Here is a 72,089-nt window from a genome sequence, read left to right on the forward strand (position 1 = left end):
TGGGACCGTGAATTAATTGTATAAAATTTGCCTGTCACACTGTTGTGTGACCTCAAGAAATTTTTCCTCTATATGACACCGGCACTGCCTTACTCTCAGTGTACTTAATTTTTGACTATTGGCGGTTACATTGTCGCCTGACATAAACCATCTGTTAGTTTGGTTTTTGAACGCAAAGAATGAGGAGAGCGTCAAATAAGGGTCCTGGTGCTGCTGGTGGATAGTGTTGAGCGCGAATATTCGAATATCGAATTTTTTTGGCGAATATCGGCACTTCGCTAATTCGCGAATATTTCGAATATAGTGCTATAAATTCTATAGTTCAAATATTCATTATTATTTTTTTTATTGTTATATTTTTTTCTTTCCCACTTCCTTAAAGTTGCTCTTACCTGTCCTTTGGAATCCTGGCTTCCTGGCTGCTCCAGTCAGTGCCCGTTGCCGCTTCTGCCGACTTCCGTGCTCATGGAGCGTCCCCATCACCATGGGAACGTCTCCATATACTAGAATGTACTGTCGGATTTGAGAATTACGTTGAAATCGCAATGCGATTATTTCAAGTTATAATAATCGAATTGCGATTTCAACTTAACACTGCTATATTCCATATTCGTTAATTCTAGCCTAACATGGAATATAGCAGGTCCAAGTTGAAATCGCAATTCGATTATTATAACTTGAATTAATCGAATTGCGATTTCAACTTGGATCTGGTTTACTATGGTTGGCTTCAATGGCTTGGTAGAATTAGCGAATATGACGAATGTATTCGTCATATTCCACAAAACGAAGATAACAAGTATTCTGCATCTTCGTTTTAGCTACCTATTCGTCAACTTCGCTACTTCTAGCAATCATATAGGAAAGTTGACTATAGAGACAGCTAAGTTCAATTCGCTATGCGATTATATGACTGCTTTTTTTTTTATAAATAGAATAATTATAATAATTATCAGTTATTATAATTATTCTATTTATAAAAAAAAAAAAAGCTAAGTAATATAATCGCATTGCGAATTAAACTTAGCTGTCTCTATAGTAAACTTTCCTATATGATTGCTAGAATTAGCGAAGTTGATGAATATGGAGCTAAAACGAAGATGCAGAATACTTTGTTATCTTCGTTTTATGGAATATAACGAATATATTCGTCATATTCGCTAATTCTACCAAGCCAACCATAGTAAACCAGGTCCAAGTTGAAATCGCAATTAGATTAATTCAAGTTATTATAATCGAATTGCGATTTCAACTTAGTAATGCTATATTCCATATTAGGCTAGAATTAACGAATATGGAATATAGCAGTGCTAAGTTGAAATCGAAAGTCGATTATTATAACTTGAATTAATCGCATTGCTATTTCAATAGGATAGTAGCCTTAAGTTAAAATCGCAATACGCGATTATTTAAATCGCACATTAATCGCGATAACTAGAATAATGACGAATATTCGATTTCGACGAATATAAAACAAATATTCTATTGAATATTCGCGAATTTCGTCTAAATCGAATATGGCACCTGCCGCTCATTACTACTGGTGGAGCTCCTGTTGCAGGGAGAGGACGTGGTCGATCTGTGCCAGCTACACGCACAAGTGAAACCCCTTCCTCAGGTGCGAGTAGGCGACAGAACCTTCAGAGTTATTTGGTAGGGCCAAATGTGGCAAATGGTGGAGGCAGAACAAGTACAGGCGATAGTAGATTGGGTGGCTGACAGTGCCTCCAGTTCCATCACATTGTCTCCCACCCAGAGTTGGGACCTGCAGAGATCAGAGTTGGCAGTGGCACCTGCAGCCCATGGCCATCAGTCTTTTACCTCACCCCCTTGCAAATCACCCAAGCAGTCTGAGCCCCAAGTCATGGAGCAGTCTCTTCTGCTTTTTGATGACTCTGCTAGCAGGGTTTCCCAGGAACATCCACATAGCCCTGCCCCAGAAGTGGAAGAGATTGAGTGCACCGATGCCCAACCACTTATGTTTCAGGATGAGGACATGGGAGGACCACCGCAGCACGTCTCGGATTATGACGAAGCACAGGTGCCAACTGCTGCAGCTTTGTGCAGTGTGCAGACCAACAAGGAGGGCAGTGGTGAAGACTGGGTGGAAGATCATGTGGTGGACAATGAGGTCCTCGACCCCACATGGATTTAAGATCATGCGAGTGATCTGTGTAGTTCGGAGGAAAAGTCGGTGGTTGCACAGAGCCACCAGCACAGCAGAAGAGGGAGCAGGGTGCAAAAGCGGAGCGGCCGTCCCCTAGACAGTACGCCTGCTACTGCCCACTGCACCAAGGGACCGAGCACACCAAAGCCAGCTCCAAGGAGATCCCTGGTGTGGCAGCTCTTCAGACAATGTGCTGACGACAAGACACGAGTGGTATGCACGCTGTGCAATCAGAGCCTGAAGCGAGGCATAAACGTTCTCAACCTGAGCACAACCTGCATGACCAGGCATCTAAGTGCAAAGCACGAGCTGCAGTGGAGTAGACACATCAAAAACCAAGAAAGGTCTCTGGCTCCTCCTGCTTCCTCTTGTGCTGCAGTCTCGGCCTCTTCATCCACCTCTGGAGTGACTGTGCCACCTGCCAACCTGCAAACAGAGGATCTGCCAGAAACGCCACCACCTGGGTCACCAAGCATCTCCACAATGTCCCATGGAAGCGTTCTCCCAAACACTGGTGCAAAAGATTAAGTACCCCCTTACCCACCTGCGATCCCTGGCCCTGAATGCCAGCATTTCAAAATTACTGGTCTTTGAAATGCTGTCATTCCGTCTGATGGAGATGAGGAGTTTTAAAAGCCTTATGGCGGTGGCTGTCCCACAGTACGTCATGCCCAGCCGCCACTACTTTTCCAGGTGAGCCATCCCTTCCCTGCACAACTAAGTGGGGGACAAAATCAGGTGTGCTCTGCGCAAAGCCATCTGTGGCAAGGTCCACCTAACTACGGATACGTGGACCAGTAAGCATGGTCAGGAATGTTATATCTCCCTAACAGCACACTGGGTAAATGCAGTGGCTGCTGGGCCTGATAGCAGTTTGGCGCATGTCCTTCCACCACCGAGGATTGCAGGGCGTTTCTTTTTGCCTCCTGTTGCTTCCTCCTCCCACTCCGCTTCCTCATCCTTTACCGCCTCCTCATCCGGTCAGCATAACACCTTCACCACCAACTTCAGCACAGCCAGGGGTAAACGACAGCAGGCAGTTTTAAAACGCATCTGTTTAGGGACAAACCCCACACCGCGCAGGAGCTGTGGACGGGCCTTGAACAACAGAAAGATGAGTGGTTGGTGCCAGTGAGCCTCAAGCCCGGCCTGGTGGTGTGCGATAATGGGCGAAATCTCGTAGCAGCTCTGGGCCTAGCCGGTTTGATGCGCATCCCTTGCCTGGCGCATGTGCTGAATTTGGTGGTGCATAAATTCCTTAAAAATTACCCCGATATGTCAGAGCGGCTGCAGAAACACTGCGGGCCGTCTGTGCGCGCTTTCGGCATTCTCACCCTGCTGCTGCTCGCCTGTCAGCGCTGGAGCGTAACTTCTGCCTTCCCGCTCACCGCCTCATATGCGACGTGCCCACAAGATGGTACTCCACCTTGCACATGCTGGCCAGACTGTGCGAACAGCGGCAGGCGATAGTGGAGTTTCAGCTGCAGCAAGCACGGGGGAGTCGCTCAGTGGAACAGCACCACTTCACCACCAATGAGTAAGCCTCCATGCGAGACCTGTGTGCCTTGTTGCGCTGTTTCGAGTACTCCACCAACATGGCCAGTGCCGATGACGCTGTTCTCAGCGTTACTATCCCATTTCTATGCCTCCTTGAAAAAAAGCTTCAGGCGATGATGGAAGAGGATGTGGCACAGGAGGAGCAGGAGAAGGAGGAAGAGGGATCATTTCCAAAGGTTTCAGGCCAGTCATTTACAAGTGGCTCCGAGGGTGGGTTCCTGCACCCACATATGCCAGGTACACAATTGTCCAGCCAGGGCACAGTTCTGGAGGATGATGAGGTGGAGGATGAGGGAGAGGAGATGGGGGAACCATGTTCACATCAGGGTGGCACCCAAACCAGCTCATGGCCATCACTAGTGCGTGGCTGGGGGGATACAGAGGACACAGACGATACACCTCCCACAGAGGACAGGTTTTCGCTGCCTCTGGGCAGCCTTGCACACATGAGCAATTACATGCTGCAGTGTCTCCACAACGACAGCCGAGTTGGCCACATTCTAACTTGTGCTGATTACTGGGTGGCCACGCTGCTGGATCCCCGTTACAAGGACAACGTACAGTCCTTAATTCCGTCACTGGAGCGTGATCATAAGCTGCGCGAGTACAAGCTTACGCTGGTAGACGCGCTGCTGGTGGCATTCCCACCTGAAAGCAGGGGCACAGTGGAAGCACAAGGCAAAGGCAGAGAAGGAGGAAGAGGCCGCCAACGCAGCTAGGGCACCACCAGCACCTCAGAAAGCAGGGTTTGCATGGCCTACATGTGGAAAAGCTTTGTCAGCACGCCACAACAACCAGCACCACCAGCTGATATGGAACAGCAGGAGGCAGCATTTCAACAACTTGGTGGCGCAGTATGTGTTCACACGCCTACACGTACAGAATGATGGGTCTGCCCCATTCAACTTCTGGTTCTCCAAATTGGGCACATGGCCTGAGCTTGCCCTTTACGCCTTGGAGGTGCTGGCCTGCCCTGCAGCCAGTGTATTGTCTGAACGTGTGTTTAACACGGCAGGGGGCGTCATCACAGACAAGCGCAGCCGCCTGTCCACAGCCAATGTGGACAAGCTCACGTTCATTAAAATGAACCAAGCATGGATCCCACAGGACTTGTCCGTACCTTGTGCAGAATAGACATGTATACCGGCCTTAACCAGCCATTGTTATACTACAGCGCAATTGCTCATTTTTGTATTTTTGATATTTCACACTCTTTTGGGGTGTATAATCACATGGAGGTAACTAGGAGCAACACACTATATGTGCGGGGTCTGCGCTCCTGAACATAAAAGCATAATGGCATAGGCAGGTTTAGCATAGGACCCGCCTGAACTAAGATCACCTTGACGCTTGGTAGGTGGGCTTAGATGTGTTTTTATCAAAACGTATTGACCAAGTGTCTCAGATTTTATCAAGAGAGTGAGGGCTTAGTCCATATGTTATGCTTGCATCTATTTTTATAGTCCATTATTTTCTGTAATTATATATATGTAGCTATGTACACCTGCGGCATTCATTATCATATCGTGCAGGATGTTCTATACATTTTTTCTGTGATTTCTTTTGGGGTGTACCCTAATTAAAAAATAAATATAATTTAAACCAAAAACCAGTGTTCGCTACCTCGTCCTCCTCCACCACCGCTTCCACCTACATCGCTACGTCCAGTGCCTCCTCAACCTCCTACTCCATAGGGACTTCCACCTCATACATCAAGATTATTTTTTTAAAATTTTTAAGTATTTTATTCTATTTTAAGTCATTTCACTAATTTGTATGTTACATTGTCGGGTGAAATTCACCAATTTTTGGCTGTGATATACGCCTGCTCTAGCTAGTAGACAGGTAAACAAATTTCACAAATTTGTCTGTTACATTCTGAGGTGAAAATCACCAATTTTTGTCTGTGATATGCCCCTGCTCTACCTAGTAGATAGGGAAATACATTTCACAAATTTGACTGTTACATTGTCGGGTGAAAATCCTACATTTTTGGCTGTGATATACCCCTGCTCTACATAGTGGATAAGGAAATACATTTCACTAATTCGTCTGTTACATTGTTGGGTGACAAATGCTCATCTTTTGTGCTAGAAAGTACATTTGCGGCCTACACTGCATTTAGGACAGTACGAATCAGGTGAGGCCAGAACAAGTACAGACTATAGTTGATTGGGGGGCTGACAGTGCCTAAAGTTCCTTCACATTGTCTCCCACCCAGTTCCCTGCTTAAAGATCATAGTTGGCACCTACAGCCCATGGCCATCTGTCTTTCAACTCACCCCCTTGCAAATCAGGCAAGCAGTCTGAGCCCCAAGTCATGCAGCAGTCTCTTATGCTTTTTGATGACTCTGCTGCAGGGTTTCAGTGGGCCATACACATAGCCCTGCACCAGAAGTGGAAGAGGTTGAGCGCACTGATGCCCAACCACTTATGTTTCAGGATGAGGACATTGGAAGACGACCGCAGCATGTCTCTGATGATGACAAAACACAGATGCCAACTGCTGCGGCTTTCTGCAGTATGCAGACCGACAAGGAGGGCAGGGGTGAAGAGTGGGTGGGAGATGATGTGGAGGATGATGAGATACTAGACCTCACATGGAATCAAGGTCATGCGAGTGATCTGTCTAGTTCGGAGGAAGAGGCGGTGTTCGCACAGAGGCACCAGCACAGCAAAAGAGGGAGCAGAGTTCAAAAGCGTCTGTTACATTCTTGGGTGACATTTTACCATTTTTGACGTGAAAAAAACCCTGCTCTGAATAGGTGACAGGGACATAAATTTAAAAAAATCGTCTGTTCAATTGGTGGGTGACATGAACACAGTTTTGCCGTGAATAAACCCCTGCTCTGTATAGTTGACAAGGACCAAATTTTTTTTAAATCGTCTGTTGCATTGGTGGGTGACATTAACCCATTTTTGCCAATGAAAAACCCCTGCTCTGCATAGGTGACAGGGACTTAAATTTCTAAAATTGGTCTTTAATTAACGGGCGCCACCTCCTTTTATTCGATCCTTCCGCTTTAACAACTTGTCCCACATTTCCGCTCGATCACATTTCAGCCATTGACCTCCTTTGGATGTGGTATCCCTTTCTCACGCTCCCTCTCCAGCGTGGAACCCTGATTAGCCGCTAACCGTTATCAACATGGTAGGCGCAGAAAAGAACATCGAAAGTTGATAGAGAAGATATCCAATTTGATCGTGGACTTCACGGGGACGTGCAACATAGTGGGGCAGGATGTGTGCACACGCCTACATGTACTGACTGATGGGTCTGCCCTCTTCAACTTCTGGGTCTCCAAATTGGGCACATGGCCTGAGCTTGCCCTTTACCCCTTGGAGGTGCTGGCCTGCCCTGCAGCCAGTGTATTGTCTGAACGTTTGTTTAGCACGGCTGGAGGGGGTTATCACAGGTTATATTTCCCAATGTTTTGGGGTGCACACTAATTTAAACAAAAAATAATAAAACATTTAAAAAAAAAAAACTGTGTAGGCTACCTCCTCCTCCTCCACCGCCGCTTCCACTGCCTCCTCAACCTTGTACTCCATATGGACCTCGTCATCCTAGATCAAGATTAGTATTTTTTATTTTTACGTATTTTATGTTATTTAAAGTCATTTCCCTATCCACATTTGTTTGCAGAGCACTTGCCATGCTCTTAACCACATTTTTCTGCCATTTGCAGCCCTATAGCCCTTTCCATGACTTTTGTAGAGGCATTTTAGTGCTCCAAAGTCCGGGTCCCCATTGACTTCAATGGGGTTCGGGTTCGGGGTCAAGTTCGGGTCCCGAACTCGAACTTTTTTGTGAAATTCGGCTGAACCCGTCGAACCCGAACATCCAGGTGTCCTGTCTACTCTAGTTATCAACCTGGTATCAAATAATTCCCACCCACAACAGCAAGTTAAGGATGAGGGAAGGGCCTGTAAGGTGCATTTAATATCACAAGTATGCCGTAATTGTCGTAAATTTCTTCTGCTACAATGCCATGATTTTTATAAAACCGGAGAGGTATAATGCACTGAAAAAAATGTACAGCAGAATGCTATTAATGCTCTGTGCTAGCTATAAGCCTATGTAGAATCTTAAAGTTTTGATAAAAATATACAGATGTCTCTCTTCAAATGAGGAAAAAACTTTTTCTTGCAGGTGGCTAGTTTTTGAGGTTCTACAGCATTGCTCCCCAGCCCCTCACCCCATCAGAGCTTTCCTTGATCAAAATCCCTATTCTAAATTATTATTTATTTTTATTCTGTTCCTAGAATGTCAGTGTAACACTAGAATATATGATTGCTTGTGACTGTATACTGTACAAGATCGTTTTCTGTCAGACACTGAGTACACCCATCCACCCTCATCAGCTGAACACAGAATAACATTCTTCTCATTCTCCACAGGTACCTCCCTGCCTGCTGCATTACTAATTGGCTCATACAGACTGTCTGTTAGCCTGTAAGCCACTTAGAGCCCCCCCCCCCCCCCACACACACACACTTCCTTTAAGGGGTCATGTGAGCATCCTTATTTTTTCTATCTTATGGTTTCTCCCACTGACATGTGCAGTAACATGGCACTGGGAGATGTTTTACTGGATTCATCCAAAGCAAACCTGAAAAACTTTAGGTTTGCATTGCAGACAAATCAATTCGCTCATCCTTCTCCATATGTTGCTCATTATGCTTCTGATTTAATATACAGACCTACAGAAGGGATTTTTGGCATAAAAAGCTGAACATAAAAATGATTGCATGTTCCACTGGATGCATTACTTTTTTAGGTTAACAGTGCTCATACAGCATTCATGTTATTTCCTGTTGCACAAGACCCAGAAATCTAGAAATCAATTTTAAAAATGTTTAATATGAAATAAAAAAATTAATGTCAAAAGATCAAATCAGATATTGTGAAATATTATGTTAAGAAGCACCCAAGAAACATTAAATATGTGATATATTCAAAAACATCATTTTTCCTCCTGGGTAATTATAAATCTCTAATCATCATCCGGGATTGTCCCAGCACATTATAAATCTCCTACACAGCTCCCCCCCCCTCACTTAGAGTAAAGAATTTTGCATTAGGACAAGCCTGCTGTTACTATAAAGATAAGTACAGATGAGCGAAGTATTGGAAAATTCCGTTCGGGTGTTTTGCCAAATTTTACAATAGAAATTTGATATGTGACGAATTACTTCACGAAGCGCATTTCTTTGTAAATAGTGGGTGCAATGACAGGGATCGACGACTGCGATGCCCCCCTGCCATTGTACCCCTCAGATGACATATTCATAGCTGATCGCGGCATCTGACATTAACATTAAAGTGTAAAATAAAAAAAAATAAAGAAATCATACTTATCTCGTCCATTTGTTCGTGAATAGCCGGCCACCGCCAACTTGATTGAAGATCCAGTGCAAAATCTTGCGCGGTCCGTAATAACGTCACCGCGTCGGCCGGCGTGGAGACATCATACTTCACCGTGCGCGGGATCACACGTGGGATCTTTAATCAAGATGGGGGTAGATGACTCTTTGCATTCAAAAGGATGAGGTAAGAATGTTTTTTTCATTTTTTTTACACCGTTCAGGGAAAATCAAAAATTTGTTACCACGAAGAACAAGGAAATTTGGCTTCACGGCGAATCAAATTTTCCATGAAATTTGCTCAACACAACTACTGATAAGTCAACCAGACACTGACATTTTTATTGTAATTTATAGGTCATTAACTATATTATTACATAGGTCAGCTAAATTCTTACTGAAAAATTTTAAATCGAAAAAGATATATAGATTTACATTAAACCAAGTGTTTTAAAAATGTTAATATAGAGCAAGGATTTTCAAATTGATTTGTAACAAACCAGGTTCATTATAAATTTCCCAAAAAAACATCCACCAAACGACCCCAGAGTTTTTTATGTTCACTTTGGAAGAATCTGGTCAATATGGCACAAAGCACCATGTTAGCAGGCAAAACCATGAGAAAGGAATAAGAAGGATGCTTAGATGACCCTGGGAGAAAATGGGGGTTAGGGTTTGCCTTGATTAGTCCAGAGGCTAAAAAACAGCCACATCAGCCAATCAGGGATAGCAGCAGATATAGAGAGATACCTCTGCAGAACGAGCAGACGCCATTCTGTGTTGAGCTGTTGATGAGGGTGGATGGGTCGGGTCTTTGCCGTGTCTGACACAAAACAATGTTCCACAGTATACAGAGGCACAAGCAAGCATCTATTCTAGTGTAACAGGGACAGTGTAGGGAAAGAATAGAAAAATAATTGAAGGACAGCTTTGAGAGAGTTAGAGGCTAGGGCTGGGCACGTTGCTTAATACAGCTGCTGCAGCACATCATTCTAACAGTTCTGCATTACAAAACCAACCATCTGCAAGAAAATAATACTTTTTTTTTTTTTTTTCATTTTAACAGAGGGACAGGTTTGTATTTTGTTTGTACATAGGCTTATTGCCAGCACAGCACTCCAATAGCAATTGATCACTTTTTTATAAAAAAAAAAAAGCATAACATTATAGCAAAAGCATTTTACAGATGCAAAATTAAATGCAATGCACCATACAGAGAAATATTAACACCATTCCTGCATCATTATATTGGCTCTGTGGAGGGGGGAATAATCACAATGCATATTTGTGATGTGTGTTTTAACAGTAAAGAAAGGTCTTTTTTGAACATAAATCTTACTGACCTTTCCTGCATCATTATTTTGATCTTTTTCTTTTCTTTTTTTCTTATTGTTTTTTTTGTTTGTTTGTTTTTTGGGGGTGGGATAATGGCATTGCAAAAAAGTTTGCAATTTGTATCTTAGTAGTGAGGTATTTTTTGAACCAGTGTTTTTAAATGCAAATAATAGTAGACAGAAATCTTACCAGCCTTTCCTGCATCATTATTTTGGTGGTTTTGTAGGGGAATAATCACACTACAAGTTTGCAATGTGTGTCTTTTTGGTAAAGAAAGGTCTCTCTCGAACCTGCGTTTTTAAACGCAAATAACACAGTAGACAGATATCTTACCGGCCTTTCCTACATTGTTATAGTGGTGGTTTTGGTTGAAAATAATCTCATTACATACAAGTTTGCAGTGTGTCTTTATAGTGAAGAAAGTTCTTTTTTGAACCTGCATTTTTAAACACAAATTAGAAAGAAATATTGCCAAAAATGCAATATTTCCAAAGTAATTTTCAAAAGAAGTTAGTGTATATGTAGAAGGGGAAAAGCATTCAATTGTGCCTCTGTCTTTAAATTACAGAAAACACATTTGTAATTTTGCTATAACCATTTAATAATTTGTGTTACTATGTACTGAATCTGTGACTTTTTATTTAGGAAAATAAAATATCTGGAATACAAGAGAGATCAAAACTAAAGACTTAGGTCTCGTCCTCCCAGAGCCAGCCAGAATGTGGGTAGCAGCAGCAGAAACCATCCAGGCAATAGTAGAAGTGGTAGGCCAGTTCTCCCTGTCTTCTGAAAGATGCAACATTATTATTCAGGACAAAGAGGATGAGATTGTGGACCGGGTGGCTTACTCCTTATCTCAGTCACAGCACTGACATGGAGGTGACTTCCTTGGAGCCATGGGGTCACAGGATTCTTCCTGAAGCCTGTTAGTGCAATCCTCTCTGTCTTCACTGTCTCCTTCTAGTGAGGCCCCTTCTTTTTCCCAATGCAGTGTCCTTAAACACACTGCTTACTATTGTGATTGTGTTTCATGAAACTGTGCTTGTGTCCGAGTTCCCACAAAGTTGCACAGGGAGGGGGAGGTTCTAACAAACCTCCCAGGCCTGACTCCACCCTTCTCTGTCTAAGATGAAGGAAGCTATTGTGGAGAGTTATCTAAACTCCAGAGATAGTTCCATGCTCCAGCCCCTAGAAGGCAAAGATTACAGAACATCCAGGCAACCCAGAGAGAGAGTGAGAATATTGGCAAAAGAAGGTAATTGTAATTTATCAGGCTTTATTCCAAGCTACCAGCTGCCCACCATAACCAAAGACAGAAAGGCCACTGTCAGGAGACAGTATTCCTAGAGAGGATACCGCAGCTATTGTGACCTGAAGTATATGACTATATAGTACAGTAGAGATAGTACATCCTTACAGCCTGGAAAAAGAGGAGAGGAAGATTGGTTGCTATAGAGGAAAACAACCCCTTATGCAACTTTTGTACATATTGATGATCTTTGGATCATCTTCAGTAAAGTACTGGGAATTGTTAAGAGAACAGGTCTCCTTATTGTATGAACTTATCACCTACTTGCACCCAAGGGTGCTGGCTTCATGAACCTCAGGGACCCTACCTCCCCCGCAACTTTAGACCATCAAGAGGACCCAAACCACCATCCGGCAGGAAATCCCTGAACACCAGAGTGTACCCCAAAGGAATCTGGTGCTACCTTCCACTTAATGCATGCCAGCCCAGGGAGCTTCAGAAACATGAGTACCAACTTCTACACCTATCAGGCCACCAGACTCACACATTGCCCTTGAGGTCCAGGTCGCTGCACTAAGAAAACGTAACAAAACCCTACAAAACTGATAAAAGTGGTAGTGTGGGAGTGGACTCCAATGATGATTTTGTGTTGGACGGGACCTAGGGGCCAGATTGGGGTGCTAAAGAGGAGGTAAAATCTGATGAGGAGGGCGATGGCAGCAATAAAGAGCAGAGGCAATGTAAAGCCAGAACCTTCCAAAGAACTGCCAGGACCAGATCTGCTTTGGGAACCAGTGATGGCTCTGATACTGTGGGTTCAGCAGGCCCAAGTATCTCCTATCTGGCAGTTTTTCTCCACACTGCCAGAAGAAAAACAGCATTGCCATGGGCAGGCAAAGACAAAAATAGTCACCATGGCTCTACTAGACCACATGAAGCGGCATTACCTAATCCAGTGGGGAAATAAAGAGTGTCTGCCTGCTAGTGTAACAAGAGTTTTCTCCTTGTCTTCTTTGCGGCAGCCAGGCCGCTTTCACAGTCGTTATGGTTTCCTTGCTATCATCATTATCACATACTTATTCTCCCTCTCACACTCCTTCTCCTATGCAATGTTGTCAGCCATCGATAATGTAATGTGTGGCCAGGAAATAATTATACATGCCTAGCAATACGATAATGTGCAAGCTTAACTCTCCCCTGGACAAATGGCTGGTGCAGTCACTGCTGTGCCATTAGTAGAGTCTCCTGCCTTTAGAAAGCTGACATGTGTTTAGCCTCTCTGGAGATTCCTAACCATCCCTGCCTTGTACTCTCACCCCTTGTGATTCTCACTGTGCATTAAGCTGCACTCCACAGTGGACACCTGGAGCAGCTGTTATGGACAGTGACAGTATATGTCTTTCACGGCCCATTGGGTTAATGTTTTCTGTGGCAGCAGTGAGGCAGCACTCCAGTAACAAGGCCAGATCCTTTTGACACCTCCACATTTGTTTCTGCCTGGCTTCAATACCAAGTGTTTAACTTCCCTCCTCCACAGACATCCTCCCATCCTCAACAGCAACAGGGCACAGCATTTCTCCCACTCTGCTTCCCTCAGCCTGACCAAGAGTAGCCACACAGCTGATTATTTGCTGAAGTGCATCAAGAATCCTGTTGGCTTTCTCCACGCCATCTCCAACTGGGTAAGGTGGCCATCAACAATGGCCTCAAGATCGTGGCTGCGCTGAACCTTGGGGAAATAACACATGCTCTCTGAATGGAGCATATGATAAACCTAGTTGTGCAACACTTTTTTAAGGTGCTAGTAATGTCCAGGAGACTGTGCTCGCAATTTCAGCCAGTCTTTCTTTGCAAGGAACATCCTACTAAACTTGCAGCAATAGAATGGTCTGCCATTACACCACTTAATCCATTACATTCCAACTTACTCAACTTACTTTAAACATGGCACCCGCTACACACCATAGCCACCTGTTACATACAGCAGAAACCTATGGCTAAAGTCCACGACTGGCAATGCCAATCGCAGATTTTTAAATATTCAGATGCCGTGGTGAAGCGTAAACACGGAATCTGATGATGTTAAAACCCTGAACGTACACTTCCGAGTGTGCTCTGGCTCCTACTGGCAGAGATTGAGGGAGCTGGAGACATTATGCTACAGCTTCAGTCCTCCAGAATGAACTGAAGCTGCCGCACGTTAGTTCCTATGTCCTATGTATATCTATAGTCTCTAAGATGTTTGTTTCTCTTTGAGTCCTTATATAGAATTAGGGCCTAATTTTGAGCCCCCATAGAGGAGTAATATCCCACTTTGTGCCCCTCATAGGAGTAATCTACAGAGTATAACCCTTTATTTCCCTAGTTCTATTTCTTGTGTACTCTTATTTATAGGACTTCCTTTAAGCCAATGGAAAGAAGGGAAAAAACAATTACTGTAACTGTCCTGAACCACACAAGCAGATAGTTTTTGCTTTGGTATTAACAGCTATGTCTTCCTCAAGTACAGATACCTGTGTCTTGGGAAGACCAAGCGAGAGATTGGCTGCTTTAAGGCCAAGTTGAGTTACTGTCAAAAATTTAGTTGAGTGGTCCTTTAAAAAGGTAATACCCTTTTCAATATTACTTGGATTACACTGTGTTGATTACTAGGGACCTTTACTCCTGTATTGCATCAAATGTACATGATCGTTACTGTTACAGGCAGTGGGTGTAGAACCAATTGTGAGAGATAGGCTTTATATCTCTATATATATAGTGTGAACATTCTGCAGTACACATTTTTGTCCACTAAATGGCTGCAAACCAGATGTGTCAGCCATATGTGTATTCTTTTGTCTTATGGTCAATAGGGAGGGGGGATTAGGTTGCAGTTTTCTTCAAATCTACCTATGAACTCAGAGTTGAAGTTGCTGAAACCACTCCTATTAGGTTAATGAGTCAATGGTCTCTTCTTAAGGAACACCCCTTTTGTGATGTCATGTCTACTATGTAAATCAATGTAACTTGAATAAAGCCCTTTTGTTCTGGCTCAGGAAGATGACGAAGTGCTTTAAAATGAAACCAACTTTGTGTGTCTGGTCTCCCTATGAAAGCAGTATGGCATGTGCATACTTATACTTCTAATTGGTTTGGCACCACACAAAAGAAGATGAGAATCGCATGAATTGCGATAACACATTGGCGTCCCTGGGTGGGCAGACAGCTTGCGTAATTTCCAATTCAAATGCCACGAGAGGACTTGCGCAAAACCATCAGAGGTAAGAAGGTTTAGTCTTACATTGCCTTCTCTAAGTCTTTTGCCCAAGCAGATTCTCAAGAGTTGAATTGGTGTTATCGCGATAGAAGGGTTCAAATTATAGCTGATCTGTCCTTTCAAACGAAAGAACCAATTTGAGTATTCCTTCTTTGTGTAGTTTTTCCTGTGGTAGGACTTGCTGAAACTAAGCGTGAATTGATAGACAGCTGAGTCGGATCTCCGTGACATATAATTGAATCCTAGCCAAGCTCTGATGAGAGAGTCTTGGGCCAAGCTCTGTTGAGAGTTTGAAGACTCATGAGTGTGTAGGATTTACAAAAATGTAATAGTAGTGTGTGTACCCTAATTATTTTAGATAGCAGCCGAATATCTTTAAAACTGTGTGTACCGTAGGATAAGTATCACGTGGATATCTTCAAGACTATATGAATCCCGAAGGGTTGATAACGACTGCATATCTTTAGGACTGTGCGTCACTATTAGGAAGAATAATAAGCAATTGGCAGTTATTAAGATTATGTATCCCTACAGAGATGAATAAGACCAGGGGTCTTCACCAAAGGAATTGTGAGTTTGGTAGTGATTAGATAATCGTTGGATCTTGCTGTAACCATTCTAACTTGGCAGGTTTGGTGGTGATTAGATATTGTTAAACCTTCGTGTAACTGTTCTAGCGTGTTCGATAAGTAATCAGATACCATTTGATCTAGAGATATCGGTATTATTCGGAAATACGTAGTATTGTGTAAGAGTTCCCCATGGAGGCTGCATATCAAAACTAAAGATTTAGTTATTAAGTTAAAATCATTCATGTGTGCAATTGGTATGCCCGAAACCAGTAGAGTAAATGAAGGATTGTGGAAAGTGTATTGAAGGAAAAGAGAAGTTGGTTGAAGAATACTAATAGGCGGGTGCAAGCTGAGTTATGGTAAAAATTGTCTATGGAAGTGATTGATAGAAAGTTGAAGATGATTTGAATCCCATAGAGAACAAAGGAAAAAGTAGTTCCACAATAACTTTTCCTGTTTTCTTCCCCCTCTGGAATGTGCTCCTTTCCAACAATAACACCTCCCACCATGCTTTCTGCTCCTTCTATGCCTGCAATTTCCATCCCCCTATTGTGCTCTAGTAAAGTCCCCCCTCATGAATTCAATGCCCCCTTATGGTGGGGGCTGGGAATTGGTAATGAAGCTGCAGACTGCGACGATACTAACGTGTGTTATCTATAGATCTCCAGTATTGGATTTGATCCAATGATATTTGCAAATAACCTTTCCCAATTGTATGTTTCACTAGTTAAGAAAGTACCTGCAGTGATTGTCCTATGATGCCAACTGGAAGTATCTCTGACCAATCCAGCCAATCTAAGGTTGCACCCATTCTGAGTCCTTATTCAGATATGAGTGAAAATTTGAGATTTCTAGCACCATTTTATGATGTATGAAACCTGCTGCACCCAGTAGTAACATCCCCAGTAGTAACATCAATTTTGCCATGATGAGTAGAATTCCTAATCCAGAGGATTGACTTATGTTGCTTTGTAGAAAATTATTTCAAATATGGAGAGTTTTCTCATGTTATTGGTGAGATTTAGTCCAATGTAGATCTGGGGATTTAATGCATAGTGAAGATCATTGAGTCTGGGAGGAAGCATTTAGGTGATTAGCCTGTCTCATTGTCTGAATATGCATCAGGACATGACAGTGAGTGTGGAGAAAGTTTTCACTAGACTCCAGGAAAGTTGGGTGGATTTGAGTTTTTGAGATTACCTTAGATATCCATTTGAAAATCTTAAGTGCTGCCTTTGTTAATGGTCTTAAGGATCATCTAGAAAAGTCTAGTATAAGCTAGGCCTGAGTGAAGTCCATTTTGTCCCTCTATGTTGTTGAAGTTGACTACCTATCATTCCTCCCCACTAGAGGGGGGAAGGAAGACTTTGCATGTACTTGCCCACTTCCTCGCCCGTGTGAGAAACGAAAAATGTTCGTCCCTTCAAGTGCAACGCCCATAAGGAATTAACAATCCAGAATCAAATGCATGGATCCCAGTCCTTAGGATCTAATTTCATTGCCTCATAGCAAGCATGTTCCATGATCTCTCATGGCTAAGGGTAGTATCACATGTGTAGGAGTAGATAGTAATGCAATTCCTACTCCTCCTACCAATTAATCACCGTCTTAAGGGTGTTCACTGCTGCATCTGGAGGGGGGAGCGAGTAGTAGTCGTTGTAGTGCTTTCCCACCAGTAGTGCTTTTTGGGAGTAGTAGTGCTTTCCTGCCTCTATAAATGAAAATAAAAATTCTAATTCACATGACTGTCTCCAATTAAATAAAATTTTTGAGTCTCTGGTAGATAATTTCAGGTTCTTGGAAGATGGATCATCTTGGACAGAAGATGCTGTGTCTACTTAATCAGATGTTGTCAAGAAAGAACCACTCCCTCCAGCAATGTTAGTGCAGGAGACAGAGCTGAAGACACTAGCTGAGGTTTGTAATATGGCTGAGGGTAAGACTGTTAACATCAATATTAATCCAGGTATGCCTTCGGTATCACTCATTATTATGGTCTAATGTGGTGAAGCAGAGATTTTGTTTAATCCATGGGTAAGCCCATCAATAATGAATGCTGAGTGTATGAAAGATGTTTGATGCCCTGATGCTGCCTGAGGAGGTAAAGGCTAAACTATTACCTGGAATCTATGCTAAGTGTGATATGGGATGGCTTAAGGCCGGTGGACTTACAAAATGTTTGTCTTTTTCAGATACAGGCTACAGGGGCTGAAAGGAAACATCAAAGGATAAAGGTAGAAGTGATGATTGAGAATAGACTCTGGAGAGTTGGTAAGAAATGTTTCCTTCAGAAGGCACTCTACCTAAAGAGGATAAATTTAGAACATGGGCAAATCTAGAGAGAGAAGGTGTGATTAAGTTCTGTGGTGGATGGCTCCTGGGTTCAGCAATGCCACTTGGTTAGTTGAAGGTGAATGCTGTAATACTGATGGGAGGACTATGGGAGTTGCAGGAAGGTATATGCCATGGTCATCTTACCCCCATGGTCATCTTACCTATTTCAGAGACTGCGGATTGACTACATTCAAAACAAAGGTGGAACAGTGTCTGTGTCTGTATTGATCTCTTTCCAGGATATTCTGAGATTTGGCCTATAGCAAAGACTACAGCTAAAAGGATACTGACTGAGGTAAGAGTACTTACCCCTTTCTCCATCCAGTACACATCTAACCGGAAGATAAGCCTAAGTTCTTATGAAGTACTCTTTGAGAATCCCCCTAGATTAGGTCTCTATTTCCCCAACAACTGCAGATGCAGCATAGTAGTTTTTCAAATTATGTTGTCTGTTGCACAAATTGATTGTCTAATGTGTATTTCCAAGGTTTAGTTGTTTTCTAGACTCCAGACTGTATAGAAGCAATTCATTCTTTACAATTAGGAGATTAGGTAGAGGTTAAATGAGAGACGTGCGGAAAGTAATAGAGCTACGGTTTGAAGATCCACATCAAGTCCTGATAACTGCCGCCACTCCTGTCAAATTGGAAGAAGAACCTGATTGGATCTACGTGTCATATTGCAATCAAGTGCCAGGACTATAAGAGCCATAATGTTTTGTTGCATATTGTATTGTTTGTTTCATATTGCACAAGGGGGAAATCACAGTCAAATCAAATTCCAATGGTGATATATTATCAAGATGAGTCAGGAACAACTAAGTTGACTTTTGCAGTATAGTGGACTGTAAGACAGATGACAGATAGTACACTTTGTTCTGGTCTGATAAGTACATCTGTGTGATTGAAACTGACCATGTCTATGGTAATTGTGTTTAGATATGACCATACCAACTGTGGATATTGGAGATTAACAGAATGGAGTACTAGTCTGAAGTGTTGGAAATATAAACCAGTAGTTTGTCCTGAAGGGAACACCACCAAACAGTTGTAAACATAATGAGTGAAATCCTCTGTTCCTGTCCAGAAATCCTATCTAACAGGATTCGAGAATATATGTTTTAGGAGCATGTGTAAGTGACAAAAATCCCCTAGGCAAATTTAGAATGCTGGTAAGGGAAAAACCTCAAAGTTCAGTTGCATCTGTGGCTACTACATCTTTACCTATAATTGGCATTAAATATTTGGCCAATTTAAAAATATAAAGACAAACTGGCCTTAGAGACAGGATTTTATACAGGAAAGCCCTTTGGTGTTTTCCCTCTAGGATATTGTCTGTGAAGGTTCTCATTTATCCAGGTCATGGTATATCTGTAAAGAATAAATCAAGGCAACTGGACTTACTGTAGATTTCTTGAAAACATTTCACTCGTTTGAAGAAAACTCGTTTCACTCGTGTTGCTCGTTGGAAGAACGAGTGAAACGTTTTCAAGAAATCTACAGAAGTGGCCAATGTACCCTGATCATGTCCTCATGCCTTTAGTTCTATTCTCACCTCCTGAGTGAGATCAATTCAGTTGGCAAAAACAACGTCCGGTCACGACTAAAGAGGTCACTCCCTACATCCTTTGACTCACATGTATACATGGATGCCATAGGAGTCTGTAGAAGAGTTTCTGCTGAATTTAAAGCTAAAAGTCAGATAGTTGCAGGATTTGTGTCATTAATTCCTACTACTAGTAGTATAAAAAAAAATGTAGATTGGATTAACATCTCTATTGTCATCAACAGAGATTTGTGAATTACACCTATGATGCTGCGAAGGGAATGGTGGAACAACTAAGCTCTTTTTCGGTGATGACTCTACAGAATCGACTGGTCCTTGAAAGAAAAAAAAGCAGGGGTCTACAGGAACTGCTGCATCTACATTCCGGACAACACTGCCACTGATGGAAGGATCACCAAGGATCTGAAGAAACTGATGGACTTTATCAAATAAACTGATGGGAAAACTTCTGAAATTAATTACATCATGGCCAGAATAATGTTTTGGGAACTGGTTCAGCGACTACAATGTTTTTCGCATTTATGTTTTTAGCATTTGGTTTTAAAAGGCTATTATATAGTTCTTAGGTTTAGGAAAATTGTTTTTAAGAATGCTTAATACATCCATACCCACACTATATATATGTGCTGTGTCCCTGTCAAAGACAAAGATTATTCCATCCTGAAGTAAATAAAACCTTGTTGATGGTTGCTAGGTAAATAGGACAAGGTGAAGGCAAAACCGAAAGGGAGTTAAGGGGACCTGGTGAAGCCAAGGAAGTCCAGCTCTTCGCTGTTTAGGGCATTGGGAGAGTACCTCACTTTGCCTGTTCACCTTTGGTCTATTTCCCGCAAAAGAAGGGATTCGTGAGAGATAGGCTTTATATCTCTATATATATATATATAGTGTGAACATTCTGTAGTACACATTTATGTCCACTAGATGGCTGCAAACCAGATGTATGAGCCATGTGTGCATTCTTGTAACGGTCACGTCCACACACACACAGGGGGAAGGATAGTGACCACTGAGCTCCACCCTCACTCCTGGCCCTGCCTACTTGCCTCACGAGTCCTGATGACAGGGGACAATTGGATGACAGTCCCTTACTTAGGATTTGTGCAGGAAAGACAGACAAGACAAAATACGGAACGTGAACGGACCCGGTCAGAACCAAGATAGCTACGCAGTACAAAGGGTTAAGCAAAGAATGGTCAGGAGAAGCCGGGGTCAAATACCAGGAGAGTAGAGAAGTACCAGAGGAGTCTGCAAAGAGTAGTCAGGTGGGAGCCGAGGTCACAATACCAGGAGGGATGCGCAGTACAGGAGGAGCAGGCAAAGGATCGTCAGGGAACAGGATCAGGTGAGTATTCAGTAGTCCAACAAATAGAATTAACAGGCAACCTGTGGCAGGCTGGCTGTATTTATAGTGGGGTCTGAGGGTCATGTGACGTGGCCAGCGTCACATGACCGACAGACAGACAAGTCGAGCACCGAGTGATCAGCTAGGAGACCTAGGAGCAGGGAGCCTCCCAGCTAGCAAAGGCCAAACACAGATCCTCTCTCCCGAAGCTAAGCAGCAGGTCTGTGGGTGATGGGAGACCAAGTGCGCCTTTGGCACCCCGTGACAGTACCCCCCCCCCTTTTACGAGAGGCCACCTGACCCAAGACTTCAGGCGATGGCCTTTCAGGGTGTTCTAAATGAAATTTTCAAACAAGTCTAGGAGCATGAACCTCCCTGGCGGTTACCCAAGATCTCTCTTCGGGTCCATATCCCTTCCAGTGAATCACGTACTGTAAGGAATTACACACTCTCCTGACATCCACTATCTTAGACACCACATACTCAACAGCATCACTAACAAGAACCGGCGGAGACGAGGCTTTCAACGATAAAACAGGTTCAAAATACTTTTTAAGTAGAGATTTATGAAATACATTATGAATGTGGAATGACTCGGGCAGCTCCAACTTAAACGATACCGGATTAATCACCTCCGTGATATTATACGGTCCAATAAAACGAGGAGCAAATTTTCTAGAAGCTACCTTGAGAGATAGATTCATGGAGGACAACCATACTTTATCCCCAACCTGAAAGTTCACCCCCTTGGAATGTCTCCTATCGGCCTTGAGTTTTTGAGAACTTTGAGCCTTTTCTAGGTTCGATTAAACCCGGGCCCAAACTGTGCACAGTTCGTAGGAGAGTTTATCTGCTTCAGGGTTGGAGGAGGAGACAGACGACCCAGAATGAAAATGGGGATGAAAACCATGTTTACAAAAGAAAGGGGAGACCCCAGCAGAACAATTGACAAGGTTATTCAAAGCAAATTCAGCCAACGGAAGGAATTTGACCCATAATTGCTGGTCATCAGCAACATACAACCTCAAGAATTGTTCCACAGACAGATTAAGGCGTTCAGACTGCCCATTACTCTCAGGATGATAGGCGGAAAAAAAGGACAATGAAAATTTACATCTTTGACAGAAAGTCCTCCAGAATTTGGACACAAACTGCACACCCCTCTCAGAAACAATATTTTCCAGGATGCCATGTAAACGAACAATCTTGCTAAACCTATCGACCACTACCCAAACCACAGCCTTACCCTCCGCCAGCGGTAGGTCAGTTATAAAGTCCATTGAGATATGGGACCAGGGTCTACTGGGAATGGGTAGGGGTCGTAGGTTACCAGCAGGGCGAGTCCTAGGTGTCTTAGACCTGGCACAAACCTCACAGGCTGACACGTAGGACTTGACATCCCTGGTCAGAGTGGGCCACCAATAAGATCTAGAAACCAGATCCTTAGTGCTTATCTGTTGGGGTGGATGCCGGTGCCAGATGTTGTTTAGCCTTAATGCAAGCCAAGATATCCTGGTTTAGAGCCGCTAAGAAGATGTTTGCTGGTAGGATGGATTCAGGCGGTGCTTCAGTGGGTTGAAAAGCATGTAAGCTCCGAGATAATGCGTCTGCCTTCACATTTTTACTTCCCGGCCTGAACGTAATGGAGAAATCAAAACGGGTAACAAACAGAGTCCATTGGGCTTTCTGGGGATTTAACCTCTTAGCAGACTCGAGAAATATTAGGTTTTTATGGTCAGTGACAACAGTTACACGCTGCCTTGCCCCCTCCAAAAAATGCCTCCACTCCTCAAATGCCCATTTAATAGCCAGCAGCTCCCTATTTCCTATGTCATAGTTTCTCTCCGTGGGAGAGAATTTCCTGGAGAAGAAGGCACATGGTCTCAGGTTAGTGAGGCTAGCAGGACCTTGTGAAAGGACTGCTCCTGCGCCGTCCTCGGACGCATCCACCTCCACAATAAAGGGTCTCTCCTGATCAGGCTGGATCAGAATGGGAGCGCTACTAAATGCCTTTTTTAATGTTTCAAATGAAGAAATGGCCTTGGTAGACCATTTCTTTTAATCCGCCCCTTTCTTAGTAAGGTCGGTCAATGGTTTAGCAATTACAGAAAAATTCATGATAAATTTACAATAGTAATTAGCGAAACCCAAAAACCGTTGTAAGGCCTTTAAGGATGAATGCCTTACCCATTCCTTAATTGCCTTACCAGGATCCATCTTAAAGGTGCAGTCATAAGGTCTATGGAGGGGTAGAACCTCTGGAGTAGGGGATGAGAATAAATCAGAAATAATAACTGAGAGTAATGTATTAGACCTTACTGAAACCACAGCCTGGACCACGGATAAGTATGAGTCACACTTAGGTCCCCATTTCACCAACTCTCCTTTGGACCGATCTATTGTGGGGTTATGTAAACGGAGCCAAGGCAACCCTAGTACCACCTCAACCGGTAGGTTCTCCAGGACTAAAAGAGAACATCTCTCAGAGTGGCACACACCCACGGTTAGAGAAATTTTAGAGGTACATGACCTCACCGTACCACCAATCAGGGGAGTAGCATCAATAGCCATGACATGGATAGGTGTAGGTAAAGCAAACATTGGAATACCCAATTGACTAGCATATTCAAAGTCAATAAAGCTGGCTGCTGAGCCGGAATCAATAAAGGCCTTACCCGGCCACTTATTAACCCCCAGAGAAATTGTTATGGGTACCAAAAGCTTACATTGAGAAAAATCAGGGTGTACCGGGTCTTTAGGTTGTCTTGCCTTAGACTTGTCAGAGAGGACCCTCTTAGGACATTTGTTGATCCAATGGCTAGGATCTCCACAGTAGAAGCACTCTCCACATCTGCGACAAAGATTACCCCAGGTCATGCCAACCTGCATGGGTTCCTCGGTGGAGACCTCAGTGTTGTCCATGGAAAAGGCCTCTGGCTGGACCACCATCTGAGAACAGAACTGTCGTTCTTGTCGTCTCTCTCTAACTAATCGGTCAAGTCGGACAACTAGGGTCATCATCTCCTCTAAGGTCTCTGGAATTTGATAACTGACTAATAGATCTTTTAAATTATCAGACAGAACAGACCTAAACTGACTCTTCAGGGCTGGTTCATTCCATCCTGAGGGGACACACCACCGTCTGAATTGGGTGCAATACTCCTCCGCAGGGAGATGGCATTGAACCAGTGCATTAAGAGCCGTCTCAGCTACCTGTGAAAGTCAGTGGCACGACCTTCATTCCATGTGGGGTCTAGGACCTCATCGTCCCCTGCATCGTCTTCCACCCAGTCTTGATCCCTGACCTCCTGTTCAGTCTGCACACTGCAGAAAGACGCAGCAGTTGGCACCTGTGTTTCGTCATCATCAGAGACATGCTGAGGTGGTATTCCCATGTCCTCATCAGGAAACATAAGTGGTTGTGCGTCAGTGCATTCTATGTCTTTCACCGCTGGGGAAGGGCTAGGTGGATGCCCTTGGGAAACCCTGCCAGCGGAGTCTTCAAACAGCATAAGAGACTGCTGCATAACTTGAGGCTGAGACAGTTTCCCTGGTATGCATGGGGGTGATGTGACAGAGTGATTGGGTTGGTTTTCAGGCGCCATCTGTGCGCTTTCTGCAGAAGACTGGGTGGGAGATAATGTGAACGTGCTGGATCCACTGTCGGCCACCCAATTGACTAATGCCTGTACCTGCTCAGGCCTTACCATCCTTAGAACGGCATTGGGCCCCACCATATATCGCTGTAAATTCTGGCGGCTACTGGGACCTGAGGTAGTTGGTACACTAGGACGTGTGGATGTGGCAGAACAGCCACGTCCTCTCCCAGCACCAGAGGGTCCACTAACACCACCACGACCATGTCCACGTCCGCGTCCCTTACTAGATGTTTTCCTCATTGTTATCGTTCACCACAACAACAAAAATATTATTTGGCCCAATGTATTGTATTCAAATTCAGCTGAATATAAATTTGAGGCCTAGTATTTAGGCGCTGGGTGACAGGTATGGGTTTACTGACAGAATTAGACTTGGAAATGCACAGTAGCGTGTGTGTGAAGTTATTCAGAATGACCCTATGTGCACCTTGAATATTATATACCCTTTTAGGGATAGATTTCAAATAGCTCTGATACAGCAGAAACCACTAAATTAGGAAATTGCTAAATTGGGAATTGTATTTCAACCCAGAACAAAAACTGTGCTTTGACGGACACTAAATAACTTGCCCAGCCACACCAGTAACGACAGATTTAGCTGGATATAAACTTGAGGCCTAGTATTTAGGCGCTGGGTGACAGGTATACGTTTACTGACAGAATTAGACTGGGATATGGCCAAAAAATAACCACACTATTGCTGGTTAAATGCACTTGGTGTGACAGCTTGACCAACCACACTACTGAGGGTTAAATGCACTTGGTGACAGGCGCAGCTTGCCCCTGATGTAGTATATGGCCAAAAAATAAACAGACTATTGCTGGTTAAATGCACTTGGTGTGACAGCTTGACCAAGCACACTACTGAGGGTTAAATGCACTTGGTGATGGGCGCAGCTTGCCCCTGATGTAGTATATGTCCAAAAAATAAACAGACTATTGCTGGTTAAATGCACTTGGTGTGACAGCTTCACCCTGATGTAGGCTTTAGCCAAAAAACAACCACACCATTGAGGGTTAAATGCACTTGGTGACAGGCGCAGCTTGCCCCTGATGTAGTATATGGCCAAAAAATGAACAGACTATTGCTGGTTAAATGCACTTGGTGTGACAGCTTCACCCTGATGTAGGCTTTAGCCAAAAAACAACCACACCATTGAGGGTTAAATGCACTTGGTCGCAGCTTGTGCTGGCGCACCACAAGACACAAAATGGCCGCCGATCACCCCAGAAAAAAGTGACTGACAAACTGTCTGGGCAGCCTAAAAACAGTGAGCAATTGAGTATCAGCAGCTCAATGATCCACAGCTGCAGATCGATCACTGGATGGAGTCTTTTGGAGGAGTTAATCAGCCTAATCTCGCCCTACTGTCGCAGCTGCAACCTCTCTCTACGCTAATCAGAGCAGAGTGACGGGCGGCGCTATGTGACTCCAGCTTAAATAGAGGCTGGGTCACATGGTGCTCTGGCCAATCACAGCCATGCCAATAGTAGGCATGGCTGTGACGGCCTCTTGGGGCAAGTAGTATGACGCTTGTTGATTGGCTGCTTTGCAGCCTTTCAAAAAGCGCCAAGAAAGCGACGAACACCGAGCCCGAACCCGGACTTTTACGAAAATGTTCGGGTTCGGGTCCGTGTCACGGACACCCCAAAATTCGGTACGAACCCGAACTATAGAGTTCGGGTTCGCTCATCCCTAGTCATAATATTACAGGTTATAGTTACTAGAGATGGGTTGTTGATCCAGAGAGTTATTCAAATTGACTGATTGGAGTTGAGAAATAATTTTTTCCCCTAAAGTAAGGGAAATTGATTTCAACCTCAATGTTTTCTTTGCCTTCCTCTGGATCAATATGCAGGAGAACAGGCCGAACAGAATAGACCTATTTATTTCTTCAGCCTTACAAACTATGTAACTATATAACCAACAGGTTTGACCTTGGGCTAAAAATAAGGGAGTTACCATGGAAGTCCCCTGATATTCACCCTTTAAACCTTATACAGGGTCTTGCCTTTGCTGCAGGGGAGTCACTAGTAAACAGGTCAGGTCGGGTTAGGCAGAGAAGAGTCAGAATTCTGGATTCGGGCAGACAGTCAGAAACCGCACACTTTAGCGATATCTAGCAGACTAGTGAACTTATTGCTCAGGCAGAGAGTCAAACAGCACAGCATATATAAGAGCTGATTAGTAATTTGGAAACAGCCTAGCAGCAGCACATAATACTAAGGAGGCGGAGGGTATTAACCCATGCAGAACTGCAGAAAAGGTGAGGTTCAAAGAAGAGACATGAGTGGAGCAGCACCTGTGCCTTCCCGAAATACCAGGGCAGTAGTGGGTATGAGCTGCTAACATAACGGTACCCTCCTTCCTTACGCCCTCTCCTTTTTTATTCTGGATTGCTGTAGGCATTCAGGAATTTAAATTAACAAAACATGAGCCTAAATGTTCTTAGGATTTCTCTTCTGGACCATAAGCCTTCGAGTCCACCGAGAAGAAGGTCTACCCTCTGGATATCCAGAATATTCCTGAGTATTGTACAGAACTGATAGAAGAAGGAGCCAGAACAGAACCTCTGGAATAGCAATTAAACACCAATGGCTTGAGGAAGGAAACTTGAAATTAATATAATATACATAAAGATTGGAAGGCGTAATTTGTAACAGACCAGATTCAACAGTCTCAGCACCTCAAATGGACCAATTAAGCGGGTTACCAACTTGTATGATAGTACCATGAGTCAGATTTTTTTCTGTGGCGAGCCTGATCTCCAGGAGCAAACTTCTTCATACGAGCAGAGGTCTTTTGCAGAGAAGTCTTAGTTCGTTGCTGAACCTGGAAGAAGTTACTGATAGTGGAATCAGCTGCTGGAACTCCAGAAGAAGAAAGATGTGGTCTGCACTCTTAAGTAGGTGTCTGCAAAGGACTTGTCAGTCAGGCCACAGGAGTGCATCTTACCAGAGAAGATTTTTGAGAAAGAACATCTTCAGGTATCACGGAGGATGCATCCACATCAAGAAAAAAATGATTGGAAACATCTGGACGATAAAGTACAGATGCAGAGGAGAAAGCTTGCTTGAGGGCCTGGAATGCAACTTCAGCCTCAGGAGTCGACTCCTCTGCATCCCCCCCCCCCCCTTCCTAGTGAGAAAATAAATATGTAGGTGACATCAGTCTGGAAAAGTCTGGAAAAGTATAGAATAAACTATCTGTGATAAATCGCAAAGCCCAAGAATTGCTGGATCACACTCATACCTGTAGAAATAACACTTATACCTTTAGGGATAATATACCAATTCAATACAACAGACAGCTTCTCTGGATCCAACTTTATGCCACTGTCAGAAAAAATGTAGCCTTGGAAGGGTAGAGAGGTCTTATCAAACATACATTTTTCAAATTTAACATAAAATCTGTTCTCTCTCAGGCAATGGTGCACACATGTTTCCGGTCTGAAATCAGGTTAGGTAAGAAAATCAGGATGTCAACACAAAAAACACAAGATACTCATATTGACTGTCTCAGCAATTAAAGGTGGTCTTCCACTCGTAGATCCAGATGAGATTGTAAGCTCCTCGGAGATCCAACATAGTGAAAATTCTATTTTTATAGAGTCTATCAAAGATCTCTGGAATCCACAGTGGAGGGTACTTATTCTTTACTGTAACTTTATTTAGTCAATAGTAATGAATATACTAATGTAGAGACTAATCTTTTTTCCTTGACAAAGAAGAATCCGGCAATGGATAGTGAAGAAGACTTTCAGATGAACCCTCTTTTGAGGTATTCTTTAATGTCGTCAGACATACAGTATCTTGTGTTTCAGACAGAGATAACAGGTACACATGACCACATGGAGGAGTAGTTTCAGGCACCAGGTCAATGGGAAAATCTTAGGGAAAAAGCAGCAAGAACTAGCAGTCTAGTGAATCCATTGATTAGGCAGAGAGATAGTCAAACAGCACAGCAACCATTTCAGTACTGCAGAAGGAGGTGAGGTTCAATGAAGATACATCGGGGAGTGGAGAAGCAGCAGGCACAGGCTACCTACAGAAAAGGTATGTTGCATTATATAGCTGAGGGTAGTTGGGACCCGTGAAAGACTGTTGTGTAACGTCCACAAAGATTTATGGAGGTGTGGAACGATTTGTTGGCTAAGTGACTGGTACATCGTGATGTGTAAAGCAAAAGTATAAAAGGCTATGGTAGACAGCAACCTCTCTGAGAATCATGGCAGCACAGTAGAATAGGTTTATAGTTGACAGTCGCTTTGGTTCAACCTGACTTAATGGTACCTCAGACATACAGACGTGGACAAAATTGTTGGTACCCTTTGGTCAATGAAAGAAAAAGTCACAATGGTCACAGAAATAACTTTAATCTGACAAAAGTAATAATAAATTAAAATTCTATAAATGTTAACCAATGAAAGTCAGACATTGTTTTTCAACCATGCTTCAACAGAATTATGTAAAAAAATAAACTCATGAAACAGGCATGGACAAAAATGATGGTACCCCTAACTTAATATTTTGTTGCGCAACCTTTTGAGGCAATCACTGCAATCAAACGCTTCCTGTAACTGTCAATGAGACATCTGCACCTCTCAGCAGGTATTTTGGCCCACTCCTCATGAGCAAACTGCTCCAGTTGTGTCCGGTTTGAAGGGTGCCTTTTCCAGACTGCATGTTTCAGCTCCTTCCAAAGATGCTCAATAGGATTGAGGTCAGGGCTCATAGAAGGCCACTTTAGAATAGTCCAATTTTTTCCTCTTAGCCATTCTTGGGTGTTTTTAGCGGTGTGTTTTGGGTCATTGTCCTGTTGCAAGACCCATGACCTGCGACTGAGACCAAGCTTTCTGACACTGGCTAGTACATTTCTCTCTAGAATTCCTTGATAGTCTTGAGATTTCATTGTACCCTGCACAGATTCAAGACACCCTGTGCCAGACGCAGCAAAGCAGCCCCAGAACATAACAGAGCCTCCTCCATGTTTCACAGTAGGGACAGTGTTCTTTTCTTGATATGCTTCATTTTTTCGTCTGTGAACATACAGCTGATGTGCCTTGGCAAAAACTTCGATTTTTGTCTCATCTGTCCACAGGACATTCTCCCAGAAGCTTTGTGGCTTGTCAACATGTAGTTTGGCATATTCCAGTCTTGCTTTTTTATGATTCGTTTTCAACAATGGTGTCCTCCTTGGTCGTCTCCCATGTAGTCCACTTTGGCTCAAACAACGACGGATGGTGCGATCTGACACTGATGTTCCTTGAGCATGAAGTTCACCTTGAATCTCTTTAGAAGTCTTTCTAGGCTCTTTTGTTACCATTCGGATTATCCGTCTCTTAGATTTGTCATCAATTTTCCTCCTGCGGCCACGTCCAGGGAGGTTGGCTACAGTCCCATGGATCTTAAACTTATGAATAATATGTGCAACTGTACTCACAGGAACATCTAGTTGCTTGGAGATGGTCTTATAGCCTTTACCTTTAACATGCTTGTCTATAATTTTCTTTCTGATCTCTTGAGACAGCTCTTTCCTTTGCTTCCTCTGGTCCATGTCGAGTGTGGTACACACCATATCACCAAACAACACAGTGATTACCTGGAGCCATATATATAGGCCCAATGGCTGATTACAAGGTTGTAGACACCTGTGATGCTAATTAGTGGACACACCTTGAATTAACATGTCCCTTTGGTCACATTATGTTCTGTGTTTTCTAGGGGTACCATCATTTTTGTCCATGCCTGTTTCATGAGTTTATTTTTTTACATAATTCTGTTGAAGCATGGTTGAAAAACAATGTCTGACTTTCATTGGTTAACATTTATAGAATTTTAATTTATTATTACTTTTGTCAGATTAAAGTTATTTCTGTGACCATTGTGACTTTTTCTTTCATTGACCAAAGGGTACCAACAATTTTGTCCACGTCTGTATATGAGATTCCAGGCCTCAATATAAGGACCACTCAGAATGAGTTGTGCTGCAATTATAAGGGGACACCACTGATATTGTTGACCTACAATGGGGGTTTTTCATGCTTTGCTTAGGTGTGTGTCATTTAGACTGGAAAAATAGCACAGCATGCTTCTTATGCTTTTATGTATATTGTTCCATATGCTTCTGATATTATACAAAGGCATACACAGCTTTTTTTCTGTTGTATTCTGAAGAGGAATCGGGGTAGGCTTTGTGGTATGGATTTCTATTCTAGGGGACGATGCTCATTAGTGTTGAGCGGATCGAAGTCCACAAAGCGGACTTTAATCTGAATCTCAGGGAAAATTTGATTTGCCGTGAAGCTGAATTTCCTTGTGCTTCATGGCAGCTAATCGATTTTCCCTGAATGGCGGTAAAAATAAAAAATAATCATACTTGCCTCAAGATTTTGCGCTAGATCTTCAATCAAGATGGCGGTGGCTGGCTCATCGTGAACAAATGGATGAGGTAAGTATGATGTTATTTATTTATTTTGTTTTATTACTGCCAGCGGTACTGTCAGCTATGAACATGGCATCTGAGTGATACAATGATGGGGAGCAGCGCAATCGCCATTCGCTGTCATTGCACCTGCTTCTTACAAAGAAATGCGCTTCTTGATGAAGTAATTCATCACAAAGAAGAAAAAAAAATGTTAAATTTGGCGAAGAGTTGAATCTAATTTTTTAACACTTCGCTCATCACTAATGCTCATAGACAATTCATAGTCTGCCTCGTGCATGAGACAAACAGCTTGAAGATTATTTTAAAAATGTTTTTATAGAATTAAAAAATATTCTCTGAAGACGGATCTTAGTAAATCATCTCATCAGGACTCAAGTGACTTGATTCCATTATATAATCATAAACATCTACTTCTCCCCCTGGGTAATTATAAATCTCTGATCATCGCCCCGGATTGTCCCAGCACATTATAAATCTCCTACACAGCTCCCCCTCGTTCCAGTGAATAATTTTACATTAGGACAAGCCAACTGTTACTACACTGGTAAGTCCACCAGGTATTGACAGTTGTATTGTAAATCATATTTTTATGACTTATTATTCTACAATGGCAAGATAACTTATTTCCTACCGGAAAAAATACTCTGGTATTCTGATTTATATTAAACTGAGCGTTTAGCAAACTGTAATGCAGAATATTACACTGCCGTATGTTGTGAACCCTCACTTTATGGGTGTATCTGCTCACCTTATATGGTTTATTGCTTTTTTATTATTTCATTCTATTCATATTATTTTTATTTGTAGTTTTGAAAAGTATAGTTTAATCCCATTACGACCTTCCACTATCTCATGGCGGCAGACGGCGCAGGGCTACATTTTACAGTGATGTCTTTGGTGTTGATGCAGTTGAGGGAGGTTAACGACTGCCGGAGTGCCCCTGGGCTAAGAACTGTCTTCAGTTTTTAGTTCAAGGTCCTGCTTTACAGCCAGGGTCAGAGGAAGTTCTAATCACGGCTATTAACCTTTTATTTGCCATGGTTCATCTCACAGAATGAATAATGAGGACTCCGTGTTTCCCAGTGACCAGTGAAGGAATTCAGGGCTGCCTGTAAGTCTGTTGTTATGGTACACTTGTGTTGTCCTAACAGCAACCTACAGTATGTCACACTGACACAGAGCATATTGTAGTATCAAACAGGACAGGAGTATGCTAATACACTATAAGTCTGAAATCATAAAATAGTAATCCCATAATGAGATTTAAAAAATATATATATATATAAAAATATCAAAACAAAAATCAAAATGTCATTATTAAGTGTAAGATATATATTCATTGTGCATATATTAAAACAATTAGAAAAACATTACTATAGGAACAAGAAATATTAAATATTAGGTACAACATTAATAACGTAATCTATCAGGTTAGTTAGAGTCAAACATGAATGGTGTAAAAAAAATAAACCAGAAAATAACAACAATCATTGCTCTTTTTTTCTAGAAATCTGCAGCTAAATATTATACAAATTACTCTGACATTTATAGTATATGTATCCCTAAAAATGCCCAAAAATTATAAAACTTCTACTGCATAAAACAAGGCAAAGACAGCCATATCAGTGACAAATTACATTTATGCCTACAATTAAAACTTAATGGCAATAATGCAGAAAAAAATATGATCTTTAATCCTCCAAAATAAACAGAGAAATAGAGGTAAAATCCATGTGCTTACTAGATATAAGTGAAGTTTTTAAAAAATTCGTTTCGGACGCTTGACCAAATATATATATTTTTTAATTTGCTTCGTTCTGAATTAATTCATCATGAAGCGCGTTAAATCAGCTATATCCCGGCCTGCATGGCGAATGTATTTCGGTGTACATCACTGTGCATTGCAGCAACATGCATAGTTAGTCCGCTGTGGTAGTGAAACAGTTACTGTGTGTGAGTATGATAGGCAGGTCTCATACAGTATATGGAGTTGCGCATCATCATGCAGGCCACTAACAGTCCTAGCTAACCACTAGCTAAACCAAAGAGAAAGCACATTAAAAACAGAACCTTAAGGCCTCATGCACACGACCGCTCCGTTTTTTACGGTCCGCAAATTGCGGATTCGCAAAACACGAAAGCCGCCCGTGTGCCTTCTGCAATTTGCGGAACGGAACGGGCGGCCCATTGTAGAAATACCTATTCTTGTCCGCAAAACGGTTATATTTTTTTTGCGGGGCTATGGAATGGAGCAACGGATGCGGACAACAAACGGAGTGCTGTCCGCATCTTTTGCAGCCCCCATTGAAGTAAATGGGTCCACACCCGAGCCGCAAAAACTGCGGCTCGGATGCGGACCAGAACAATGGTCGTGTGCATGAGGCCTTACCCTTAGGATGCAGGTTTTTTTGCATTTTCTTTTTTCTTCCCCATCTTCATTGAGCCATAACTTTTTTATATTTCCGTTCACATAGCTGCATGAGGGCTTATTTTTCACGGGACAAGTTGTACTTTCTAATGCCACCATTAATTATGGCATACAATGTAGTAGGCAGTAAAACAATTCCAAATGGAGTTGAATTGTAAAATAAACGCATTTTCTCCACCATTTTACTGGTTTTGTTCGCATGGCGTGTCATTCGTTTTGTGGCATAACTGACCCATGCCTTTCATTCTCTGGGCGAGTACGACTAAAACGATAACCAATATGTATAGGTTTTTTATGTCTAAATAGTGTAAAAATAAATGTAAACTTTGAAAAAAAATGTTTAGTTTACATGACTATATTCTGACCCCATAACTTTTTTTATAGTTATATCCACTGAGCTGTGTCTGGGCTCATTTTTTGCGGGACAATCTGTAGTTTTCATTTATACAATTTCGGAATGTGTGTGACTTTTTGATCATATTTTATTAAATTTTTGGGGGGTAAGAGAAGCAATAAAAAAAATGGCAAATTGGCAATTTTGACCCTTTTTTCAATTACATCATTCGCCATATTTGAAATCTATTTTTATTTTAATATTACGGGCATTTTCAGTCACGGTGATACCTATGATGTTTATATTTTGGCCAAAATATCTGGTGGCCAAAATAAGAATTGCACTTTGAATGTTCTTAGCCTCTTCAGCAAGGCTGAGACCATTCAAATCAATTACCGGCATCCCCATTGGCTGCAGGAAACCCCGGTAATTCTCCCGGAATCGCGAGTTTCCATTTTTTGCGCACTTAGATGCTATGATCTCAATCACAGCATCTAAAACCTGCTGGCAATGACGCCCCCTGCACGTGCAAGCGGGCGGCATGTTTGAATATAGCTCCAGCGCTGTACATGGACGGCGCTGGTAGCTAAGGGGTTAATAGAAATGGGACTAGTGCTGGGTTGGCAAATAGTAAGCCTACAAGAAATGCTATAAATTGTCTGGAGAATTGTCATATGAGAAAAGCGCTTTACAAATGTTATTGTTATTATTATGGATCACTAGGAATAGCCATTTACAGAGATAACAGTCAATCATCTAGATTAGGTTTAAACTAGTTAGTAGTTACATTTCCTCTTCCTCTACTTTTATTGACAATGAATAAAACATGTGATGACATTTATAATACAATATATTTTTGTTTCTTATAGAAAACTAAGTAAATCACTAATGGAGAATGACACATCCATCGAATATTTTTACATTTTGACATTTTCTGGAGAGACACGGAATAAACCGCTCATTGTCACTTTCTTCTTCTTGATATATCTGGTCGGAGTCCTTATCAATTCCTCCATTATCACAGTCATATGTCTGGAAGTTCAGTTACATGAACCAATGTATCTCTTTATCTGTAATTTGTCCATTGTAGACATGTTTTATACATCGCTCACGGTTCCAAAATTACTGCACATGTTATTGTCCGGAAATCACTATATCTCCTTCTCACAATGTTATACTCAGTTCTACTTTTATTTAGCTGTGGCAACTGCAGAAGGAATTCTTCTCTTCATTATGGCTTATGACCGATATGTCGCTATCTGCCTCCCCTTATATTATCACCGGATCCTGAGTCGTAGAAACTGCATCCTGATAACTATGGGGATTTGGACAGATGCCTTTTTAAACTCTTTACTGCTTGAATTATCAGCGTTATACATGTCCTCCTGTCGCTCCAACCTCATCCACCAGTTCTTCTGTGATATTAAGTCTCTGACAAAGACCACTTGCACAAGCTCACAAATGTTTTTTATAATGGCATACATAGAAATGTTTATATTAGCATTTATTCCATTGATGTGCACTTTTATTTCTTATATTAACATTTTCTCCGTCATATTCAAGATGAAGTCAAAAGAAAGCCGAAAAAAGGCCTTCTCCACCTGCTCATCCCACCTCATCGTTGTTTCTATTTACTATGGTACAAGCTTTATTGAGTATATTATACCAACTTATTTTGATGTTCTGGATGTAGTCTTCAATACAGTCTATACAACTATCATCCCCATTATAAATCCTATTATATACAGCCTACAGAATTCCAATGTACAATCTGCATTGCTCGGGTTAGTGCGAGAAAAGTGTTTTATAAAACAGAAATAAACTGAATGTAAAGTAGAATAGAAATCTTCAGAACATGTCTTTACTTACTGGGCCAGCATATCGGGAATAGTCACAATGTTTAAGCCAACATGGCCATGGATAGATGATAAATATTCTTAGTGATAAAATTCCTTGAATTATTTTTTTGCATTCTACTGAATATTGTTCATTATTAGAGATGAGCGAATCGAAGTTGACGAAGTGGAATTGGATCTGAATTTCAGTAGAAATTTGATTCACACCGAATCCGAATTTCCTCACGCTTCGTGGTAACTACAAACCGGATTCCAAAAAAGTTGGGACACTAAACAAATTGTGAATAAAAACTGAATGCAATGATGTGGAGATGGCAAATGTCAATATTTTATTTGTAATAGAACGTAGATGACAGATCAAACGTTTAATCCGAGTAAATGTATCATTTTAAAGGAAAAATACGTTGATTCAAATTTTCACGGTGTCAACAAATCCCAAAAAAGTTGGGACAAGCAGCAATAAGAGGCTGGAAAAAGTAAATTTGAGCATAGCGAAGAGCTGGAAGACCAATTAACACTAATTAGGTAAATTGGCAACATGATTGGGTATAAAAAGAGCTTCTCAGAGTGGCAGTGTCTCTCAGAAGCCAAGATGGGTAGAAGATCACCAATTCCCACAATGTTGCGCAGAAAGATAGTGGAGCAATATCAGAAAGGTGTTACCCAGTGAAAAATTGCAAAGACTTTGCATCTATCATCATCAACTGTGCAGAACATCATCCGAAGATTCAGAGAATCTGGAACAATCTCTGTGCGTAAGGGTCAAGGCCGTAAAACCATACTGGATGCCCGTGATCTCCGGGCCCTTAAACGACACTGCACCACAAACAGGAATGCTACTGTAAAGGAAATCACAGAATGGGCTCAGGAATACTTCCAGAAACCATTGTCAGTGAACACAATCCACCGTGCCATCCGCCGTTGCCAGCTGAAACTCTACAGTGCAAAAAAGAAGCCATTTCTAAGCAAGATCCACAAGCTCAGGCGTTTTCACTGGGCCAGGGATCATTTAAAATGGAGTGTGGCAAAATGGAAGACTGTTCTGTGGTCAGACGAGTCACGATTCAAAGTTCTTTTTGGAAATCTGGGACGCCATGTCATCCGGACCAAAGAGGACAAGGACAACCCAAGTTGTTATCAATGCTCAGTTCAGAAGCCTGCATCTCTGATGGTATAGGGTTGCATGAGTGCGTGTGGCATGGGTAGCTTGCATGTCTGGAAAGGCACCATCAATGCAGAAAAATATATTCAGGTTCTAGAACAACATATGCTCCCATCCAGACGTCATCTCTTTCAGGGAAGACCCTGCATTTTTCAACAAGATAATGCCAGACCACATTCTGCATCAATCACAACATCATGGCTGCGTAGGAGAAGGATCCGGGTACTGAAATGGCCAGTCTGCAGTCCAGATCTTTTACCTATAGAGAACATTTGGCGCATCATAAAGAGGAAGGTGCAACAAAGAAGGCCCAAGACGATTGAACAGTTAGAGGCCTGTATTAGACAAGAATGGGAGAGCATTCCTATTTCTAAACTTGAGAAACTGGTCTCCTCGGTCCCCAGACATCTGTTGAGTGTTGTAAGAAGAAGGGGAGATGCCACACAGTGGTGAAAATGGCCTTGTCCCAACTTTTTGGGGATTTGTTGACACCATGAAATTCTGATTCAACACATTTTTCCCTTAAAATGGTACATTTTCTCAGTTTAAACTTTTGTTCCGTGATTTATGTTCTATTCTGAATAAAATATTAGAAGTTGGCACCTCCACATCATTGCATTCAGTTTTTATTCACGATTTGTATAGTGTCCCAACTTTTTTGGAATCCGGTTTGTAATCAAATTTTTTCCAAAAATGGCTGCTGCACGTGTTAGGACTTGGAGCAAGAAACTCTGGGAACGAGGGATCACCCAAAATCAGCAGCCAGCCAGCACTGTGATGTTACAGCCCTATAAATAGCCTCAGCCATTTTGGATTCTGCCATTTTCCAGTGTACTTAGTGCAGGGAGAGACGTCAGTAGGCGCTAGGGACAGTGCTAGGAAAGACTTCATTGTGCTGAAAAATAACGATTTACAAGTTGAGGGAAAGATTTTTCAAGGTGTAGGGAAAGAATAGGGAGGCATTATCTATGCTATAAAAGGAGAACAGGGTACAATAGGAGAGTGTACAGCCTGGGTAATAGGAGTGATTCTATTACACCTTGCTGCATTTACTGGGGATCCAAATTGCCATTATACAGCTGCTTTTCGGTTTGCACTAGATGATACATCAGTAATTACAGCAAACCTTGTTTGTTATTGGGGTGCAAGTGCTGTGTTGCAGGGTGTATTTATAGGAAATTTACATATGTCATATAAACCATTCTGTGGTGCGGTTACATTGTTTTACAGCTTTGTTTGGGGTGTATAAGTATAACAAAAAGTATGTATTATTTGCCGTTCTGCGGTGCAGTTAATTTGTACTACAGACTTTTTTGTGGTGTATAAGTTTAAAAATAAGTACATCTTATTTGCCGTTCTGCATTGCAGTTACTTTTTACTACAGCCTTTATATGGGTGTATTAGTGGAAATAACAAGTACGTTTTATTTGCCGCTCTGCGGTCAAGTTACATTGTTATACAGCTTTTTTGGAGTGTATTAATTTCCTTTTAATTGAATTATTTTATCTAACAGTATGTCAGACAAACAAGTGACAGGCCCTTTATATGGAATGGTCAGTGGCCATAATGTTTCTGTTGCAAGCAGCAGAAAATGGAAGGGTGGCAAAAGGAGTCGCAGCAGAGGCCTGAGCTCCCGGTGTTATCTAGTGGTCGTGTCTTGACCAGCAACCCAGCGGTGCTTGAATGGTTGACTGGGTCTTCTACTTCATCGCAAGTGACATCAACACCCCCGGCCAAAAATCGGTGGGTTTTTCAGACACAATGCTTAGTTGGCATGGCCCGGGAGCAGGCCCTGTGCCCTCACGTGTCCTCGACCTATCTTTTTCCTTTTCTGTTCCCTCTGCTAGAAAACTATATGCAGTAGGTTCCGCTTCACTTTTCAGCGAGGACGAGCTACTAGCGGACAGTATGCAGCTACTGCCAAGATATGGAGGAGAGATCCGCTGCTTCCTCTGGTAGACAGCCAAGAAGTTATTATGAAAGTCACGCGGGAGCTGATGTTGCAAGCGGACATCAGTGATGTGCAGACAGTAGTGGGTGATGATAAAGCCGATTGCACATGGGAACCGGATGAAGAAGGGTGAGACAGCGACTGAGCCAGCAAGGTAGTAGCGTGGCCGGGAGTCAGAAGGGTAGCAGCAGTGGGAGGTCGGGAGCCAAATGTGCCTGGGGTAGATTGCCTGCTTCGCAGGAGACAACCTGCCCAGGAAGAAGCTATGCAAGGGTTACGCAGGCAGTGGTAGCAGGCAGTCAATATGGAGTGTTGGGGGGAAAATGCCATATTCAGCGGTGTGGCAATATTTTGTTAGGCTGCCAGAGGAGGTGAACATGGCCACTTGCCGAATTTGTGGGCAGTAGGTGAAGAGTGGCCAGGGTGCCAATGTTGGCACCACCGCCTTGCGTCAACACATGCAGCATCACCATAAAGTGGTCTGAGAGAACCATGGCTCTGATGTGGTGATCCAGGCTGCCGCAGCAACCGCTGCATTACCCAGTGGCACGCACCCAATTTCATATAGAACAATATATGTCCTTTACGGCCCACTGGGTAAATGTGGCTCCTGCCCAGCCACACCAGCAACTTGGCCAGTTGATGCCGATTCTGCCTCCACGTTCTCACGCCGTTGGTCCTGTGACAATGTCTGCCTCTGCTTTCTCATCCTCCACAGTGTCCTCAGCCTCCACTGCAGGGACAATTCACAGGGCCCCACCAGCATACTATATGTGCAGGGCACGGCTGTGGCACGCTGTTTTGCACCTAGTTTGCCTGGGCAAACGGAGTCACACAGGGGAGGAACTGCTCTGTTTCCTTCATCAAGAAATCAAATCCTGGCTTTCTCCTCGATATATCAAAATTGGAACCATGGTGACCAACAACAGGAAGAACATGGTATTGGCGCTGCGTCAAGGAGGGCTGAGCCATGCGCCCTGCATGGCGTATGTGTTCTATCTGGTTGTAAAGCGGTTCCTTATGCCCATCTGCAAGACATTCTGAAAATGGCCAGAAAACTTTGCATGCACTTCAGCCACTCGTACACCACAAAGCAAACCCTCCTTGAGCTGCAGCGGCAGAACAGCATCCCCCAACATAGGCTGTTATGCGACGTTTCCTCCTGCTGGAATTGCACCCTCTATATGTTGGAATGAATATATGAACAGAGAAAAGCCATAAACGATTTCTTGATGATACAGGCGGACAGAGGTACTCCCCTATGTAACTTGGATGTTAGCCAGTGGCAGCTCATGTGTGACACCTGCCGTTTGCTTTATCTCTCAATCGTCAGGACTACGGGATGAACAACTTCATTCCACTGATTTATGTCTTGGAACAGATGCTGCTAAATCTGGCTGGCCAGAAGACAGGAGACCTGGCGACTACATCCCAGGACCACATAAGCCCTGTGGGGGCTGAACTAGAGGAGGTGGAGGAGGACAGTAACACTATTTCTCTTGGCCACTCTGTAGTCTCCTCATGCTGCTGCCACATCACTACTCTGTGGTTTCTTTATGCTGCTGCCACCTAATAATATCTCACTGGGCCACTCTGTGGTCTCCTCATGCTGTTGCCACATCACTACTCTGAGGTTTCCTCATGCTACTGCCACCTCACCACTTTGTGGTTTACTCATGCTGCTGCAACATCAACACTATGTCAATTGGCCAGTCTGTGGTCTATAGTGATGAGCGGCAGGTGCCATATTCGATTTCGAAATCGTCGAAATCGGATATTCGTCATTATTCTTGTTATCGCGATTAATATGCGATTTAAATAATCGCGTATTGCAATTTTAACTTAAAGGCTACTCTCCTATTGAAATAGCAATGCGATTAATTCAAGTTATAATAATCGAATTTCAATTTTAACTTAGCACTGCTATATTCCATATTCGTTAATTCTAGCCTAATATGGAATATAGCAGTGCTAAGTTAAAATCGAAATTCGATTATTATAACTTGAATTAATCGAATTGCGATTTCAACTTGGACCTGGTTTACTATGGTTGGCTTGGTAGAATTAGCGAATATGACGAATGTATTCGTCATATTCCACAAAATGAATATAACGAATGTATTCGTCATATTCCACAAAACGAAGATAACGAAGTATTCTGCATCTTCGTTTTAAGCTACCTATTCATCAACTTCGCTAATTCTAGCAATCATATAGGAAAGTTTACTATAGAGACAGCTAAGTTTAATTCGCTATGCGATTATATGACTGCTTTTTAAAAAAAATATATAGAATAATTATAATACCTGATAATTATTATAATTATTCTATTTATAAAAAAAAGCAAAGTAATATAATCGCCTAGCGAATTAAACTTAGCTGTCTCTATAGTAAACTTTCCTATATGATTGCTAGAATTAGCGAAGGTGATGAATAGGTAGCTAAAACAAACATGCAGAATACTTCGTTATCTTCGTTTTGTGGAATATGACGAATACATTCGTTATATTCGTTTTGTGGAATATGACGAATACATTCGTCATATTCGCTAATTCTACCAAGCCAACCATAGTAAACCAGGTCCAAGTTGAAATCGCAATTCGATTAATTCAAGTTATAATAATCGAATTTTGATTTTAACTTAGCACTGCTATATTCCATATTAGGCTAGAATTAACGAATATGGAATATAGCAGTGCTAAGTTAAAATCGAAATTCGATTATTATAACTTGAATTAATCGCATTGCTATTTCAATAGGAGAGTAGCCTTTACGTTAAAATTGAAATTCGATTATTATAACTTGAAATAATCGCATTGCTATTTCAATAGGAGAGTAGCCTTTAAGTTAAAATCGAAATTCGATTATTATAACTTGAAATAATCGAATTGCGATTTCAACGTAATTCTCAAATCCGACAGTACATTCTAGTATATGGAGACGTTCCCATGGTGATGGGGACGCTCCATGAGCATGGAAGTCAGCAGAAGCGGCAACGGGCACTGACTGGAGCAGCCAGGAAGCCAGGAATCCAAAGGACAGGTAAGAACAACTTTAGGGAAGTGGGAAAGAAAAAAATATAACAAAAAAACCCAAAAAAATGAATATTCGAAATATCGAATTTATATCACTATATTCAAAATATTTGCGAATTAGCGAAGTGCCGATATTTGTGAAAAAATTTTGATATTCGAATATTCGCACTCAACACTAGTGGTCTCCTCATGCTACTGCCACATCATTACTCTGTGGTTTCCTCATGCTGCTGCTACCTCAACACTATGTCACTGGGTTACTCTGTGGTCTCCTTATGCTGCTGCCACATAACCACTCTGTGGTCTCCTCATTCTGCTGCTACCTAAACACTATGTCACTGGGCCACTCTGTGGTCTCCTCATGCTGCTGAAACATCAACTCTGTGGTCTCCTCATTCTGCTTCCACCTCCCAACTCTGTCACTGGGCCACTTTGTGGTCTCCTCATTCTACTGCCACAGCACTACTCTGTGGCCTCCTTACTCTGCTTCCACCTCAACACTATGTTGCTGGGTCACTGTGTGGTCTCCTTATGCTGCTGCCACCTCACCACTCTGTGGTCTCCTCATGCTGCTGCCACCTCACCACTATGTCACTGGGCCACTCTGTGGTTTTCTCATGCTGCTGTTACATCAACACTATGTCTCTGGGCCATTCTGTGGTTTTATCATGCTGCGGCCACATCACTACTCTGAGGTGTCTAATCATGCTGCTGCCACCTCAACACTATGTCACTGGGCCACTCTGCAGTCTCCTCATGCTGCTGCCGCATCACTACTCTCTGGTTTTCTCATGCTGCTGCCGCCTCACTACTCTGTGGTTTCCTCGTGCTGCTGCTACCTTAACATTATGTCAATTGGCCACTCTGTGGTCTCCTTAAGCTACTGCCACATCAATACTCTGTGGTCTCCTCATGCTGCTGCTGCCTCAACACTATGTCACTGGGCCACTCTGTGGTCTCCTCATGCAGCTCTCACTTCACTACTCTGTGGTCTCCTTATGCTGCTGCCATTACACTACTCTGTGGTCTCCTCATTCATCTGCTACCTCAACAAGATGTCACTGGGACATTCTGTGGTCTCCCCATGCCGCTGCTTTATTAACAAAATGTCACTGGGCCACTCTGCGGTCATCTCATGCTGCTGCCACCTCACCATTATGTCACTGGGCCAGTCTGTGGTCTCCTCATGCTGCTGTCACATCATTACTCTGTGGTCTCCTCAAGCTGCTGCCACTTTACTACTCTGTGGTCTCCTCATGCTGCTGCCACCTCAATACTCCATTGTCTCCTCATGCTGCTGCCACATCACTACTCTATGGTCTTCTCATGCTGCTGATACCTTAAAACTATGTCACTGGGTCACTCTGTGGTTTCCTTATGCTGCTGCTACCTCAACACTATATCACAGGGCCACTTGGTGGTCTCCTCATGCTGCTGCCTTATTACTACTCTGTGGTCTCCTCATGCTGCTGCTACCTCACCACTATGTCACTAGGCCACTCTATGGACTCCTCATGCTGCTGCTACCTCAACACTATGTAACTGGGCAACTCTGTGGTCTCCTTATGCTACTGACACCTCATCACTCTGTCACTGGGCCACTCTGTGCTCTTCTCATGCTGCCTCTACATCACCACTATGTCTTTGCCCCACTCTGTGGTCTCCTCATGCTGCTGCCACCTCACCACTCTGTGGTCTCCTCATGCTGCTGCTACATCAACACTATGTCTCTGGACCACTCTATCATCTCCTCATGCTGCTGCCACTTCACTACTCTGTGGCTTACTTTTTCTGCTGCCATCTCAACACTATGTCACTGGGCCACTCTGTGGTCTCCTCATGCTGCTGCCACCTCAATACTCCATTGTCTCCTCATGCTGCTGCCACATCACTACTCTATGGTCTTCTCATGCTGCTGATACCTTAAAACTATGTCACTGGGTCACTCTGTGGTTTCCTTATGCTGCTGCTACCTCAACACTATATCACAGGGCCACTTGGTGGTCTCCTCATGCTGCTGCCTTATTACTACTCTGTGGTCTCCTCCTGCTGCTACCTCACCACTATGTCACTAGGCCACTCTATCGACTCCTCATGCTGCTGCTACCTCAACACTATGTAACTGGGCCACTCTGTGGTCTCCTTATGCTACTGACACCTCATCACTCTGTCACTGGGCCACTCTGTGCTCTTCTCATGCTGCCTCTACATCACCACTATGTCTTTGCCCCACTCTGTGGTCTCCTCATGCTGCTGCCACCTCACCACTCTGTGGTCTCCTCATGCTGCTGCTACATCAACACTATGTCTCTGGACCACTCTATCATCTCCTCATGCTGCTGCCACTTCACTACTCTGTGGCTTACTTTTTCTGCTGCCATCTCAACACTATGTCACTGGGCCACTCTGTGGTCTCCTCATGCCGATGCTACATCAACACTATGTCACTGGGCCACTCTGTGGTCTTCTCATACTGCTGTCACATTATTACTCTGTGGTCTCCTCATTCTGCTGCTACCTCCACACTATGTCACTGGGCCACTCTATGGTCTCGTCTTGCTGCTGCCACATCACCACTATGTCACTGGGCTACTCTGTGGACTTCTCATGCTGTTCCTACCCTCCCAACTTAATGACTGGGCCAGTATTTTTCTTTTTTGGCCTGGTTAACATAATTATTTATTTGATCCTTCTACTGATCTGTCAGAAGGAAGGAAAAAATGAGACGCACAACACATCCTTTCTTTGTAGCAGCTGTAAGGCCTGTATGACATGGTCCCTATTTTGCATTAAAATTGGCTTATGATTTGGTAGTTAAAAGCAGGAGTGGGTACAAAACACAAATGACATGCAAATATTCCATTTACGTGTTATCTCTGTTTTGGATCCTCTCCTTTTTTTTTTTTTTCGCTTTAGCAATACTGATGGATTATCATCTTCTCATGCTAATGCCACATCACTACTCTGTGGTCTGCTGATACTGCTGCCACATCACTACTCTATGGATTCCTCATGCTGCTGCTACCTCAACACTATGTCAACTGGTGACTAAGTGGTCTCCTCATGCTACTGCCACATCATTTCTCTGTGTTCTCCTCATGCTGCTGCTGCCTCAACACTATGTCACTGGGCCACTCTGTGGTGTCCTCATGCGGCTGCCACTTCACTATTCTGTGGTCTCCTCATGCTGCTGCTACCTCAACACTATGTCACTGGGCCACTCATTGGTCTCCTCATGCTGCTGCCACAACACTACTCTGTGGTCTCATCATGCTTCTGCCACCTCACCACTATGACACTGGGCCACTCTGTGGTTTTCTCATGCTGCTTCTACCTCAACACTATGTCAACTGGCCACTAAGTAGTCTCCTCATGCTACTGCCACATCATTTCTCTGTGTTCTCCTCAAGCTGCTGTCACTTTACTATTCTGTGGTCTCCTCATGCTGCTGCTACCTCAACACTATGTCACTGGGCCACTCTGTGGTCTCTTCATGCTGCTGCCACATCACCACTCTGTGGTCTCCTCATGCTGCTGTCACCTCCTCACTCTGTCACTGGGCCACTCTGTGGTCTCCTCATACTTCTGACAACTCACCACTCAGTGGTATACTTATGCTGCTGCCACCTCAACATTATGTCACTGGGCCATTCTGCCATCTCATGCTGCTGCCGCATCACCACTATGTCATAGGGCCACTCGGTGGAATTCTTATGCTGTTCCCACCCTCCCAACTTCATAATTGTGCCAGTATTTTTCTTTTTTGGCCTGGTTAACATCATTATTTATTTTATCCTTCTACTGATCTGTCAGAAGGAAGGAAAAATGAGACGCACAACAGATCCTTTCTTTGCACTAGCTGTAAGGCCTGTATGACATGGTCCCTATTTTGCATCAAAATTAGCCTATGATTTGGTAGTCAAAAGCAGGAGTGGGTACAAAACACAAACAACATGCAAATATTCCATTCACGTGTCATCTCTGTTTTGGATCCTCTCCTGTTTTTTGTTTTTTTTTGCTTTAGCAATACTGATGGATTATCAATTTCACATGCTACTGCCACATCACTACTCTGTGGTCTGCTCATGCTGCTACCACATCACTACTCTGTGGTCTCCTCATGCTGTTGCCATCTCACCACTCTGTGGTTTCCTCATGCTGCTGCTACCTCAACACTATGTCAACTGGCCACTAAGTGGTCTCCTCATGCTACTGCCACATCATTTCTCTGTGTTCTCCTCATGCTGCTGCTGCCTCAACACTATGTCACTGGGCCACTCTGTGGTGTCCTCATGCGGCTGCCACTTCACTATTCTGTGGTCTCCTCATGCTGCTGCTACCTCAACACTATGTCACTCGGCCACTTATTGGTCTCCTCATGCTGCTGCTACAACACTACTCTGTGGTCTCATCATGATGCTGCCACCTCACCACTATGTTACTGGGCCACTCTGTTGTCTCCTCATGCTGCTGCTACATCAACACTATGTCATTGGGCCACTCTGGGGTCTTCTCATGCTGCTGACACATCACCACTTTGTGGTCTCCTCAAGCTGCTGTCACCTCCCCACTCTGTCACTGTGCCACTCATTGGTCTCCTCATGCTGCTGCCACAATACTACTCTGTGGTCTCATCATGCTTCTGCCACCTCACCACTATGACACTGGACCACTCTGTGGTTTCCTCATGCTGCTTCTACCTCAACACTATGTCAACTGGCCACTAAGTTGTCTCCTCATGCTACTGCCACATCATTTCTCGGTGTTCTCCTCAAGCTGCTGTCACTTTACTATTCTGTGGTCTCCTCATGCTGCTGCTACCTCAACACTATGTCACTGGGCCACTCTGTGGTCTCTTCATGCTGCTGCCACATCACCACTCTGTGGTCTCCTCATGCTGCTGTCACCTCCTCACTCACTGGGCCACTCTGTGGTCTCCACATACTTCTGACAACTCACCACTTAGTGGTATACTTATGCTGCTGCCACCTCAACACTATGTCACTGGGCCATTCTGTCATCTCCTCATGCTGCTGCCGCATCACCACTATGGTATAGGGCCACTCGGTGGACTTCTTATGCTGTTACCACCCTCCCAACTTCATCACTGTGCCAGTATTTTTCTTTTTTGGCCTGGTTAACATAATTATTTATTTAATCCTTCTACTGATCTGTTAGAAGGAAGGAAAAATGAAACGCACAGCAGATCCTTTCTTTGTAGCAGCTGTAAGGCCTGTATGACATGGTCCCTATTTTGCATCAAAATTAGCTTATGATTTGGTAGTCAAAAGCAGGAGTGGGTACAAAACACAAATGACATGCAAATATTCCATTCACGTGTCATCTCTATTTTGGATCCGCTCCTGTTTTTTGGGGGGCTTTAGCAATACTGATGGATTATTGACCAAATGCTGACCGAGTGAAGGCAGATATTCCACAGACAGGATCCGTTTTTTGGGGGTTGTTGTTCTGACGGATCATAGAAAGGGCAAAATAATCAGTGATGTCAACACAAACTTACTGCTGACACCCTCTCCACTCTGTCAGGGGGGATTTACTTGTATAAGGATTTAATAGAACAGGTTCTGTAGACATCTATGAGGAATCAACTGATGATGGTGTAAAAGGAGTGCGCTTCTTCTTGACGCTAACATCGACCTGTAAGGCTCATGTAAGTTCATACTTGAGTTATTTGGTCAGTTTTGGCCCCGTAATTGCCCAAATAAGCGAAGTGTGCAGTGAATCTAAGAGCGACTCTTGTCATACTGACTGACAGTATTGTTTCACTACCATAGCAGACTCCCTAAGCGTGTTACTGCAAGGCACAGTGTTCTATACCACTATAAAGGCTCTCTGCAGCCAGGGAATAACTGTTTTTAATCCATTTGGATCAAATCAAATCTTTTCATAAAATTTGGTAAACGACCAAATCAATGTTTTTTTTTTAATTCGCTCATCTTTATTTATTATCCTAATAACTTTCGTACTTCTGACATATGCAAATTAATCCAGAATTATGAAAACATAAATAAATGATATCATACATTGAAATTCTTCTTTTTTTTTAACCTTGTAACAACCATGTGCCGCAATATTAATAATAATCTTTATTTTTTATAGAGCGAACATATTCCGTGGCGTTCATGTACAAACAGAATCATACAGTACAAAGCAAAAGTCAAGTCAACAGTTAAAACAAGATGAGTGAGGGCCCTGCTCACATGTACTGTATGGAACAGGTTTAAAGCTCCTCTGTATGCAATATAGCAGAAGCAGGTTAGGTTATCATTGGACACCCCGAGAAGATGACAGAACCACTGAGGATGGGAGCAACATTAAAGGTTTTATGGACACAACTGTCGTCGTATATCTAGTGCCTTTGTGAGATTGTGAAACAGCTCTTATTGCATGAACACTGTTATTTTTCAGTTTGGTCACAAGAGGCTGCTGTTTCCCCACACAGCTATACAGACTGCTCAGATTTAAATATTCATAGGAGGTGGAGCTGTGTGTCTAGAGGAAGGAATCTGGCGTCCATCTTAGTGGCAGACTGGAAAAGTGTGTGAGAGACCAGGACTGCAGCCAATTGAAGCTGATCGTGTCCAGGACCTGGATCTCGTCCAGAAAGAGGATTACTGCTGCCCAAGAGACAGAGGACGTCTGCCAGGAGTGCTGATGAGAGCTGAGGAACAGATTATCCATTCTGTGGTATCGCATATTCGTTTGAAAGACTGCTTGTTCGGTTCGGAATCATCAGAGCAGACCCGGGTCAGTAAGACAAATCGGGCACACACCTCAATATAAGATTGGCGCCTAAATTCTAGAGACTGAGATCAAACCTGCTGGTAGTTAGTTAGAGTTGCTGAGTGGCAGGCTACCAAGTATTGCTGTTTGTTTATAACAAGGACTTATCAGTTAAAGTTTTGGTTCACTCCGGAGAACAGAGAAGACTTCACCATGATCTCCAGTTACCCCAGCGTGCTTATCGGGAGTGATATATATTAGGCACGTGTCACATAACCAGTTTTGGGGAAAAGGGAGGAGTAAATCACTGTATAGGCCGGTAAGATTGCAAGCTGTTGTGTCGCACCGCAGGCTAGCCTGTATCTCACACACACACGATTGTTCCTGTTCTTCAGGGTAATATCAGGTATGGCGAGGCAGAGTTAACTCTTCTTGCAGTAGGTGAATTGTGCAAGTGTTTTCTGACTACCATCGTAGGGCCCCGTGCTGTGCGACACAGGGTTATCAGCCTCCGGGCTGATTGTATGTAATCAGATTTTATGTTCACTGCATTTGGGAGTTTGTTTGATATCCCGTAACAGTAAAACAAAGTCTGTTCTACAAGAGCTGGTGTCAGAGTCATTTTCCTTGTTTGTGACTTCGCTGTATCCTGTGGAGCTCACCCCGGTACACGGCTTACACCTTCATCAAGTAGGTACGGAGAAAATCAATCAAGCCTGTCTTAAAATATCTGTCCTCAGGCAGAATGTCCAACATATTATGTATAGAGTCATGGAGGCTCTCAAAGCCACTCATGTCTTGTCTTCTAGAATGCCACACTGCAGTTTTACAATACTATGCACTTGGTCAGAACTACAGGTGAGCGAAGTTAGTCTGCTTTGCAAAATTTCACAAAGAAATTTGCTTCCCGACGAAGCACCTTTCTTTGTAAGTAGCAGGTGCAATGATGGGGAATGCGGATTGCGCTGTCCCTATCATCTCTCTGCTGCCGTGTTCATCACTGATTGCAAAATTTGAGATGGAAAAATGAGGGCTTTCAGGGGTTAATCAGCTAAAAAATATATAATACTCAACTTATCCATTTGAGTGTGAGGAGGCCACTGTGGCCATCTTGATTGAAGATCCCGTGCAAAATCTCTTTCAGAATTTTCAATCAAGATGGCTACAGCAGCCTCTTTGCACTCAAATTAATGAGATATGAATTTTTACTGCCATTTCGGTGAAAATTGATTTGTTATCACAAAGCACGAGGAAATTCGTCTCAGCGCTAGCCAGAACCATAAAAAATTCTACACATACAGCTTTAGCAGATTAGCAGAACTGTGGGAGGAGAAACAACCTCCTAATCCATGATGTCCCTAAATCGATCAGGCTATAGCCCCATCAATCAGGTTTGGCCCCATACTAAGAAAGTGGCTTACCTTTGGATAGTCTACACTGGACATTCCCTTTTCTTTTGTCATTTCATCTCCTCAAGCAGCAGGGTCCTGGAGAAGTTTATCAGCACCTAAAAATACCGTAACATCAATGGACATTAAAAATTGGGAGACGGTCAAAGACCTTCCATCAAAACCAATCAATCTATTGATTAGGCAGAGAGAGAGTCAAACAGGACAGCAAACATTTCGGAGATGGGGTTCAATGAAGAGACATCAGGGAGTGGAGAAGTGCCTGTGCCCTAGCAGGGCAGCAGCAGACACAAGCTGCCTACATAAAAGGTACTTTGCATTATATAGCTGAGGGTAGTTGGGACCTGTGAAAAACTGTTGTGTAGCGGCCACAAAGATTTATGGAGGTGTGGAACGACTTGTTGGCTAAGTGACTGGTACATCATGATGTGTAAAGCAAAATTATAAAAGGTTATGGTAGACAGCAACCTCTCTGAGACTCATAGCGGCACAGTAGGATATGCCAAAGCGACAGTCGCTTTGGTTAAACCTGACTTAATGGTACCTCTGGCATATATGAGATTCCAGGCCACAATATAAGGACCACTCAGAATGAGTTGTGCTGCACTTATAAGGGGACACCACTGATATTGTTGACCTACAATGAGGTCCGTCATGCTCTGCTTAGGTGTGTGTCATTTTGACTGGAAAAATAGCACTGCATGCTTCATATGTTTCCATGTATATTGTTCCATATCCTTCTGATATTATACAAAGGCATACACAGCTTTTTTTTCTGTTGTATTCTGAAGAGGAATTGGGGTAGGCTTTATGGTATAGATTTCTATTCTAGGGGCCGATGCTCATTAGTGTTGAGCTGCTCGAAGTCCACAAAGTGGACTTTGATCTGAATTTCAGGGAAAATTTGATTTGCCGTGAAGCTGAATTTCCTTGTGCTTCATTGTAGCTAATAAATTTTCCCTGAATGGCTGTAAAAATAAAAATAAATCATACTTGCCTCATCCATTTGATCACAGGAAATCTCACACAAAATCCGTGTAGACGTCACCATGGGCCGAACAAGATTTTTCGCTAGATCTTCAATCATGATGGTGGTGGCTGGCTCATCACGATCAAATGGATGAGGTAAGAATGATGTAATTTATAATTTTTTTTATTTTACACTGTTTTAGTACTGCCAGATGCCGCAATCAGCTATGAACATGGAATCTAAGGGGTACAATGACAGGGAGCAGCGCAATGGCCGTTCCCTGTTATTGCTCCCGCTTCTTACAAAGAAATGCACTTCTTGATGAAGTAATTCGTCACAAAGAAGAAAAAGAATTTAAATTTGGCGAAGCAGCCAAATAGAATTTTTTAATACTTCGCTCATCACTAATGCTCATAGACAATTCATATTCTGCCTTGTGCATGAGACAAACAGCTTGAAGATGATTTAAAAAATGTTTTTATAGAATTAAAATATATTTTCAGAAGACGGATCTTAGTAAATCATCTCATCAGGACCCAAGTGACTTGATTCAGTGATATAATCATAAACATCTATTTCTCCCCCTGGGTAATTATAAATCTCTGATGATCGCCCGGGATTGTCCCAGCACATTATAAATCTCCTACACAGCTCCCGCTCGCTTCCAGTAAAGAATTTTACATTAGGACAAGCCTGCTGTTACTGTACTGGTAAGTCCACCAGGTATTGACAGTTGTATTGTAAATCATATTTTCATGACTTATTATTCTACAATGGCCAGATAACTTATTTCTTACCCAAAAATTACTCTGGTATTCTTGTTTATATTAACTTAAGCGTTTAGCAAACTGTAAGGCCTCTTACACATGACCGTGTGTCCCCCGTGGCCGTATTGGTCGTATATATATAAACAAAAATCAAAATGTCATTTAGTGTAAGATATATATTCATTGTGCACATATTAAAACAATTAATAAAAAATAATATAGGTACAAAAAATATAAAATATTGGGTACAACATTAATAACGTGAAGAATTTATCTATCAGATTAGTTAGAGTGAAACATGAATGGTGTAGAAAAAAATAAACCAGAAAATAACAACAATCATCGCTCGTTTATTCTAGAAACCTGCAGCAAAATATTATACTGACATTTACAGCATATGTATCCCCCAAAATGCCCAAAAAATATATAAAATACTACTGCATAAAACAAAGCAAAGACAGCCATATCAGTGAAAAATTACATTTATGCCTGAAATTAACACTTAATGGCAATAATGTTATTAAAACCATTTTACTGAAAAAAAATTATATATATTTCTCACACTGATGAAGATCATTTCTGTTTTACTGTTTGTCTATTTAGTCTTTCTTTTCTTTTCTACCTGCAGCAGAAAAAAATATGATCTTCAATCCTCCAAAATACATAGAGAAATAGAGGTAAAATCCATGTGCTGACTAGATATGAGTGAAGTTTTCAAAAATTAAATTCGGATGCTTCGCCAATTTATTTATTTTAAATTTGCTTCATTCTAAATTAATTCATCATGAAGCGCGTTAAATCAGCTCTATCCCGGCCTGCAGGGATGATGTATCTCTATGTACATCACTGTGCATTGCAGCAACATGCATAGCTAGTCCGCTGTGGTAGTGAAACTGTTACTGTGCGTCAGTATGATAGGCAGGTCTCATAGAGTTGCACATCATCATGCAGGCCACTAACAGTCCTAGCTAACCCCTAGCTAAAAAAAAAAAAAAAAAGAGAAAACATGACTGCTGGATGACAGTGGCAACTCTGGCCTGTTGCTGTTGCTGTCGCTGCTGCTGCTGCTGCTGCTGCTATCTCCCCCTTATTCTGCTGCTACTTCTGCCAGCTCCAAAAACATTTTTGCCACTGCTAATTCGTTTGGAGGGCCCTGAATGTACTATACTGTAACACTAACTGTATATGTAAGATAAATTATTCAATGTCAATGTGGACACCCCACTAACAGTAAAACAAGACAGGTTATTCGCGCCAATTTGAGAATGAAGGCGTGGTAGAATTGTTTAACTATTAAAAAAGGTGGACACCCCAATAACAGTAGAAGTTTGTGGACATTTGCCTATTTCTCCTATGCAAAGTTAACATTTCTTATTTTATTTGACTTGAAAGGGTTAACTTGCACGGTTTACTGTGTAACTGCATTTTGTATGTTGTGATATATATCCTGTTCATTCGCACTGTATTTGCACAGCACTGTGGAAAGGGTTAATGAATACTGAGAGACAATTGGGGCTGAATGAGAAGCTAGTAATTTTCCACAGGTACCATAGGGTTAAAAGAAGAGCATGTTTTCGAGCGAAAAATCCAGACTTGTTTATGACCAAAACCAGACAGACTGACCTTTTGAATGTGTTGTTAAGTCTGGAAACTTGTTTTTGTCTGGAAAAACTGCTGTGTTATTGCCATTGAGTATCATTGAAGCTCTAATGTAAGTCTATGACAGACAAAAGTTGTAACATTATAACTGTTTGTGCTAAGTTCCTCCACTCCACCCCTCCCCTAGAAGGTTCCAGTCTAGCTAGAAATGGTATATAAGAAGAGCAGTCAGAACCCCTAATTTTCTGCAGTTAGGGACCAGTGCTTGGAATGGAAAACTCTGCCAGTCTGTATCTGTGACCAGAAGAAGACACTGAGATGGGGACACAGACCATAGGTCACCAGCCCTGTGACCAAGGAGCCACCCGGACTACTGTCCTACAGACGGTGGGCCTCCAGCATTTCGCCAGGGTACCAGCCTTCTGAGATAGAGAGAGGGATAGCTAGCTCAGGCCTTTCGTTAGCATCAATCCCTTTTTCTGCCAGGGAGGAGACTACAGAAATTAGCCTTATCCCTCGTCTGTATTATTTTGCACCTGCATTCCTCCAGTAAAGAAGCACACTGGTTTACTACAGACCCTGACTCTCTGGACTCAATTCCCATTGGGATGCATCACACCTTACCATCCCTTCTGGAGGGCAACAACATGTGGTGACATCTCAACGGTATCTGGGGGACCCAAAGTAGCATTGGGGCCATCACAAACCCAGCCACTGCAATTGGACATGATTTGTGAAGACACAGTCTTGTCTCTATAAGGTCTTACAGCTGATAATGAATATCAGAGCAAAAACCAAGCCAGGAGGAAAGAACTTCCTGTAGAAACAGAATTGTGTGGAGGCACAGGTCTGGAGAAGGGGACAAAATCTGCTGCCCTGAAATTGCACAGTATTTTGAACTAACTATGAATTTTGAAACCATTGTTAAGCAGATGGTCTTTATAATAATCCATTGTTTTTTGTTTTTTCTTATCTACAGGAATTAAACCATTGCTCTCCTACACAAAGAACTCAAACAAACTGTGTACACACTCAGAGAAATCAGCTTACCATAACCATATTAACATGAAAAAAGTTTTTTGGTGTTTTGCATTTTTCTTCCCCATCTTTCTTGAGCCATAACTTTTTTATATTTCCGTTCACATATCTGTATGAGAGCTTATTTTTTGCAGGACAAGTTGTACTTTCTAATGCCACCATTAATTATGGCATACAATGTAGTAGAAAGCAGTAAAAAAATTCCAAACGGAGTTGAATTGGAAAATAAATGCAATTCCTCAACCGTTTTACAGGTTTTGTTCGCACGGCGTTTCTTTTGTGGCAAAACTGACCTATGCCCTTTATTCTCTGGGTGAGTATGATTACAACGATAACCAATATGCATAGGTTTTTTATGTCTAAATAGTGTAAAAATAAATTTAAACTTAAAAAAAAAAATTGGTTTACATGACCATATTCTGACCCCCATAACTTTTTAGTTATCTAGTTAGATCTACTAAGCTGTGTCTGGGCTCATTTTTTGATGGACAATCTGTAATTTTTATTGATACTATTTTGGAGTGTGTGTGACTTTTTTTATAATATTTTATAAAAAAAACTGGGGTAAGAAAAGCAATGAAAAAAAAGCTAATTGGCCATTTTGACCCTTTTTTCAATGATGCCATTCGCCGTATTGGAAAAATATTTTATGTTTTAATGGTCCGGGCGTTTTAGGTCATGGTGATACCTATGATGTTCCTTTTTTTGTTATTTAGGTATTTATATTTTTATTATGCTGAAAGGGGGTGATTTAAACTTTTATATTTTTTTATTTTTATATATATTTTTTTAACAGTTTTTTTAACAGTTTTTTGTGGTGATTTTGAAACTCATATGAGCCCACAAAATCTTTTTTTTTTGAACCATCATATATTTTTAAACTGCACTAAACTGCGGTGGCCAAAATAAGAATTTAACTTTGATTGTAGGGTGCTCAGCAGAGCACCCGAGCACAATGGAGGTCAATGGGAGTACCCGAACATTAAACCAGGCACCCCCTGCTCTGAAGAGGGGAGGGTGTCTGGTTCATAGGACAAGGTCAGAAATTGATAGAAACACCACCAAAATGGTTCGGGAACAGCATGGTTCGGGAACAGCATGGAAAGGATATCTGGATGCATCTTGGACTCCCAGGTCACTGATGGGAACAATGTTGTCCGAGTAGTAAGCCACTTTTACAGACTGACAATAATACGCACAAAACCGAAGATAAAATTGATTTTAGAGGAAAAATTGTTTGGAAGCATTCTTTCCTGTTTATTTACTTGTATATAAAGTGCAAGTGCTGCCAAAAATTACAAGGAAGAGGCACTCCGATACAACCTGTATATCACATAAAGGAGGGCCTCATTCACCTTGTGGTACAATTGTTCAGGTAGTGAGACTCCTACACTCATAAAGCCTATGCAAGTAAAAGGGCTGCCAAAAATTACAGGGAACCGGCACTCCAATACACAGTTTATTACACGTAAAAGAGGGCATCATACACACCCTTGAAAAATTATGATTGATGGCCTGCTGGTGACCCTCAAAAACAGTAGGAGCAAAGGCCTGCTGGTGACTCTCTAAAACATTGTGGGCGATGGCCTGCTGCTGATCTGACCATCTAAAACATTAGGGGTGAAGGTCTGCTGCTGAGCTGACCCTCTAAAACATTAGGGTCGAGGGCCTGCTGCTGATCTGACCATCTAAAACATTGGGGGTGAGGGCCTGCTGCGGATCTGACCATCTAAAACATTAGGGGTGTGGGTCTGCTGCTGAGCTAACCTTCTAAAACATTAGGGGCGAGGGCCTGCTGCTGATCTGACCATCTAAAACATTAGGGGTGGGGGTCTGCTGCTAGAGTTGAGAGGACACCTGGATGTTCGGGTTCGACAGGTTCGGGACCCGAACTTCACCCCAAACCCAAACTCCATTGAAGTCAATAGGGACCCGAACTTTGGAGCACTAAAATGGCTGTAAAATTGTCATGGAAAGGGCTAGAGGGCTGCAAATGCCAGCAAAATGTGGTTAAGAGCATGGCAAGTGCTCTCCAAACAAATGTGGATAGGGAAATGACTTTAAATAACATAAAATACATAAAAATAAAAATGTATAATCTTGATCTAGGAGGACGAGGTCCATATGGAGTAGGAGGTTGAGGAGGCAGTGGATGTGGCGGTGTAGGTGGAAGGTGTGGTGGTGGAGGAGGAGTAGGTAGCCTAAATTGATTTTTGGTTTTAAATTTATTTATTTTTGTTTAAATTAGGGTACACCCATTAGGAAAGATAACCTGTGATAACCCCCTCCAGTCGTGCTAAACACACGTTCAACTTGCAGGATGACAGGCCGAATTGGATGGACAAATGTCTTTTTTCGGCCTTATGTACTATGTTACTATGTTACTGTGTTCAGACAATACACTGGCTTTATGTCGCACGTCCACGTGATGTTCACGATCCAATTGGATATCTGCTCAACTTTCGATGTTCTTTTCTGCGCCTACCATGTTGATCAAGGTTAGCGGCGAATCAAGGTTCCACGCCGGAGAGGGAGCGTGAGAAAGGGATACCACATCCAAGGGAGATCAATGGATGAAATTTAATTGTGATCGAGCGGAAATGTGGGAGAAGCTATTAAAACGGAAGAATCGAAGGAAAGGAGGGGGCGTGCGGCAATAACGCACTCCCGACTCGGGGAGGTAGTGACGATAAATAACAATACAGGACTTAAGATACCCTGTTATTGGAATGATTAGTAAAAATTATAGGGAATGGCACTGGGGTATTTTGGATTTGGAAACGTTAGACAGGAGAGGCCCTGCTGCCGCTTTGTTGACTCTAGATAACTTCTGCCCCGTGACAGCCACGATCCAATTGGACATCTTCTCTATCAACTTTCGATGTTCTTTTCTGAGCATACCATGTTCATCACGGTTATCGTCGAATCAGGGTTCCACGCCGGAGGAAGCTTACGTGAAACGTGCGTCGGGGCTCTCTGGATCACCACTTAGGTATTCATGATATTGTTTTTTCAGTAACCGTTCATTATATTATCTATGTACCATGTACTTTGCACTTTATATTGATGTACTGTATCTGGTTTTAGTATTGTGTTTATGGCTCTGACTGGGTCCATATATTACATGCCCCTTTTGGGTTATTTACTCATTACGTAGTATCTCTGTGACCTCGTCAGTATTGGTTTATACATTGCTTAGTGGTGTTCAGTTTTATATCTTGTGTGTTCTTCATTCACCATTGTATTGTCTCTCATTGTATTTTATTGGATTCTCCGTCTCTTTTTGAGATTATAATAAAGTTTATATTCATTGCTATTTGTGCTAGTCTCTCTCTCCTTTGGGGTTATACTTGGCGTGTAGGCTTAGCACTGAGTCATTTATTATTGGTGTTGGTATGTATAGCAGGGATATATCACACCCAAAAATTGGTGAATTTCACTCAAAAATGTAACAGACAAATTAGTGAAATGTTTTTACATGTCTAATAGTTATAGCAGGGGTATATCAAAGCCAAAAATTGGTGAATTTCACCCGAATATGTAGCAGACAAATTAGTGATTTTTTTTTACCTGTCTACTAGGTATAGCAGTGGTATATCACAGCCAAAAATTGGTGAATTTCATCCGAATATGTAACAGACAAATTAGTGAAATATTTTTACCTGTCTACTAGGTAGAGCAGGGGTATATCCCAGCCAAAAATTAGTGAATTTCTCCTGAATATGTAACAGACAAATTAGTGAAATGTTTTTACCTGTCTACTATTTAAGCAGGGGAATATCACACCCAAAAATTGGTGAATTTCACCCGAGTATGTAACAGACAAACTAGTGAAATTTTTTAACCTGTCTACTAGGTATAGCAGTGGTATATCACAGCCAAAAATTGGTGAATTTCATCCGAATATGTAACAGACAAATTAGTGAAATATTTTTACCTGTCTACTAGGTATAGCAGGGGTTTATCCCAGCCAAAAGATTGCTAATTTCTCCTGAATATGTAACAGACAAATTAGTAAAGCGTTTTTACCAGTCTACTAGGTACAGCAGGGGTATATCACACCCCAAAATTGGCGAATTTTAACTAAGAATGTAACCACGTATCCATAGTTAGGTGGACCTTGCCACAGATGGCTTTGCGCAGAGCACATCTGATTTTGTCCCCCACTTGGTTGTGCAAAGAAGGGATGGCTTGCCTGGAAAATTAGTGGCAGCTGGGCACGACGTACTGTGGGACAGCCACCGCCATAAGGCTTTAAAAACTCTCCATCTCCACCAGACGGAATGACAGCATTTCAAAGGACAGTAATTTTGAAATGCTTGCATTCAGGGCCAGGGATGGTAGGTGGGTAGGGGGATACTTCCTTTTCCGCTCCAGTGTTTGAGAGATGGAGAGCTGAATGCTTCCATGAGACATTGTGGAGATGCTTGGTGACCCAGGTGGTGGTGTTGCTGGCAGATCTTCTGTTTGCGGGGTGGCAGGTGGCACTGTCACTCCAGAGGTGGATGAAGAGGCCGAGACTGCAGCAGAAGAAGAAGCAGGAGGAGCCAGAGACCTTTCTTGGTTTTTGAGGTGTCTACTCCACTGCAGCTCATGCTTTGCACTTAGATGCCTGGTCATGCAGGTTGTGCTCAGGTTGAGAACGCTTATGCCTTGCTTCAGGCTCTGATTGCACAGCGTGCAAACCACTCGTGTCTTGTCGTCTGCACATTGTCTGAAGAACTTCCAAGCCAGGGAACTCCTTGGAGCTGGCTTTGGTGTGTTTGGTCCCTTGCTGTCCCTCCTTTGCTGTGCTGGTGGCACTGTGCAACCACCGCCTCTTCCTCCAAACTACACAGGTCACTTGCATGACCTTGATTCCATGTGGGGTCAAGGACCTCATTATCCTCCACATCATCTTACACCCAGTCTTCACCCCTGCCCTTCTTGTCGGTCTGCACACTTTCGAAAGCCACAGCAGTTGGCACCTGTGTTTCATCATCATCCAAGACCTGCTGTGGTGGTCCTCCCATGTACTCATCTTAAAACATAAGTGTTTGGGCATCGGTGCACTCAATCTCTTCCACTTCTGGGGCAGTGCTAGGTAGATGGCCCTGGGAAACCATGCTAGCAGAGTCATCAAAAAGCAGAAGAGACTGCTGCATGACTTGGGGCTCAGACTGCTTGGCTGATTTGCAAGGGGGTGAGGTGAAAGACTGATTGACATCGGCTGCAGGTGCCAACTCTGGCAGGAGACTGGGTGGGAGACAATGTAAAGGAACTGGAGGCACTGTCAGCAACCCAATCTACTATAGCCTGTACTTGTTCTGGCCTCACCATTCGTAGAGCCGCATTAGACCCAATCAAATACCGCTGAAGGTACTGTTGCCTACTTGCACCTGAGGAAGGTGTTTTACTTGTGCGTGTAGCTGGCACAGATCGACCATGTCCTCTCCCTGCAACAGGAGCTCCACCAGCAGCACCACGACCGTGGCCACGTCCCTTATTTGACGCTCTCATATTTCTCAAATTTAGGATCTTGCCCAAAATGGGTGTTTTTTTAATAACAGAATAGAACAACAGTATCTAACGTGTGTATTTCACACTGACAGATGCAGCGAAGGCTGCAAAATTAAGTATTTTGACCAAAATGTTTTTTTTATTTTTTATAGCAGAATAGAACTCCACTATCTAACGTGTGTATCTCACACTAACAGATGCAGCAAAGGCTGCAAAATTCAGTATTTTGCCCAAAATGGGTGTTTTTTTATTACAGAATATGAAAGCAGTATCTAACGCTTGTATTTCACACTGACAGATGCAATCAGGGCTGTAAAATGTAGTATTTTGCCCGAAAAGGTGTTTTTTATAACCCAGAAAATTATTGCAGTATTTCAAGCTTGAACTTCACACTGACTAATGCTGCATAAGCCCCAGATGAAGGGAATTGCCAAAAATGGGTGCTTTTTTTAAACTCAGAAAATTATTGAAGTATTTCAAGCTTATATTGCACACCGACAAAACCTGCATAGGCCCCAGATGTAGGGTATTACCAAAAATGTGTGCTTTTTTTAAACCCAGACAATTATTGCTCTATTTCAAGCTTGTATTTACAATAACAGATGCAGCCAAAGCCGCACATTTAGTATTTTGCCCTAAATGGGTGTTTTTTAAATAACAGAATATGACAGTATCAAGGAATGGCGATGAAAAGAGCTCCTCGGAATATCCGAGTGTGGGATCACTTGTTTGGAAAGACTCTCTATGGTGGGAGGAAGGAGGATCAGGGTGAGGATCCTGTTGACCAGACTCTTGGCTACTGAGACTGGACTTTGTGGAAGACAGGGTGGTGCTTTACCGACTGAAAGCATTATCTGCTGCAATCCAACCGACCACCTGGTCGCACTGGTCTGACTTCGAGACTGGTGTCCTAGGTATCGTGGATGAGTGTGTTTCTTGTGTTCTTGCAGCAGGCACAGTTTCACCGCGCCCAGGGCCACGGCCTCTGCGTGCACCATCAGCAGCATGGCCTCTTCCCCATCCCTTACTGCTCGCCTTCTGCATATTAAATGGTATATATGCTTGCAAGTATGTCACATGTACAGTAGCGCAGGTTTTGTAAGTGTATGCGCAAATAAATTTCACAGAATGTCACTGATATTTATGATGCGCAAACGTCATACAGGAGATGTAGCGTAGGTAATGTCGCTGTCACCAGCAGTGAAAAAATTAAAAATGTCACAGATATTTAGGATTGACAAATGTTATACAGGAGATGTAGCGCAGGTAATGTCGTTGCTGTCACCAGCGGCTAACGTTATACAGAAGATGTAGCACAGGTAATGTCGCTGCTGTCACCAGCGGCTAATGCTTCACAGTAGATGTAGCGCAGGTAATGTTGCTGCTGTCACCAACGGCTAATAAAAAATTACAGTTAATGTCATAGCTCTTTGGGATGCGCAAACGTTATACAGGAGATGTAGCGCAGGTAATGTTGCTGCTGTCCCCAGCAGCCAAACAATTTCACGTAATTTAGCGCATGTTGCGCTAATATATTTCGCAGCCATATAAAACAATAGTCCTTAAAAGGACTGTTGGGTCATTAAACACTTTTCAACACTCAAAACAAAAAAAATAATAATAATAACACAGATAAAACAATAGTCCTTAGAAGGATTGTTTGGCCTCTAACACCTTTCAATACTCAAAACTCCCTAACAAAAAAGCGCAATTCTCTCCCTACACAATCTGTCCCTTCTCATGCGGCTCGCCCTGACTAAGTCTGAGCCGAACCACGTTTCATCGGCCAGCCAATCACTGTAATGCCAATAACCAACATGGCTACGGCATTACAGTGAGTGGCAGTACTTCCTTGCACGTTTATTAGCTGCGTAGCAGCCAACAAACATGTGGGGAGGAGACTTGAGCATCGTGCTCGAGTACATGCCGTCATCGGCCGAACACCGCTATGTGTCGAGCATCGAGATGCTCGAGTGAAAAAGCTGTTTATCTGAGCATGTTCACCCACCACTAGTGATGACATTTATAATACAATATGTTTTTGTTTCTTATAGAATACTAAGGAAATTACTAATGAAGAATGACACATCCATCGAATATTTTAACATTTTGCCATTTTCTGGTGAGACAAGGAATAAACCGCTCATTGTCACTTTCTTCTTCTTGATAAATCTGGTCGGAGTCCTTATCAATTCCTCCATTATCACAGTCATATGTCTGGAAGTTCAGTTACATGAACCAATGTATCTCTTTATCTGTAATTTGTCCATTGTAGACATATTTTATACATCGGTCACGGTTCCTAAATTACTGCACATTTTATTGTCTGGAAATCACTTTGTCTCCTTCTCACAATGTTATACTCAGTTCTACTTTTATTTAGCTGTGGCGACTGCAGAAGGAATTCTTCTCTTTATTATGGCTTATGACCGATATGTCGCTATCTGCCTCCCCTTACATTATCATCGGATCCTGAGTCGTAGAAACTGCATCCTGATAACTATTGGTATTTGGACAGATGCTTTTTTAAACTCCTTACTGCTTGAATTATCAGTGTTATACATGTCCTCCTGTCACTCCAACCTCATCCACCAGTTCTTCTGTGATCTGAAGTCACTAACAAAGACTACTTGCACAGGCTCACAAATGTTTTTCATAATGGTATACATAGAAATATTTATATTTGCATTTATTCCATTGATGTGCACTTTTATTTCTTATGTTAACATTTTTTCCGTCATCTTCAAGATGAAGTCAAAAGAAAGCCGAAAAAAAGCCTTCTCCACCTGCTCATCCCACCTCACCGTTGTCTCTATTTACTATGGTACAGGCTTTATCGCATATATGATACCAACTTATTTTGATGTTCTGGATGTAGTCTTCAATGCAGTATATACAACTATCATCCCCATTATAAATCCTGTCATATACAGCCTACTGAATTCCAATGTACAATCTGCATTGCTGGGGTTAGTGCGAGAAAAGTGTTTTATAAAACAGAAATAAACTGAATGTAAAGTAGAATAGAAATCTTCAGAACATGTCTTTACTTACTGGGCCAGCATATCGGGAATAGTCACAATGTTTAAGCCAACATGGCCATGGATAGATGATAAACTGAATATTGTTCATTATTAGAGATGAGCGAATCGAAGTTGACGAAGTGGAATTCGATCCGAATTTCATGAAAAATTTGATTTGCACCGAAGCCGAATTTCCTCGCGCTTCGTTGTATCGAATCACATTTTTTCCTAAATGGCTGCTACATGTGTATGGACATGGAAAAAAAAAACTCTGGTAAGGCGGGATCACCCATAATGCCATGCATGCAGCCAATCAGCAGCCAGCCCTGTGATGTCACAGCCCTAAAAATAGCATCAGCCAACTTACATTCTGCCATTTTACCAGTGCACTTAGTGCAGGGAGAGACGTCAGCAGGCGCTAGGGACAGTGCTAGGAAAAACGTCATTGTGCTGAAAAAGCGATTTACAAGTGCAGGGAAAGATTATTCAAGGTGTAGGGAAAGGATAGGGAGAAATGTTTGATACAGGCATTAACAGGGTTTATTGCAAGGAAATATTTCTACATCTTATTTGCCCTTGTGCGGTGCAGTTATATGTTCTAAAGCATTTTTTGGCTTGTATTCGGCGGAAAAAAGGGCTTATTAGCCGTTGTGTGGTGAAGTGTTAAAATTACAGCCCTTTTTGTCGTGTATTAGTGGCAAAAGTAAAAATATATTTGCCTATCAGCGGTGCAGTTATCTGTTCTAAATCCCTTTGTGGCGTGTATTAGAAGAAAAAGAAAAAATATATAGTTGCCGGTCAGTGGTGCAGCTATACAGTTGTGTTTAAAATAATAGCAGTGTGTTTAAAAAAGTGAATAAAGCTCAAAATCCTTCTAATAACTTTTATTTCCATACACACAAATGCATTGGGAAAACTACACATTTTATTCCAAATCAAAACATGAAGAAAAATATGTCAAAGAAAAGTTAATATTAGACTGTTCAAAAAATAGCAGTGTTTGTATTCTTCTTTACAAACTCAAACATTCACTATACAGGTCCTTCTAAAAAAAATTTGCATATTGTGATAAAGTTCATTATTTTCTGTAATGTGCTGATAAACATTAGACTTTCATATATTTTAGATTCATTACACACAACTGAAGTAGTTCAAGCCTTTTATTGTTTTAATATTGATGATTTTGGCATACAGCTCATGAAAACCCAAATTTTCTATCTAAAAAAATTTGCATATTTCATCCGACCAATAAAAGAAAAGTGTTTTTAATACAAAAAAAGTCAACCTTCAAATAATTATGTTCAGTTCTGCACTCAATACTTGGTCGGGAATCCTTTTGCAGAAATGACTGCTTCAATGCGGCGTGGCATGGAGGCAATCAGCCTGTGGCACTGCTGAGGTGTTATGGAGGCCCAGGAGGCTTCACTGCGGCGTGGCATGGAGGCAATCAGCCTGTGGCACTGCTGAGGTGTTATGGAGGCCCAGGAGGCTTCAATTAGGCGTGGCATGGAGGCAATCAGCCTGTGGCACTGCTGAGGTGTTATGGAGGCCCAGGATGCTTCGATAGCGGCCTTAAGCTCATCCAGAGTGTTGGGTCTTGCGTCTCTCAACTTTCTCTTCCCAATATCCCACAGATTCTCTATGGGGTTCAGGTCAGGAGAGTTGGCAGGCCAATTGAGCACAGTAATACCATGGTCAGTAAACCATTTACCAGTGGTTTTGGCGCTGTGAGCAGGTGCCAGGTCATGCTGAAAAATGAAATCTTCATCTCCATAAAGCTTTTCAGCAGATGGAAGCATGAAGTGCTCCACAATCTCCTGATAGTTAGCTGCATTGACCCTGCCCTTGATAAAACACAGTGGACCAACACCAGCAGCTGACATGGCACCCAAGACCATCACTGACTGTGGGTACTTGACACTGGACTTCAGGGATTTTGGCATTTCCCTCTCCCCAGTCTTCCTCCAGACTCTGGCACCTTGATTTCCGAATGACATGCAACAGTCCAGTGCTGCTTCTCTGTAGCCCAGGTCAGGCGCTTCTGCCGCTGTTTCTGGGGAATGCGGCACCTGCAGCCCATTTCCTGCACACGCCTGTACACGGTGGCTCTGGATGTTTCTACTCCAGACTCAGTCCACTGCTTCCGCAGGTCCCCCAAGGTCTGGAATTGGTCCTTCTCCACAATCTTCCTCAGGGTCCGGTCACCTCTTCTCGTTGTGCAGCGTTTTCTGCCACACTTTTTCCTTCCCACAGACTTCCCACTGAGGTGCCTTGATACAGCTCTCTGGGAACAGCCTATTCGTTCAGAAATTTCTTTCTGTGTTTTACCCTCTTGCTTGAGGGTGTCAATGATGGCCTTCTGGACAGCAGTCAGGTCGGCAGTCTTACCCATGATTGCAGTTTTGAGTAATGAACCCGGCTGGGAGTTTTTAAAAGCCTCAGGAATCTTTTGCAGGTGTTTAGAGTTAATTAGTTGATTCAGATGATTAGGTTAATAGCTCGTTTAGAGAACCTTTTCATGATATGCTAATTTTTTTAGATAGGAATTTTGGGTTTTCATGAGCTGTATGCCAAAATCATCAATATTAAAACAATAAAAGGCTTGAACTACTTCAGTTGGTGTGTAATGAATCTAAAATATATGAAAGTCTAATGTTTATCAGTACATTACAGAAAATAATGAACTTTATCACAATATGCTAATTTTTTTAGAAGGACCTGTATAAACTGAAAAATGTTCAAAGATTTTGCTTTCCTTTGAATCACTTCACTAATATTTAGTTGTATAACCGCTGTTTCTGAGAACTGCTGGACATCTGTGTTGCATGGAGTCAACCAACTTCTGGCCCCTGTGAGCAGGTATTCCAGCCTAGGATGATCGGACGACATTCCACAGTTCTTCTCTATTTCTTGGTTTTGCCTCAGAAACTGCATTTTTTGTCACCCACAAGCTTTCTATTGGATTAAGATCCGGGGATTGGGCTGGCCACACCATAATGTCAATCTTGTTTGTCTGGAACCAAGATGTTGCCCGTTTACTGGTGTGTTTGGGGTCGTTGTCTTGTTGAAACACCCATTTCAAGGGCATTTCCTCTTCAGCAAAAGGCAGCATGACCTCTGCAAGTATTCTGATGGATTCAAACTGATCCATGATCCCTGTTATGCGATAAATAGGCCCAACACCGTAGTATGAGAAACATCCCCATACCATGATGCTTGTGCCACTATGCTTCACTCTCTTCACAGTGTACTGTGGCTTGAATTCAATGTTTGGGGGTCGTCTGACAAACTGTCTCTGGCCACTAGACCCAAAAAGAACAATCTTACTTTCATCAGTCCACAGAATGTCTCTTTAGGCCGTCAATGTGCTCTTTGGCAAATTGTAACCTCTTCAGTACGTCTTTTTTTCAACAGTGGGACTTTGCGGGGGCTTCTTGCAGATAGCTTGGCTTCATATAGGCATCTTCTAATTGTAACAGTACTCACAGGTAACTTTACACCTTCTTTGATCTTCCAATAGATGATTGTTGGCTGAGTCCTTGCTATTTTGGCTTTTCTTCTATCCATTTGAATGGTAGTTTTTTACTTCTACGTCTTTCAGGTTTTGGCTGCCATTTTAAAGCATTTGCAATCATTTTAGCTGAGCAGCCTATCATTTTCTGCACTTCTTTATATGTTTTTCCCCTCTCCAATCAACTTTTTAATCAAGGTACGCTGTTCTTCTGAACAATGTCTGGAACAATCCATTTCCCTCTGAATTTCAGAGAGAAATGCACTGTAACCAGCATGTGCAACATTTGCTGACTTCGTTCCTTAAATAAGGGATATAATGGCCACCTGTTTTTCAAAGAATGGATGACCTCACTCATTGAACTCCACACTGCTATTATTTTGAACATGCCCCTTTAAATTAGTGATTTAATTACACAGAATCATAAGCATGCATGTCATGACTGATGGGTCTGTTGGATTTCTATTGCTCTACTACACCTGCTAGTAAATTAATTGCCATGTAGAAATATCATTTCTACCAAAAACTGTGATTAATCAGGTTAGTGATGTCTGACTGTTATTATTTGGAACACAACTGTATGTTTTAAAGCCATTTTGCTGTGTATTAGTGGCAAAACAAAAATGTATTTCTCGTTCAGAGATGTAGTTACATGTTCTAAGCCATTTTTTGCCGTGTATTAGCAGAAAAAGAAAAAATATATTTGCCGGTCAGCGGTGCAGTTATATGTTCTTAAGCCTTTTGTGGTGTGTATTAGTTGAAAAAGAAAAAGAGAAGAGAAGAGGGTGGCAGCTTGCTCGTATGGCAGCGGCGGAGCCAGTAAGTCGCTAGCGTGGACGGGAGTCAGCAGGGTGGCAGCAGTGGGAGATCGGGAGCCAAAATTGCCCGGGGTAGATCACCCGCTTCGCAGGGGCCTACCTGCCTGGAAATTAGCGGTGCACGGGTTCACGGAACCAGCGGCAGTAGCAGTCAATTAGTGCGTAGTGTTGGGGGTAAAATCACCTACTCGGCGGTTTGGCAGTTTTTTGTTAAGCCGCCGGAGGAGATAAACATGGCCATATGTAAAATTTGTGAGCAGAAGGTGAAGCATGGCAAGGGTACCAATGTTGGCACTATGGCCCTGTGTCAACATAAGCAGCATCACCATAAAGTGGCCTGGGAGAACCGTGGCTCCGATGTAGTGGTCCAGCCTGCCGCAGTAACCGCTGCATCACCCAGTGACACGCAGCGGTTTCAGGCAGTCAAGGCTCCACCACTTCAGCCGAAGGGAGCTGTCTGTCCTTCCCATCATCTGCTGGTCCTGATGCTCCTGCTCTTCCTACTCCTCATCAGTCATTCCGTCAGCAATTGATCACTGAAGCGATTGCCAAGAGACAACAGTATGCGTGCAGCTGAATGTGCTCCTGTCCAAGTTGCTGGTGCTGCAGTCCCTCCCTTTCCAAGTGGTGGACTCTGCACCTTTCAGAGAACTGATGACTTGTGCCGAGCCGAGGTGAAGCGTCCCAAGCCTTCATTTTTTTGTGAAAAAGGCAGTACCATTCCTGCACACACATGTAGAACAGAAGGTGGGCCAGTCCTGGAGCCTGTCTGTGTGTGCAAAAGTGCACGTCAGCGCCGAAGCGTGGAACTGTTGCTGCGATCAGGGACAATACATGTTAGCATTCAGTATATTGGGCAGACTAGATGGGCCAAATGGTTCTTATCTGCCGACACATTCTATGTTTCTATGTCCTTTATGGCCCATTGGGTGAATGTGGTTCCTGCACAGCCACACCGTCAACTTGGTCAGGTGACGCCTCTTCTGCCTCCACGTTGTCACGCCGTTGGTCCAGCGACAATGTCCACCTCTGCCTCCTCATCTTTCAACATGTCCTCAGCCTCCACTGCAGGGACAATTCACAGGGCCCCTCCAGCATACCACATGTGCAGGGCACGGCAGTGTCATGCTGTTCTGCACCTCGTTTACCTGGGCGAACAGAGTCACACGGGGGTGGAACTGCTCTGTGTCCTTAATCAAGAAATCAAATCCTGGCTTTCTCCGTGACAACTGAAAATCTGAACCATAGTGACTGACAACGGTAAGGAGGGCTCAGCCATGCACCCTGCATGGCACATGTGTTCAATCTGGTTGTCAAGCGGTTCCTTAAGTCTTCCAACCATCTGCAAGACATCCTAAAAATGGCCAGGAAACTTTGCATGCAAAGCACACCCCCCTTAAGCTGCAGCGGCAGAATGGCATCCCCAAACATAAGCTGATATGCGATGTTTACCACCCGTTGGAATTTCACCCTACATATGTTGGACCGACTGTACGAACAGAGAAAGGCTATAAACGATTTCTTGATGATCCAAGCGGACAGGAGTACTCCCCTGTGTAACTTTGATATCAGCCAGCGGAAGTTCAAGCGTGACGCCTGCCGTTTCCTCAGGCCCTTAGAGGAGGCCATGTTATTTGCCAGTCGCCAGGACTACGGGATGAACAACATCATTCCACTGCTTCATGTCCTGGAACAGATGCTGGTAAATGTGGCTGGTCAGGGGACTGGAGACGTGGCGCCTAACTCTCATGGCCACATAAGCCCTGTGGGGGCTAAACTGGAGGAGGTATTCATTGGAGCACAAGCAATGTGTAGCGAAATGGGTGGTTTTTACACACAGGTGACAGGAGAGGAGGAGCAGGGGCAGCCAGAGGGGCTACAGGGCAATGAGGAAGACGAGGCAGAGGACCCAGACAAACCATGGCAGTATGCAGTGGAGATGAAGGCTGGGAGTTCCTCTGAGTCATTTGAACAAACGGCCTGATGCATGTTCACTTGCTTGCGTATTGACAGCCGAATTGTCACCATTCGGCAGAGGGATGACTTCTGGCTCTCCACCTTGTTGGACCCTCACTACCGGTTCAAAATGGGGACCGCTGAAAGGGAGGACAAACTGAACTACTATAGAGACATCCTATGCAGTGAGCTGGCCGCTGTCTATCTGTGCCATCGTCCATCCTCTCGCAGGTCTGACCGGGGGAGCCCTCTGCACTCACGTTCCACTGCCATGACTGCTGGGGAGGGGTGGGGTGGCCGGAGCAGTACCATCTCCAATCGCAGCAGCCTAAGTCTAGAGTGGATGATGAGCAGCTTTCTTCACCCGCATAGTAAGGAAGCTACTCACCAGCAGGAGGTTGACCTGGAGCAGGACCTGAACCAGCAGGTGATGGCATACTTGGACAGCACCCTGCCACCCCACATTGAAGATCCGCTGTACTACTGGGCAGCCAAACTAAATTTGTGGCCACAACTGGCAGAGTTTGCCTTGACCAGTAGTGTGGCATCAGAGCGAGTGTCTTTCACCCACCATCTTCAGCGGGTACTGGTATTGCCACCCACCTCCACACTATGTCACCTTGCCACTCTATGGTCTCCTGATGCTGCTGCCACCTCCACACTATGTCACCTTGCCACTCTGTGGTCTCCTGATGCTGCCGCCACCTCCACATTGTCATTGTGCCACTCTGTGGCCTCCTCCTGATTCTGCTGCTACCGCCTCCTCCACACTGTCATTGTGCCACTCTGTGGCCTCCTCCTGATATTGCCGCCACCTCCAGACTCTGTCATTGGGCCACTCTATGGCCTCCTCATGCTGCTTCCACCTTACCATTATGTCAAAGGGCCACTTTGTGGACTTCTCTTGCTGTCCCCACCCTCCCCACTGGGCCACTATTTTGCCTTTCAGCCTGGCTGACATCTTCATTTGTTTACCCTTATTCTAAACTGTCGGAAGGAATGAAAAATGAGACGCACAACGGATCCTGTCTGTGTAGCAGCTGTAAGGCCTTTATGTTTCCATCAGAATTGGCTTGTGATTTGACAACCAAAAGTAGGAGTGGGTACAAAACAAAAGACATGCAAATATTACATTAATGTGTCATCTCTGTTTTGGATCCACTCCTGTTTTTTTTTGGGCATTAGCAATACTAATGAATTACTGACCAAATGCTGACCGAGTGAAGGCGGATGCTCCACAGACAGGATCCGTTTTTTTGGGGGGGTTATTGTTCTGACGGATCAGAGGAAGGGCAAAATACAGTGACGTCAACACAAACTTACTGCTGACACCCTCTATACTCTGTCGGGGGCTCTACTTGTATAAGCGTTTAATAGAACAGGTTTTGTAGACATCTATGTGGAATCAGCTGATGACGGTGTAAAAGGAGTGCGCTTCTTCTTGGCGCTAACATCGACTTGTAAGGCTGACATCATACTTTAATTATTTGGTCAGTTTTGGCCCTGTGACTGCCCAAATAAGTGAAGTGTGCAGTGATTCTAAGAGTGACTCGCAGTATTATTTCACTACCACAGCAGACTCCCTATACGTGTTATTACAAAGCACAGTGTTCTACACCACTATAAAGTCTCTCTGAAGCCAGGAAATAGACGTTTTTTAACATGATTCGCAGCGAATAAATTCGGATCGAAGCAAATATTTTCCCAAAAATTGGCGAACCGGACAAATTTTAATTTTTTTAAATTTGCTCATCTCTAGATGTCACCATGGGCGGCACAAGATTTTGCATTAGATCTTCAATCAAGATGGCGGTGGCTGGCTCATCGCGATCAAATGGATGACGTAAGTATGATGTAATTTATTTATTTTGTTTTATTACTGCCAGCTGTCACGATCAGCTATAAACATAGCATTTGAGCAGTACAATGACGGGGAGCAGCGCAATCGCCGTTCCCTGTCATTGCAACCGCTTCTTACAAAGAAATGCACTTCTTGATTAAGTAATTTGTCACAAAGAAAATTTTGGGGTAAAATTTGCCGAAACAGCCGAATCCAATTCTTTTATACTTTGCTCATCACTAATGCTCATAGACAATTCATATTCTGCCTTGTGCATGAGACCAACAGCTGGAAGATGATTTTAAAAATGTTTTTATAGAATTAAAAAATATTCTCAGAAGACGGATCATAGTAAATCATCTCATCAGGGCCCAAGTGACTTGGTTCAGTGATATAATCATAAACATCTATTTCTCCCCCTGGGTAATTATAAATCTCTGATGATCGCCCGGGATTGTCCCAGCACATTATAAATCTCCTACACAGCTCCCACTCGCTTCCAGTAAAGAATTTTACCTTAGGACAAGCCCGCTGTTACTGTACTGGTAAGTCCACCAGGTATTGACAGTTGTATTGTAAATCACATTTTCATGACTTATTATTCTACAATGGCCAGATAACTTATTTCCTACCGGAAAAATTACTCTGGTATTCTGATTTATATTAAACTGAGCGTTTAGCAAACTGTAGTGCAGAATAGTCATGGATGAACATCTGCCGGGACGGTTCGCGATCGCCCGAACATGATAAAATGTTTGCGAACCGCAAGTTCGCAGCGGATCCCATTCATTTTAATGACAGGCGAACCTGAAAAACCTTCAGCTGATATTTGCAGCCAAGAAATAATTACTTGAAGTGCACAAATAGTCCCACAACATGGACAGTGACATACCAGATGTATTATTCAAATGTGCGATCTCCATTTATTATTTTTTTCAATGCGAAATATCGGCAATATAATTTTTGCATACCTGCATGCGCACACCAGTTAAAATTATTTTTTCCACAACTGTTTGTCACTGTGTGTAGCAGAGGGAACGCAGCAAAACCACAAACAAATGCTGCTGTACCCAAATGCACTATATAGAAAGTATATTATTGGTATATAACACCCCGCTTCTATCAGTTTTTTTGGGGGGCGACTGGTATATCACACCAGTTATACTTATTTTTTCTAATTGCGTTTGTCACTCTGTGTAGTTGTAGTATCTCTGCAGAACCGCTCACCACTGCTGCACAATACAAATCCACTATAATATGCTTTCTATGTTAGAAAGCATATTATAAGTGTACTACA

The sequence above is a fragment of the Bufo gargarizans genome, chromosome 8 (genome assembly GCF_014858855.1).
Source record: "Bufo gargarizans isolate SCDJY-AF-19 chromosome 8, ASM1485885v1, whole genome shotgun sequence".
Lineage (NCBI taxonomy): Eukaryota > Metazoa > Chordata > Amphibia > Anura > Bufonidae > Bufo > Bufo gargarizans.